This window comes from Anser anser (genome assembly GCF_964211835.1).
Source record: "Anser anser genome assembly, chromosome: W".
In the NCBI taxonomy this organism is placed as follows: Eukaryota; Metazoa; Chordata; class Aves; order Anseriformes; family Anatidae; genus Anser; species Anser anser.
This window is the reverse complement of record NC_139731.1, coordinates 13,971,583-14,036,989: the sequence shown is the minus strand read 5'-3', so window position 1 is coordinate 14,036,989 and position 65,407 is coordinate 13,971,583. Positions and strand designations below refer to the sequence as shown.

The window sequence follows — 65,407 nt, the reverse complement described above, 5'->3', positions numbered from 1 at the left end:
GTGTCTCCACTCCACTCTACGCTCCGTACTGTTCCTTAGAGCTAGCACACCAAGTTCCCCCAGCGTGACAGCATCTAGGGTTGGAAGCCTAGGGAACGCTTAGGTAATGCAGCTACACCCTACCCTGAAAGCCTCTTCAATGCTGTACATTTTCTTTAAAATGTGAATGTTAGTTTTATTTTCCTAGTTACTATAGGCAATTGCACCACAAGTGGATGTCATCTACCTTGACTTCAGAAAGGCTTTTGATACTGTCTCCCATGACATCCTGATAGCAAAGCTGAGAAAGTGTGGGATAGAGGAGTAGACAGTAAGGTGGGTTGAGAACTGGCTGACTGGCCGAGCTCAGAGGGTGGTGATTGGCGGCGCAGAGTCCGGCTGGAGACCTGTGACTAGCGGTGTTCCCCAGGGGTCAGTGCTGGGTCCGGTCTTGTTCAACATCTTCATCGACAACCTTGATGAGGGAATGGTGTCCACCCTCAGCAAGTACGCCGATGATATAAAGCTGGGAGGAGTGGCCGACACGCCAGAAGGCTGTGCTGCCATTCAGCGAGACCTGGACCGCCTGGAGAGCTGGGCAGGAAGAAACCAAACGAGGTTTAACAAGAGCAAGTGTAGAGTCCTGCACCTGGGAAGGAACAACCGGACGTATCAGTACAGGCTGGGGGACGACCTGCTGGAGAGGAGCTATGCAGAGAAGGACCTGGGGGTCCTGGTGGATGACAGGTTGGCCATGAGCCAGCAGTGTGCCCTCATGGCCAAGAGGGCCAATGGGATCCTGGCGTGCATTAAAAGGAGCGTGGCCAGCAGGTCAAGGGAGGTGATCCTCCCCCTCTACTCTGCCCTGGTCAGGCCTCACCTGGAGTACTGTGTCCAGTTCTGGGCTCCCCGGTACAAAAAAGACAGGGATCTCCTGGAAAGAGTCCAGCGGAGGGCCACAAAGATGATACGGGGCCTGGAGCATCTTCCCTATGAAGAAAGGCTGCGAGACCTGGGTCTGTTCAGCCTGGAGAAGAGAAGGCTGAGAGGGGATCTTATTAATGTTTACAAATACCTGAGGTGTGGGAGACAGAGGGATTTGGCACAGAATCACAGAATCACAGAATCATCTAGGTTGGAAGAGACCTCCAAGATCATCTAGTCCAACCTTTGACCTAACACTAACAAACCCTCCACTAAACCGTATCACTAAGCTCTACATCTTTTATAGACCTCCAGGGATGGTGACTCAACCACTTCCCTGGGCAGCCCGTTCCAACGCCTAACAACCCTTTCGGTAAAGAAGTTCTTCCTAATATTCAATCTAAACCTCCCCTGGCGCAACTTCAGCCCATTCCCCCTCGTCCTGTCACCAGGCACGTGGGAGAATAGACCAACCCCCACCTCGCTAAAGCCTCCTTTAAGGTATCTATAGAGAGCGATAAGGTCGCCCCTGAGCCTCCTCTTCTCCAGGCTGAACAATCCCAGCTCCCTCAGCCGCTCCTCGTAAGACTTGTTCTCCAGACCCCTCACCAGCTGTGTTGCCCTTCTCTGGACTCTCTCGAGCACCTCCATGTCCTTCTTGTAGCGAGGGGCCCAAAACTGAACACAGTACTCGAGGTGCGGCCTCACCAGAGCCGAGTACAGGGGCACAATCACTTCCCTAGACCTGCTGGCCACACTGCTTCTGATACAAGCCAGGATGCTGTTGGCCTTCTTGGCCACCTGATCACACTGCTGGCTCATATTCAGCCGACTATCAACCAGTACTCCCAGGTCCTTCTCTGCCAGGCAGCTTTCCAGCCACTCATCTCCCAGCCTGTAGCTCTGCTTGGGGTTGTTACGCCCCAGGTGCAGGACCCGGCACTTGGCCTTGTTGAACTTCATACAGTTGGCCTCAGCCCATCGGTCCAGCCTATCCAGATCCTCCTGCAGAGCCTTCCTACCCTCGAGCAGATCGACACACGCACCTAACTTGGTGTCGTCTGCAAACTTACTGAGGGTGCACTCGATCCCCTCATCCAGATCATCGATAAAGATATTGAAGAGAACTGGCCCTAATACTGAGCCCTGGGGGACTCCACTAGTGACCGGCCTCCAACTGCATTTGACTCCATTCACCACAAGTCTTTGGGCCCGGCTATCCAGCCAGTTTTTAACCCAACGAAGCGTACGCCAGTCCAAGCCACGAGCAGCCAGTTTCTTCAGGAGAATGTTGTGGGAAACAGTGTCAAAAGCCTTACTGAAATCAAGGTAGATCACATCGACAGCCTTTCCCTCGTCCACTAAGCATGTCACTTTGTCATAGAAGGAGATCAGGTTCGTCAAGCAGGACCTGCCTTTCATAAACCCATGCTGACTGGGCCTGATCGCCTGGTTGCCCTGCAAGTGCCGCGTGATGACATTCAAGACAATCTGTTCCATGAGCTTCCCTGGCACTGAGGTCAAACTATCATGCCTATAGTTTCCTGGGTCTACCCTCCGACCCTTCTTGTAGATGGGCATCACGTTTGCGAGCCGCCAATTGACTGGGACCTCCCCTGATAGCCAGGACTGCTGATAAATGATGGAAAGCGGCTTGGCCAGCTCCTCCGCCAGTTCTCTCAGTATCCTCGGGTGGATCCCATCCAGCCCCCATCGACTTGCATACATCCAAGCGCTGTAGCAGGTCGTCAACCATTTCCTTGTGGATATTGAGGGCCACATCCTGCTCCCCATCCCCTTCCACCAGCTCAGGGTACTGGGTATCCAGAGAATAACTGGTCTTGCTGCTAAAGACTGAGGCAAAGAAGGCATTAAGCACCTCAGCCTTTTCCTCATCCCTTGTCACTAAGTTTCCCCCCGCATCCAGTAAAGGATAGAGATTCTCCTTAGTCCTCGTTTTTGTGTTGATGTATTTATAAAAACATTTTCTGTTATCTTTAACAGCAGTAGCCAGATTGAGCTCCAGATGAGCTTTGGCCTTTCTAATTTTGTCCCTGCACATCCTTACAACATCCTTATAATCCTTCTGAATGGCCCACCCTCTTTTCCAAAGGTCATAAACCCTCTTTTTTTTTTCCTAAGCTCGAACCACAACTCTCTGTTCAGCCAGGCCGGTCTTCTTCCGCGCTGGCTCATCTTTGGGCACGTGGGGACAGACCACTCCTGAGCCATTAGAGCCACTGAGCCACTGAGCCTGAGCCACTCTTCCTTCTTGAAGAGTGCCCAGCCTTCCTGGACTCCTCTGCCCTTCAGAACCACCTCCCAAGGGACTCTGCCAACCAGTGTCCTGAACAGCTCAAAGTCAGCCCTCCGGAAGTCCAAGACAGCAGTTTTACTGGTCCCTTTCCTGGCTTCGCCAAGAATAGAGAATTCTACCATTTCGTGGTCACTCTGCCCAAGACAGCTCCTGACCACCACATCTCCCACCAGTCCGTCACTGTTTGTGAACAGAAGGTCTAGCGGGGCACCTCCCCTGGTAGGCTCTCTAACCAGCTGCGTCAGGAAGCTATCATCTTCCATGCTCGCCAGAAACCTCCTAGACTGCTTTCTCTGGGCTGTGTTGTGCTTCCAGGATATGTCTGGGAAGTTGAAGTCCCCCATGAGAACAAGCGCTGACGATTTTGCAACTTCTGCCAGCTGCCTGTAGAACTCCTCATCCGTCTCCTCATCCTGGTTTGGCAGTCTGTAACAGACCCCGACCAGGACGCTTGCCTTGTTGGCCTTCCCTCTGATCCTAACCCACAGAGACTCAACCTTATCAGTCCCAGCCTCAAGTTCCACAACATCAAAACACTCTCTAATATAGAGAGCCACACCACCACCCCTTCTGTGCTGCCTGTCCCTTCTGAAGAGCCTATAGCCAGTCATTCCAGCACTCCAGTCATGAGAGTGGTCCCACCATTTTTCAGTGATGGCAACCAAGTCATAGCCTGCCTGCTGCACGATGGCTTCCAGCTCCTCCTGTTTGTTGCCCATGCTGCGTGCATTAGTTTAGATGCACTTCAGTTGGGCCATTGCTTTCTCCCCTGGCCCTGACATTGTTCCCCCTGGTACACCTCTAACGAGCCTTATTTCATCCCCGTCCCCTATTTCATCCCCGTCCCCCTTCTTACCTAGTTTAAAGCCCTCTCAATGAGCCCTGCCAGCTCCTGGTCTAGTATCCATTTTCCCATAAGAGACAGGTGGAACCCATCTGAAGTTATCAGGCCGGGTGCTGAGTAAAGCGCCCCATGGTCAAAAAAAAAACAAAATTTCTGTGTTGGCACCAGCCTCTGAGCCATGTGTTTATCAGGTGGGCTTTCCGTGTCCTCTCTGTACCCCTCCCTGCCACTGTAGGAATGGAGGAAAACACGACCTGTACTCCCGCTCCATATACTAATCGTCCCAGTACCCTAAAGTCCCGTTTGATAGGCCAACCTCTTCTCAGTGGTTTGTGGGGACAGGACAAGGGGTAATGGCCAAAAAAAATGAATCATGGGAAGTTCCGCACCAACATGCGAAAGAACTTCTTCACGGTGAGGGTGACGGAGCACTGGAACAGGCTGCCCACGGAGGTTGTGGAGTCTCCTTCTCTGGAGATATTCAAGGTCCGTCTGGACGCCTACCTGGGCAACCTGCTCTAGGGAACCTGCTTTGGCAGGGGGGTTGGACCCGATGATCTTTCGAGGTCCCTTCCAACCCCTACAATTCTGTGATTCTGTGATTACCAGCCCTCATGGAGAAGGTTAGCTCCTGAGGACATCAGTTTAAAGCATGCACAGACTATGATGACTGCAGCTCCTTCCTACATTATCAGACATGAGGCAATAAGACAAGAAGTATTTATTTATCTAATACCTCAACTTCATCCAGGCACTTAGGAACTCTGAGTGCTGGGTACCCTAGATGGATGTATGCACAGGAATGTGGCCTTACCAGGGGCCTCTGTCCAAAGCACCCAGTCCTGAGCACCATGAGGTTGTCCCAAATGGGCACCCCTCTGACGTTGTGTCCCAGGTTAAGTCTCCTCACAGAGGCACCAGCATGGACTGGAGCAAGCGTTCTTCCCTTTGCAGTAAACAACATGCTTACAAAGTCAGAACAAAATTTATATCTATTCAAAAAGTATGTGTTGAAGGAAAGGTACATTTTCAAGCTTCATTCTCCCCATGTCCTGTGGTATTAGTTTGCCTGAGTGAGAGCTTCACTGCAAGTACAGAGCTGGACAACTGTGTGTTGACAGCAAAGTTCAGAATAATAACCACTAACTGCCTGGGAGATTGCAGAGATGATGCGGCCATAAGAAAAGCAAATGCAGACTAAACAAGGCAGTGAACCATCAGCACAATTGTACAGGCACTGGTGACAGGAGTATCATACAAAACAGATCTGGTCATCCATATTTAAAAATGATAAACTCAAATGAACAGGTGCATAAAGGGCCTGTGGGAAACAGAAAACCTATCAAACAAGAAGAAACTTAAGAACCTGGCTTGTTTAGCCTAGCCAAATGTAGGCAGTTTAATGTTGTCAACGCTCTATCTCTACTTGATAAGATTCTCCTAACTCCCTCTCTCAAGTAGGTGCTACAGCAGAATCACAGAATCACAGAATGTTAGGGATTGGAAGGGACCTTGAAAGATCATCTAGTCCAATCCCCCTGCTGGAGCAGGAACACCTAAATCATGTCACACAGGAACACGTCCAGGCGGGTTTTGAAAGTCTCCAGAGAGGGAGACTCCACAACCCCCCTGGGCAGCCTGTTCCAGTGCTCTGTCACCCTCACCGTAAAAAAGTTTTGTCTCATATTTAAGCGGAACCTCCTATGTTCCAGCTTGCACCCATTGCCCCTTGTCCTATCATTGGGTGTCACCGAGAAGAGCCTGGCTCCATCCTCCTGACATTCGCCCTTTACATATTTATAAACGTTAATAAGGTCACCCCTCAGTCTCCTCTTCTCCAAGCTACAGAGACCCAGCTCCCTCAGCCTTTCCTCGTAAGGAAGATGCTCCACTCCCCTCATCATCCTTGTGGCTCTGCGCTGGACTTTCTCAAGCAGTTAAGCAGAAGCCATGCACAAACCTCTGTATTACAAAATAATGCAAAGAAGAATAAAAAAACAGGCATCGATTTTTTTTTTTTTTGGGGGGGGGGGGGTATCTATCAAACAGAAGAGCTCCATAAAAGACCAAACGACCGTCCTCAAGCTCTCCTTTAACAATTACACAATAGCGAGCATCCCCTGCAAACATCCCCAGCCCCCCACGTTCCCCCCGGGCCCCCCTCCGGCCCCAGCCCCGCTCACCCAGCCGGTGCCGCTCCGCTGTTTGCAGCCGGGCGCCGAGGCGGGGCCTCGCTGCTGTCCGCCCCCCCCCCCCCCCCCCGGTCCCCCCAGCCGTGACCGCCCCCGGGGCAGCTACGGGGGGAGGCTCTGTCCCGGGGGTCCTCGCCCGCAAGGTTGGGGCTCCCGCAGGGCGAAGCAAGCGGCAGAAAGAGCCGCCCCCCCCCCCCCCCCCCCCCCCCCGCGAGTGCTTTCAGCTGCTTTGGTTATTTGCATGAGTGTAAAATTGCAAGAGCGTGCTGCTCGGAGAAAATCCGGCTGCAGAAGGCGATCAAATCTGGCCTGTGCGGATGCACTGACAGCAGAAGCTCAGAAAAACGTCCAACATGAGACCTCTGGTAAGAACACCCTTCCAGGATAGCAGAGAAGTTCGGGAATTGCATCTCCAGCACGACCACCCCCCACAGGGCTTTTCCTAGCGTCTTGGTGCTCTGAGTTGTCCCCTGCAGCTTCCTTTCTTTCCCGATTGTTTCCCGAGTCAGGATACCAAATTAAAAGCACTGTTATCTCAGATCCGTCCTCCCACAGCCCATCCTGCCACTTTAGCAGACCCAGGAACAACCTACGTGTATGGTTATAAACACCTCTGATCGATTAGCAAGCTGGCAACAAATCAATCATCCCAATATTCTCTTTTTATTAAAAAAAAATATTTTACAAAATCAGGAATGATGTAGGACAAATATCACTTCCAGCTGATATGTATCAAATGTAGATCTTGTCAAACCACTGAAATAGTTGTAGCTGGAACAAATTCCCCAACAGATCTATCAGCCCCTGCACGTCCTATGCAGCCTTTGCAAGTCCCCTTCAGGCAGAAGGTGCTTTGTATGTAAACAATGTGACAAGAGTGACACAGTCTCAGAGTTTCCTTGCTCTCTCAGCAAAAGCTCTGCCTCTGCTGCTCAGCATTAAAAGCTGCTGCATGACATGCTGGGAACAGCTTTGATAAGACTCTCAATCCACACGCCAGTCTGGGTGTTGCGGGGATGTCTGCTTACCTGCATACACTCTCCTCACTCCTTTTTCCTCTAGCACTGGAGACGCTGACTCTGAAAGACATCATCCTAACCAGAAAGCCACGATTGCCTCTGCAAAGGGAATGGTGAAGCACCAACTATCACAGCAGTTTCCTCAGGCTCTCACTTTATTTAAATATCTCCTTGCAGGGGAGATAACTGGATTAGAATTTGCTCCTTCCCTAGCAAGCAGCTCCTGCCTGCTGAAGCGTGGATCCAGTCCCAGCTCTAGTTCGCACTGTCTATGCTGAAATTTAATACCGCAGTTTGCAAGGAGCCTCCCAGAGCAGCAGGTGCAACAGACGTATTTTTTTTGTTTGTTTTTTGTTTTTTTATCTGTGCTGAGTTAAACACAGGGAGATGAAACCTTCTATTAGGCCTTAAACAATTTCATAATGTAACTGCCAAAACTGGGACCACAGGCAGCAAGGTGTTGTATGCAGACCAGATGAAGTAGGGACATGGCTGGCCTCTTGCCATCATAGATTGCCTCCACTGATAGCTCAGAGACTCAAGGCAGAGAGCTCCCACTAAATACCAGATGGTTAGTGTGCAAAAATTCTAATTCCATACTAGGGAAAAGTCTAAATTTATATAAAGGAGATGAGAAAATATAACAGCCAAAGCTGTTTAGTCCTCTGCACAAAAAAATCTTCATTTAGACAGCTCAGCAGCACTGAGGGACAGATCCTCATGCTGCCACACTGGCTTTCCACCCAGTAACCCTGCTGGTTATGGTACTGGTGTTAAAAACCCATGAGCAAATCCCAGCATCTCAAGATCACCACCAATTCATCAGGTCCCTCTGCTGGCAGTCAGATTGATAGGATTTGGTGGAGCCTTCTGCTCTCTGCAACTCGTGATTGACAGATGAACCTTTCCCAAACAAAATATCAGCCAGCACAGAGAAACTCTGCAGAGGCCTCTGAGCCCTCACTAATATCCTCTGAATCTTGACCACACCACACAGCAGGGTGGGTGAGAGGGCAACCAGGTCACGCTTCATCTGTTACTCAGACCAACAGCACCAGCGGAGTAAAGGGCAGGACAACCCATGCCAGCAGTGAAATAGCATCTTAGCCTCTGATATTTCTTGCATGATTTCCCTCAAGTCAAATACTGCATGTGCCTCAGTCTGTTATGGTGGGAAATTCACCTAGTGTTGGAGGCTCACATGAGCCCTAGCCATGATATGGGCTTCTCTGTGCTAGATTTTATGGCTTGATCTTTATGGGTGCCTGAACTTGTTTTGCCCTTCTATTTTAAGTCTAAATGAAATGGCTACTACCCAGCTACAAAACCTGAGATGGCTGTGAGGACAAAGGTCTTTTACAACAAGAGCAGATTTGCATTGCAGACAAGACAGGGCAAACTGATGAATGCCAAGTCCTTGTCCCTTGACCAACTAGGAATGTCTCCGAGCTTGCACTCCTGACTGCAGATGCAGGAAGAGGTTGGTTTGGGGGCACTGGCCTCCTTTTGAGAAACAGGATTAACCATTGGATTGGAAGGAGGTTACTTCAAACTCCTCTCTTCCAAAGTGCTTCTGTATAAAATAGTCAAAAGGCTACAGAATTACACGTATTACAGAGACTGTCGATTTGGGGGTTGTATGGCTGGACCTAAGGCACACCTGGGGTTAATACTGTCACCCCAGTAGTAAGGCCCAGAGTGAATTTATAACAGACCCAAAGGCACATGATTGAGAAAGACATTGCCAATTCAGCCTTTTCCTCAGCCTGGACTTCACTTTTCTCTGAGGTATGTAAGGGGAGAAAAAAGTAGCATTACAAACAAACTCAGGGAGCCTCCCACAGCATGTTCGCGCTCCAGGGAGGCCCTCTGAGATACCACATGGTATCTTTGCTTCCCCCTGCCCCTCCTTCCCCAGGAGCAGGACATGTCTTTGGAAGAGGAGCTGAATCCAGAGAGTGCACGTGGGAGAAAGGAAAGGCCCAAGCCCTTGCTTTGGTAGCCTGGAGGGCAGAGCTCTGGGCAGCCAGGGGCTCGGTGCTTTGCAGGGAGCACAGCCTCCTCTCCCAACAGCCCTTTGGTTTGATTTGGTTGGTTTGGGTTCTTACAGTCCCTTGTGTTTATGTTTGTCACTATTCGGTGAAAATGTTCCTGTCGTGGCAAAAGGTGATTTTGGCCACATGTTTCTCCCAGACATAATGAGTGTCCCAAAGCCGTGCTGATGGGAGAAGGCATAGCTGGAACGGCGCATGCTGATCCGACGCAGGCGTCTCTTGTGTGAGGGTGGAGGTGGCCTCTTTTTGGCTTCTTTGATCTTGAGTAGGACCTGAAATCAGAAAATAAGATGGACCAAATGGCAAATGCATCATTATTCAGAAACACAGCAAAAGAGGAGCAAAGAAAGGGGGAAAAAAAACAGGGGTCCAAAGCCAAAAATGATTGACAAAACAGGAGGATGGCAGGATAGGTTGCAGAGCAGAAACAACTTGCAGCACAGGGTGGCAGCCTGGTAAAAGGAAAAACAAATCTTATTCTGAAAGGCGTTGCTGGGAGTGTTATCTGTAAGACATGGGTGGGGATGATTTCAGCATATTGTTCCTTACAGCCTTGTGAGGCCTCCGTTGGGGTTTTGCTGCAGCTCTTTTAAACACTTCAGTCAAATAATCCAAAATGTGAAAGTCATCACAACAATAATCAAAAGTCCAGACAACAAGATTTATAAGGAAATGTCAAACATTGGCTTACTTAATCCAGAAAACAGACTACTGCAGGGGATCTCTAATAAATAAAATCTTTTTATGATGAGAATGATGATTGATAGGCTCTCATATCCCTTGGCAGAAGGGAGAAATATGATGCACTTTATTTGCAGATAGGAGGCTCTCTTCCCGCATGGCCACCAAGATCTTCTGCTGACAGGCATCTATTCAGAACTGGGCTGTCAGAGGCAGGAGGACAACACTGAGTGCCAGTGGCTCAGGATAATCAACAGCTGCCCAGCCTCTGTCCATCACGCCTGGGACAATGTTGTAGGTACTTGGCTCTCTAAGTGTCAAGCCTCTATTTAAGTTTCTCTTATGCTGCCAGCTGGGGATCTCTATACAGTAGGAAACCCAAACAACCCTCTCCTGTGACAGTTCATTTCCCAGAGGAAGGAAAAAAATGAAGTGATTTTGCACTAGAGATGCTCACCCAAAGCATAGAAGCTGGGAATCTGGGCCATAGCTACGTCAAGCTTCTACTCAGCTGAAGAGTAAATTCAGCCCATTTTTGCACATCTGAACTTCCTCTGTGTCCTGAGGACTTTCCTACCTAAAGATTTTCTGTAGCACCCACCTACCCTTCTGCAAGGGCCAAGCATTCTCCTTCACTCCTCCAACAACCCTGGAGCATCTGGGGAGCTCTGCAGATATCCCAAGGATGACCAAGGAGACCTCTAAGGAGCACGTCCTTGAGGTTCTGCTCGGAGACACTCGTGCCTCGCAGCTAAGTGCAGGAAGAGGAAGGAAGCACGAGGTGGCAGCAGCATTTAGCAGATGCTCATGTTTGAGGGGAAGCCCGGGGAGCTGTGGTGATGCTGATCCTGTGCAGGGGGTCATTCGCTGCAGTGAGCAGCACACTCTCTGCCCAATACATCTCTCCCAGCCTCTCCTTGCCCTGATGGCCTCACCTTCATATTTTGGGGCATGGGAGGGCAGCTGTTAGCTGTTTTCAGAGTATAACCACTGGCTACAAATGAAGTAAATTCTGAAGTCAAAAAAAAAAAAACAAAAAAACAGCAAACATGAATGCCTGGGTGGAGAGTAAAGGGCTGTGGTCTGCCAGGCTAAAAACTGTGCGGCAGGACTGAAATACACTGCTCCTTTGCCACCAAGACCCACCACTTAAACCCTGCACCTAAAAATAGTGCTGCTTCCTTGCTCCAGTGCAATCCAATCCACATCTAAATAATCTCTGCCTCGCTCCCAGCTGCAGATGGTTTGAGCTGTGCCAAAACCCAAATTCAGTCCTCCTCAAGGGACTAGAAGCCAGACAGATGGCAGCACTTGCACCTGCAGGAACATACACTCTGAGCAATGCCAGGCCCCTGCAGTATGGCTCCGCAATAAGCTTAGCTGGTAGTAAGAGGGTTTCTGGTTTACTAAAATATCTCCTTACTTTGTCACTGGCAGTTGGCTTTAACTGAGCTTTCAGGAATCAAAAGCCAACCACAGGCAGCACACAGAGGGCAATGCTGAGGAAGACTGCTAGCCACACATTGGGTCGGCTGAGGGTGTTTTGAACTGTACCTGAAAAACAAACACATGATTAAAAACGTAGCAGTAGTGCCACTCACCATCATTCTTTTTAACATTATAACTCAATCACTGTGACTCCATAGTACTTGGCAAACAGACCAAAATATAAAGTAGACACCTTCTCCAACAGTGATATCAACTTGCTGCAGAGGACAGCAATATCATTATCACTGTCTGAGACAGGAATGCAACATTCAGACTCAACTGCGGCAGCCACTCAGAGAGACAAGGATGTCAGAACGTGTGCTTTATCTCTTTACAAAGAGTCAAATCACTGCAAAAGATTGATGTAAACGTTCAAGAGACCTTTAGCAGCAGTCCAGCCCTCTCACCTTTTGCCAGGATACCAGTGCCAAAGGAAGAATACTTTTTTCTTACTTTCCAGCAGCATTTTCTGAAGCCTGTGGAGTACTGACTGCCCAGTAGCTGATGGGATCACAGTCCTTTATGAGAGCAGTGTGCATTGCTCTGGGCGTGCACAGGCAGCGTGGCCTAAAGGGTCTGTGGGAAGAGCAGCTGCCATGTGGTGGTGGGATACTGCCGTGTTCTTTGAAACCAAAGTGCTGGCTTTTGAATCCTCCAAAAACTGAAGGAATGTAGGATAGAGCAAACAGTCTGCAAAATCCCTCATTTACAGGGTTTAATGATGCTGTTGGCAATAAAGTTGCTGAGTGTTTTCTTTTCACTTGGCCAAATTCTGCTGTATTACAACTCCACTGAAATTAAAGTAAACAAGTTGACTGAGTCCAGACTAGAAACAGTTTCCTTAGACATGGCTTCAGACTAAGACCTTATTAAGCAGCACTCAGCATTATGGTTAATTTGACCTCAGTAGTACCAACAGAGCAGCAGATAGAGGTATCCCTAGAAAGTGAGTTACCAGGTGTCTTTGGAAACTGAATAGCCACTCTGCCTTCTTTCACTCAGCACATTTGATACTAAAAGCCATCTTACAGTGGCTATGACCATCTTCTTGGAAAATACATTGCAAAAACTGATTGCAACATTGCAACCTCAGATATTTCTAAAATGGCCAAGCAGTAAAGTATGGTATTGCAGTAAAGATGGGCAGAACAGGTCTTGGCTTACAATTCATCCAGAAATACAAATATTGATTAATACACCAATCCAAGACTTGAAACAAAAAGCTTTAGGATTTCAGGAGTAGAGTCTCATAACAATGTTGCATCAGTATTGGGTATGGATGCACAGAGCTATTAAAAACATCTAAATTACTTTGCTAAGCTTGCATCTTCCTCCTGGTCAAAGTCTCAAGAGATAGACTCATTTTTATGGTATCTTTTACTTTTTGCACATGTAGAAACCTCATATGCAGTACTCCAAAGAGCTGGTCATCACTGTTATTTCCTTTTTCTTGGACATTTGTCATTTAACTTGGATGAAGGCTCACCATAGTCACATGGTATTTTTTCATATTTAAATGGATGTTGTATTTCTATCCCCTCCTATACCAACATGTCAACTTATTTCCAAAAGAACACACATTCTTCTGCAAACAAAATGCTTCCAGATATCTGTAAGAATTGGACATCTGGAAACACTATAAAAGTGTAGCAGAAAACATTCCAGCCAGCTCAGCAAATTTATTTAAAGTATCAGTCCTCTGGCTGTGTGTGAATGTGCATTCTTATGCGAGGAAGTGAATATGGCACATGTTCACATGGAAGGGTGGGATTCAAAATAAGCATTCCCATCAGCCTTTGGAAATACCTTGGCATTTCTTGTAGAAAACGCAATCGATATATTCTGTAGCATGTTATTGCCTTCAGAGAGGTAATAACACATACTAGAAATACTTGACAGAGTTAAGCCGAGTACAATCCAGTTTTGTCCAAGAGCTTACCAACAAAAGGAAATGAGGCTGTGAAGATCAGGTACGTGCCATCACTACACATAGTGAAGGTGATAGCAAAGTAAACAGAGAGGCTGCCCCAGATGAAGAACTGGTTCACAACTGTCCAGTACAAGGTGTCCAAGCCAATCTGAAAAAGAGAGCAATACAGAAGTTGTCAGTGACTTAATTATTTAGCAGATTTATTTTGAACACCACCAGACATCTTGTCCTTCACTTTGTACCACTGCCCCCAAGAGCGTTATTCATTCAAGACTCAAGAAATACCAACTCACAGATCATAGGATGCTGGAAGAGCATTCCAGGCAAGAATTACTACATTTGCCCTGTTCTTGCCCTCTTCTCAAGGATTCACTGGTGGCCAGTACTGGAGACAAGGATACTCTAATCAATGGAGCCACACTTATGTCCCCACCCCAAGCTGTGATCTTGCATTGAAAGTTAGGAGAAGGCGCCTACAAGACCTCAGACAGCATAAACTGTTAGCTAGGGAAGTGTGATCAATTTGCTTTTGTTTTGAGAAATTTCACTCATCCTGTCAGTACCATCTGAAATTTGTACCTCCCTCCAAGTCTTATCTATTTCTTCCAGCAAGTGTAGTTCTAGCATCTGCACCGTGCATGGGGTCTCACCATGATGAAGGCCCTATAAGTAACTGCCTGATAGCCGACAGACACTCCTATACTTAAAACCAATCCCATAAAACTGGAATGAGTCCTTTTCTACTCCTAGCCTCAACTGTTTTGTCTGTTGTGACATGAAGCTTCCCAAGGCAAAGTCACAGCTTCCTGTGACTGTGATCTTTCATAACAGACAAATCTGTTGTTCTGTTGAACCAAGGAGAATAATCTGGTGTCAAGACTTATTTTTGCAGAAATTCAAGATGCAGCAGCAAACATAATGCTATCAGAATCCCAAGTGTACCTCCAGATGCTGCTTTCATAAAACAGTAACTGATTCCTAAAAACTGATGCCTTACCTGTACAGACACCACAATCAGTAAGCAGGTCTAGGCCATCAGTGCAAAGGACTGGTAGTCAGCAATGGCTTTCCCATCACTTCTCATTGTATTGTACATGGCCCCATAGGGGATAAAGAACAGAATGAGGGAACTGTAGACCCCTTGCAACATGCACTTGACAAACACTATTTTGTTAAAATAGAGGTTCTGCTGGCCAGGCACACATAGCTGAGGAAACAGCAAACTCCAATGATCATCCACATCCTGAAAGTAGAGAGGAGATGATCAGATCTGCCGGCACATACCCAACAGACCACACAAGACCACTTAAGTCTGTCATGTCCTTGTGATGTTCCAAGAGAAAAGGCCTTGCACACAATTCATTCAGTTGTGCTGACTAACATGCTGCATCCCAAGGTCACCTAGACACATTTTCCATACTGAATTTCACCTTTCTTGTGCTGAGAAATTTGACTAGTGTAAGTGTTGCAAAAAAAAATGAAGGTATGTTTCACCTTAATCAGACTGCATGACCTATTCTCCTAAGAGTTTCCTGGAAGTTAAGGGATAGAAAATTCCTTTATTGCTGCATTTCTATTGAGGTAAAAATACGTATGTGAAATTACTGCAGGAAGACCTCCACTAGAAAGGCTGCACCTGGAACACCTGGCTGAGGAGATCTACAGAGTTCTTCACCATTTGTTATTTTGTGTGGTGATTAAAAAAACCACTTGTCTGGCTTCAGGAAAAGACCTGGTAAGATGTGACTACTTCAAGGGAGTGCTGCAATGCCAGCTTTTATTGTATTCAATGGCCTAACCCCAAACCATCACCATGCACTGAAACCCTCAGGCCAGATAACATACAACCTCCTCCCTTATGTGTCCTTTTTTTGTGCTCTCAGGTCTCACTGGCAAGAAACTATTTGAGGGGCTATCACAATGACTAGCCAAAAAGTCCGCTGCTTTTGCTTCATGGAACCAGCTCAAAGCACCCGGAGACAAGAGGCTCATTCCTAGCACTGGGAGGGAGGTATACACCAAATTGTAAAGTGTAACGAACCACTCATCATAGACAGTCTAAAGAGAAAATAAAGAGCATGGAGTTAGCAGAAGGCTACCTTTTCCTTCTCTTCAAAAGAATACACAATTATAAAAGGAATCTCCCTCCTATGAGATCATCAAAAACTGCCTGGACATGGTGCTAGGCAACCTGCTGTAGATCGTCCTGCTTGACCAGGGGGATTGGACTAGATGCCCTCCAGAGGTCCTGCCAAGCTCAACCATTCTGTGATTCTGTGATGATCTGAAGATGCTATCAAGACCCAAAGTATAACATGACTTGAGCTCAGCAGCCCTAAACTGCTCATTACCAGAAGCTGAGGGAATACACAGGGGACAGATAACTTTATGCTAGTCCTGTTTGCTAAGCATCCACTACTGGCCACAGACAAAACAGGATACTGGGCCAAAGAGTCCCTTCACCTGGCCCAGTATGGCTCTTCTTGTGTGCTTATGGAAAGGTATTCCTGCATGCCTACATTTGCAGAAGTCACTGCTCACCTTAAAGGAACTAAAATGCCTGCACAGCAGGATCCACCTGGTGGAGCAGTGTTGGGCTGCGGGCTGCAGGCAGGTAGCAGGAGGGTATCCCCGCTGCCTGCACTGGTATACTCTCAACCCCAAGACTGGTATTTTCATGATGTCTGTGCTTCCTCTGTGCTTCTTTGTATTGGAGATGGGTTTGTCTTAAACTGCAACGAGGTTTTTCTCTGCATGAGATTTGCTTTTCTTACAAGCCACTGAAGCATGCAGGTGATCTGGGGTTAAACTGATTACTTTAAATGTGATAATAAAGCAATCACAGGTCTTACACAGATCTGCATCAAACTGATCAGGCTCTTAGTAATCTGCATCATTGTTTGGTGTCTGTGGTCAGTTTGAACACATCCAAAAAAAGTTTATTTCCATTTAAAATATTTTCAGATACTTTGCTTGAAAATGCTAGACATAACCATAAGAAAACAGAAGTTGACCTACCTGTGCAGAGAAGCCAGAGAAGAATCCATACCAGAAATGCACCAATGTGAAGGCAAAATTCTTATAGAAGAAGTATTTGAGGAGCTTGCACATGCGAATGTAGGACCAGCGGCCGTGGACTAAGAGCAGGCGCTGCAGATAGCAGAACTGTGCAAATGAGAAGTCACTGGACAAAACCACCTGCATCCCCTCCTGGCCACTGATACCAACCCTGATGTGGGCAGCTGTAACAAGAAGGTCATGTCAGTACAGTGAGGGTTTGGGTAATCCCACTACTTAAAAGAATTCCCCCCATTGAGACACTGTGTTAATTCCCTCCCAGCCTGCATAAAAAAAAAACATACATAAAGATATTCAGGAAAAAAATAATAATTGGGGGGGACTAATTCTTTCAGCAGCATTATGATTTTAGCTGTGTTGATACATTTTCAATAACTGGCTTGTATTATCTGAATGGAATGACACCCTCACTGGCAATTCATGTTTTCTTTCTTAATGTTTTCCAACAGCACGAATCATTGCTGCTGTTAGAAATTAAAAGTATTTTTTCATATTTTCATATGAATTGTATTTACATGCAAGCATATCCTTCCAACAACCTTAAAACATCACTCCAGACAAGCAAAACCTTTAAGTTGTCAAACCCGTTATAGATTTCTCAGACACAGTGGTACAAGGCAGACTGTAGCCTTTTTACGTTTCTTGAGCTTTATTAGTTCAATCAAATAATTAGATAGAAGAGTCATGTCTCTTTTAATAGCAACTTGGGTTTATTAAACATGGACATAAGTTTAATGTGACAGCTAATTATACAGCTTTAACTAATGAGGACAATCTTGATGGCTGAAGGTTGGTAAGATTCGGAGGTTTCCATGGAACAGTGAGTTGATAAAATCCCAAAGTCCCAACCCTCTTGTAGTGGCAGGGTTAGTTTCTAATTATCCTGTACACTTCAACTTGCTTTTCTTATCCTTTCTTCACTGTCTGCCTGACTTATCTCCCTTGAAGCTCCCTACTTAGCCTTTTCTTAATTAATTAAATGGCTCCAGTTAATCAATTCTTGCAAATTAACACAAGGATGATTAGCAATAGGCCCTTCTGAATAACCTTCTGTGCCAGCACAGAAATTTTGGGTTTTTTCACCATGGGGAGCTTTACTCGGCACCCGGCCTGATGGCCCCAGACGGGTCCCTATCTCCAAGGGGAAAACGGATCCTAGGCCAGGAGCTGGCGGGACTCATAGAGAGCGCTTTAAACTAGGTAAGAAGGGGGACGGGGCTCAAACAAGGCTTGTTGGAGCTGTGCCAGGGGGAAACAATGGCTAGGCCGGGGAAGAAGGCGATGGCCCAGCTGAAGTGCATCTACACTAATGCACGCAGCATGGGTAACAAACAGGAGGAGCTGGAAGCCATCGTGCTGCAGGCAGGCTACGACTTGGTTGCCATCACGGAGACGTGGTGGGACCGCTCCCACGACTGGAGTGCTGCAATGCCTGGCTATCGGCTCTTCAGGAGGGACAGACAGCACAGAGGGGGTGGTGGCGTGGCTCTCTACATTAGAGAATCTTTTGATGTTGTGGAACTCCAGGCTGGGAATGATAAGGTTGAATCCCTGTGGGTTAGGATCCGCGGGAAGGCCGGCAAGACTAGCATCCTGGTCGGGGTCTGTTATAGACCGCCGAACCAGGATGAGGAGACGGATGAGGAGTTTTATAGGCAACTGACAGAAGTTGCAAAATCGTCGGCGCTTGTCCTCGTGGGGGACTTCAACTTCCCGGACATATCCTGGAAACACAACACGGCACAGAGAAAGCAGTCTAGGAGGTTTCTGGAGAGCGTGGGAGATAGCTTCCTGACGCAGCTGGTCAGTGAACCTACCAGGGGTGGTGCCCCGCTAGACCTTCTCTTCACAAACAGAGAAGGACTGGTGGGAGATGTGGTGGTCGGAAGCTGTCTTGGGCAGAGTGACCACGAAATGGTAGAGTTCTCTATTCTTGGCGAGGCCAGGAAGGGGACCAGTAAAACTGCTGTCTTGGACTTCCGGAGGGCTGACTTTGAGCTGCTCAGGACGCTGGTTGGCCGAGTCCCTTGGGAGGCGGTTCTGAAGGGCAGAGGAGTCCAGGAAGGCTGGGCGCTCCTCAAGAAGGAAATCGTGATGGCACAGGAGCGGTCCGTCCCCACGTGTCCAAAGACGAGCCGGCGTGGAAGAAGACCGGCCTGGCTCAACAGAGAGTTGCGGCTTGTGCTTAGCAGAAAAAAGAGGGTTTATAATCTTTGGAAAGAAGGGCGGGCCACTGAGGAGGACTACAAGGATGTAGCGAGGCTGTGCAGGGAGAAAATTAGAAAGGCCAAAGCTCATCTGGAGCTCAACCTGGCTACTGCCGTTAAAGACAACAAAAAATCCTTTTACAAATATATCAACGCGAAACGGAGGACTAAGGAGAATCTCCATCCTTTACTGGATGCGAGGGGAAACTTAGTTACAAGGGATGAGGAAAAGGCTGAGGTTCTTAATGCCGCCTTTGCCTCAGTCTTTAGCGACAATACCGGTTGTTCTCTGGATACCCAGTGCCATGAGCTGGTGGAAGGGGATGGGGAGCAGGACGTGGCCTTCGCTATCCATGAGGAAATGGTTGGCGACCTGCTACGGAGCTTGGATGTGCGCAAGTCGATGGGGCCGGATGGGATGCACCCGAGGGTACTGAAAGAACTGGCGGAGGAGCTGGCCGAGCCGCTTTCCATCATTTATCGGCAGTCCTGGCTATCGGGGGAGGTCCCAGTTGACTGGCGGCTAGCCAATATGACGCCCATCTACAAGAAGGGCCGCAGGGCAGACCCGGGGAACTATAGGCCTGTCAGTTTGACCTCAGTGCCAGGAAAGCTCATGGAGCAGATTATCTTGAGGGTCATCACGCGGCACTTGCAGGGCAAGCAGGCGATCAGGCCCAGTCAGCATGGGTTTATGAAAGGCAGGTCCTGCTTGACGAACCTGATCTCCTTCTATGACAAAGTGACATGCTTAGTGGACGAGGGAAAGGCTGTGGATGTGGTTTACCTTGACCTCAGTAAGGCTTTCGACACAGTTCCCCACAACATTCTCCACAAGAAACTGGCTGCTCGGGGCTTGGACTGGCGTACGCTTCGCTGGGTTAGAAACTGGCTGGATAGCCGGGCCCAGAGAGTTGTGGTGAATGGAGTCAAATCCAGTTGGAGGCCGGTCACTAGTGGAGTCCCCCAGGGCTCGGTACTGGGGCCGGTCCTCTTTAGTATCTTTATCGATGATCTGGATGAGGGCGTCCAGTGCACCCTCAGTAAGTTTGTAGATGACACCAAGCTAAGTGCGTGTGTCGATCTGCTCGAGGGCAGGAAGGCTCTGCAGGAGGATCTGGATAGGCTGGAGCGATGGGCTGAGGTCAACTGTATGAAGTTCAACAAGGCCAAGTGCCAGGTCCTGCACCTGGGGCGCAACAACCCCAAGCAGAGCTACAGGCTGGGAGATGAGTGGTTGGAAAGCTGCCTGGCCGAGAAGGACCTGGGAGTACTGGTTGATAGTCGGCTGAATATGAGCCAGCAGTGTGCCCAGGTGGCCAAGAAGGCCAACAGCATCCTGTCTTGTATAAGAAGCAGCGTGGCCAGCAGGTCTAGGGAAGTGATTGTGCCCCTGTACTCGGCTCTGGTGAGGCCGCACCTTGAGTACTGTGTTCAGTTTTGGGCCCCTCGCTACAGGAAGGACATGGACGTGCTCGAGCGAGTCCAGAGAAGGGCGACCAAGCTGGTGAGGGGTCTGGAGAACAAGTCTTACGAGGAGCGGCTGAGGGAGCTGGGCTTGTTCAGCCTGGAGAAGAGGAGGCTCAGGGGTGACCTTATCGCTCTCTACAGTTACCTTAAAGGAGGCTGTAAAGAGGTGGGGGTTGGTCTGTTCTCCTACGTGCCTGGTGACAGGACGAGGGGGAATGGGCGAAAGTTGCGACAGGGGAGTTTTAGGTTGGATGTTAGGAAGTACTTCTTTACCGAAAGGGTTATTAAGCATTGGAACGGGCTGCCCAGGGAGGTGGTGGAGTCACCATCCCTGGAGGTCTTTAAAAGACGTTTAGATGTAGAGCTTAGCGATATGGTTTAGTGGAGTACTTAGTGTTAGGTCGGAGGTTGGACTCGATGATCTTGAGGTCTCTTCCAACCTAGAAATCTGTGATACTGTGATACTGTGATACTGTGAACCTTAACTTAATTATACATAGTTAGGGGATCTCTTTCATAAAATCACTGAGGTAATGCAGCATCAAATGATGCTCAGACATGAAGGGGCCTAGAGGCCTGTGTTTTACAGCACAAGGGAGATAACTGACAAAGGGCCTCACCACATGGAAATGTTAAAAAAATCCTGGATCATTATACAGACTATTTATAGTCATGACAATTTTCTTTCTGCATGGCAGACAGGCCCTGTCTAAAACAAGCTTGTTTGTTCTTTGTATTACCATTGTGATGATGGCCATACAGACATACAGGTGGACCTGTTGTACCCCAGTGGGCTTTTGTCTATTCTGAAGGTAAAAAACAAGAAACCTGGGACACAACCACTTGATGCCACAACAGGATCATACCGAGGCCCCTCAGAGATGCACTGCTGATGCCAAGCCAGTTAGCATATATGACATCGAGTCAGTTTGCTGGAGCATGCCCTGTCAGCTGTTACTCACTTTTGATCATACTAACATCATTGGCACCATCTCCGATGGCCAGGGTCACCGCTTTCTTGTACTTCTTCACCAGCTCCACCACCTGGGCCTTCTGCAGCGGAGTCACCCGGCAGCAGATCACCACTTTGCACATGCAGGCAGTTCGCACCAGTTCTAGCTCCAGGTTCCCTTCCAGTGCATAGGCCTGAGAAGAAAGGACAAAGACGATACCTAGCAGTTTGTGCCACACTGGCAGCAACCTGTGGCCTGACAAAGAGGATGCAGTGGGAGGAAAATGAGACCTTGGTTTTGCATTCAGCACAAGGAAGGTATGAGATACCTGAAAGATCTCCAGGGCCAGGCTGATGCAGTAGGTGTTTTTCTCATCAAAATGCCCATTGCATCTCACTGCTGTAAGTAACCCTGATACACCTATGAGCTTGGGCCTTGGAACCATCACACAATAGAACAACAGCTATTCTGGCTGAAGTATCCTGACAGCACAGCAGAAGAGGGAGCACTGCACTCATGCAGCTGCTACTGAGCCTGAGCTAGCCCTGCCCATCTCCATGCCTTTGCTCATCCTTCTTGGTTTATTTGTTAAGCTTTGCCAGATTTGTGATATAAATAGAACAGATTTCAACTTGGGGCTACTTAAGGAAAGAAAAATGCTCACAGAACAGCTTTAGCTCAGGTGAGCATAAGAAGAAAAAAAAAACACAAAACCAGAGCAAATGCAACTTTGCTCTGAGTGCTGACCTTTTAAATCAGTCAGCCACATTGTTTCTATTCAGGAAACATACAGATAACTGGATGTCTGGTCACCCCTCCAGCCCTACATGAAAAGGAGCTTTTAATAGTTCTTTCAAATTGTGGGTTTTGGCTCCATTCTTTGTTTATGTCTCTTCTCAGTAGACATTCATAGTAGGAATCTACACAAATCTCTCCTCCACAGAACCATCACAGCAGGCCCACGGCCCTTTCTGTGTAAGGTGGACCATCCTTTGGCCTGATGTCTTTTTTCCTTAAAGCCAAGAGCTGTGAGTCACCAGTGCCTCTGTTTCCCTCCCATTAGTGGTGGGCAGGGAACAAGAGACCTTTCTTAACTTGGTTTTAGGGCACATGTCAGTTACTGCAGCTAGAGACACAGCATCCTGATTGCACGGCACCAGCAAAATATCACCACATAGTAACTGTATTAATGGTATGGCACACAGATCAACTAGCTGTATGATGATGCCATTGCAGATGCGGCTGTGCTCTGCTCTTTCTCTCTGTTTCAGCAAGACCATGTGTGTACACAGTTCCAGTGCTGCCACATAGCAATAAAGCACTGGCCAGATGCTGTGTTTGAGTGGGATTCTAGCAGGACTATTACCACTGTTCAAGTTCTAGGTTCACAGAAATAAATCACATATAGTTTAGTCTGTACTCTTATTGTGGCCCCCACCCAGTAGAGAGCCATGGCCATGGTGAGACTGGCTTAGTATTCAGGATCTGTGCTGCAGGGTTAAGGTACAGAGTTGGAACAGGCAGGGGCTCAAGGCCTGGTGGGATGTCAGAGGATTTGCCCATGTGGATGAGCCCAACTGGATAGAGTTCCTGTCTGTTTTGCAGAGATCTAAAGGGGATTAAGACCCTGGAATTAAGGAGGGAGGGAATGTAAAAGTGGGAGAGAGCATACCTGACAAAGTAGATACTGCCTACAACTGTCCCTGTTAGTCCAGGGTCCATATATATTGCACATAAGCCAAATAAGGATCAAGATGAGATTTTTGAATAGTAATTTGCAGGGCTAGTATAGAGCTGGAGGTTAAATTTGCTGGATTGCTGTCAAGAGAAGTAGCAACCAGTGGAAAGAGAAGCATCTTGACTCTGAAAGGCAACGTCTCCTGGCTCTCTCCATCTCTACCTATTCACTCACCCTGCAATGTTTGAATGCAAAATACAACAGACACATAAACCTGATCTAGTCTAAGCCTTCCTCTCAGATGGGTTGAACCGTGTATAAATCATTTTTGTATTTAACCTTTTCTAAAAAATTTTCAAGGATGGAAAATTTATTCCATTACTTCACTATTCTCACCAGGAGGACATTTAACACACAGCTCTCTGCCTCAGTTTAATTCTGTTACTTCTTTTACCTGTTCATATTTGAAGAGTATTGCCAGGATAGATCAGTATTCTCTAGGCTCAGAAACCTTAATGTTCTCAGTTTTCCCCCATGTTTTCCAGATCATACATGATCTTACAGTTTTCTTTGTACTCTCTAGTTGGCCTACATTTTTCTCAAACTAAAGGGCCTGAGTAACTTGAATTATTTCAGGTAAGATTTTACTGATGCCAAATGGAGCAGGAACATTTCTTCACAAGTCTTACAAGTCTTATGATCTTACATACATACATTTGTATGTGTTCAGTTAGTTATGTGAAAGTGGAGGACAGTGCATTTGTTCTCACTGGAACTACATTTTCCATTTTTTTCACACAGAATCACGGAATCATCTAGGTTGGAAGAGACCTCCAAGATCACCCAGTCCAACCTCTGACCTAATACTAACAAGTCCTCCACTAAACCATATCACTAAGCTCAACATCTAAATGTCTCTTAAAGACCTCCAGGGATGGTGACTCAACCACATCCCTGGGCAGCCCATTGCAATGCCTAACAACCCTTTCAGTAAAGAAGTTCTTCCTAATATCCAACCTAAACCTCCCCCGGCACAGCTTTAGCCCATTCCCCCTCGTCCTGTCACCAGGCACGTGGGAGAATAGACCAACCCCCACCTCTTTACAGCCTCCTTTAAGGTACCTATAGAGAGCGATAAGGTCGCCCCTGAGCCTCCTCTTCTCCAGGCTGAACAATCCCAGCTCCCTCAGCCACTCCTCTTAAGACTTGTTCTCCAGACCCCTCACCAGCTTTGTCGCCCTTCTCTGGACTCTCTCAAGCACCTCCATGTCCTTCTTGTAGCGAGGGGCCCAAAACTGAACACAGTACTCGAGGTGCGGCCTCACCAGAGCCGAGTACGGGGGGACAATCACTTCCCTAGACCTGCTGGCCACGCTGCTTCTTATACAAGTATTTTCAAATACAATACAATACTTTTCTTATACAAGTATTTTCAAAGTATTTCTCCAATATTTCATACTTATTTTCAAATCTAATTTTGAACTCTTTCTCATCCCTGCAGTTCCTCCCAGCCTGGTGTTATCTGCAGATTTAAGAAGCTTGCTCTCTTTGTAGGCAGTTAATTAAAACACTAAATATTGAATAGATGTGAGATTGCCCTCTGCAGACACCACTTAGCTGTTGTTTCAGATCTATAGTAGACCCTTAAGAGCCATACTGCCAAACAGTCTTGCATTCGTCACATAAAAATTTCATCTAGGCCATATTACTTCAGTTTGCTTGGAACAACATCATGGGAGAGAGCATCAAACAATTTATTAGTTAAGTTATATGATATACACTCTATCTGTTATTAGATATATTTAGTAGAATACATTCTTGGCTTACTCAAAATCCATGTTTGATGTTATCTTCTTGGGGCATTCACAGAGTGATTATTCTTCCAGTATATTTCTAGAAAGGGTAATCTTTATTGCTCCTGTTCACTGAATATCAGGACCAGCTTTTCCCTGTTCCAGTCTTCTGAAACCTTGCCCATCATCTTTGATGTCTCAGATAACCACTAGAGCTAATCTTCAATTGGAGAGAAGGGTAGAAGGGAGGGGGGAGCAGCCTTCTTATTAAAGCATTTTCAGACTTCCAATATATTCTAACATATTAAGTTCCTAAGAAAACTCAGTCCCATCATGACTCTGAATCTTCCTTACCAGGCTGTGACCGTTGATAACTAGACCATACACCCCATTTGCTTGTTCATCAGGTAGGAGCTTTGGCTTTTTGGAAGATTTTTCAAACTGAATGTTGATTTCATCACTGTCCAGAAAGGTGTCTGGCTTCATCTTTTTCCTTGCATTCCTAAAAAAAAAATCCAGATAATAATTAAAATCTTGTAAAGATGTATGCTTTACTAAATCAACTTTATGAAAATAGAAATTTGATGCTTCCCTTTGTTAACTTAGTTCAGTTTTCCCTGTATCCCTACCACAACATGAATGGTTTAGCTGCAGCTGTTTGTGCATATCAGCCACATGCTTCTGAAACTCTAACAAGTGTTAACTAAACTTGTGCTGCCACAGGTCAAACAACTCATCAGAATGTCACAAAGGACAGTATCCCAAAGGGATCCCAATTTTCCATGCATGTTGTCTGACAACCACCTACTTCAACAGAAAAGGACTGAAAAACTTCCCAATTTTCCACCTATACCTAAGAACTTGTGTCTCCTGAGGAGACTATGGAGGAAATCAGGTTTCCAGATAATGCTAGAAAAGGAACATATACAAGCAAAGAATTGTAATGTCGATGAACAGTAGAGCAACAGCACAGATCAAACCCGGAGCCTAAGGCTTTGTGGCCTTTGTGGATCACTTGTCCAGTGCCAATTGATGTTGCCTGCCTGAGTCTGCTGTCTTATTCATTTATATAGATTTGGTCTCTTTGTGAGAAACACTCCATAGCCAATAACTTAGGCTCAGGCGAGGATCTCAGTGAAGTAGTAATTTATTCGCGATTGCAATGGCGGGCGCCCCACAAGCAGGAGAGCGCACCCACTAGTTCCAAAACACAGTTTATATACTTTTTGATGACAGGACCCTCCCCTGTTTCCCCACTGGAGTGGGTAATCCAGGTTCACAATCTACCTGATGCTTCACAGACAATGCCTGGCCTTCAGTTTCTGGCCTGTTTTTGAGATGGTAATGTTTTCTCCCCTTATCTGGCTTGACTTAACATAGTGATTTCCACCTGATTGCTCTAAGGAGTCTGGTTGTCTGCATTTTAGGAGGTCACCTGCTGAGCTTTCTTATCACTGTAAGCATATCTCAATACCACATTCCTTCCTTCTATACAATGTAACACTGCAAAAACAACATTTCTATTCCCACAATTCCCCCCTTTTCTCTTTTTATAATTTGTTGATTTTTGCAAAATTTTTCTCTAAGGTGTAATTTGGTAGATGTCTTCCTCTTCTTCACTTTCTTTGCTTTCCATTTCCTCTAATATCATCATCTTATCTGAGTAGGGTGGTGGATCCATGGTCATTTGTTTCAAAAGTGCAGTTTCAGTAAACCGCTGGACAAGTCCCCTTACACAGGGGATAATGCAACAACCAATGGCTGTCAAAACTCCTGCTACTACAATCAAGGATGTAAATATGGACACTACCATCCCTTTCCATTTACCAAACCAAGATTCCAACCATCCTGTGATGGAAGTGTCTGCTCCTAAGTTTTCTGCCAATTCATTGGCAAGGGTGGTAAGCCCTTGCAATGCTCTAGTTACTGTGCCATCCGGGGCAGTATTGTTAGGGATAAAAGTACAACAACGGTTGCCCAGCATCACGCACACACCACCTTTCTCCGCAAGAATCATATCTAATGCTATTCTGTTTTCCCAAGCCATTTTGCTGGTGGCATCGAGTTGTTCAGCGATTCCTCTTATCGCATCTCTTGTATAGTTTATGAATCTCTGCTGATTATAATAGATATAATTAATCCAATCCACATTTTTATTAATTGTTACCCACCAGAACAGTGACTCAAACCCTGTAGCAATTTGATTCCTGGCTTTACATCAGGAACTCCTCTAGGCACCCCAATAGAATCTATGTACGCTCTATCATCAAATGATACTCCTAAGCTTCTTTTACTTCTTCTGGGTATTTGTGATGTTTCTCTTTCAAATGCCAGGGTGAAGGGTATAGCTAATTGAACAAGTGCACAAGTGCCTCCCCAGTTAGATGGTAGGGTGGACCGTAAGATCTTCCCTCCACAGTACCACCAGAGATCTGCCCTGGGGATCTCAAGTCTTGAGCAGTTTCCCATCAAGTCCTCGGTGTTATAAGTGAGACCATACAAATTTCTTGGTCTATCAGAAATATTTTATTAATTAAGTAAGCAGGCACAAGCAAAACAGCGCTGGGCGGCTGGGGAGTCTCCGCTCCACCACAGCACGCAACTTTCCCTTTTCAGTGTCGCCGTTTTATAGCATCCAAGTTTCGGCTTGTCAGGACTTGTTGGACCTTCTGAAGCTGTGCAGTTCGTTGTTGGGGGTCGTTGTTTTTCTTTCAATGATCATGCATTGTGCTCGTGTTCAAGGGGGAGGGTAGTGAAGCGGGAAACAGTATTTCACAGAGTCTTTGTTTTACCAAGGATGTTTATCCAACACCCCCACCCCACTATCTACTTGCTTAGTCTTCCCCCTTAACAAGGTCGTAAATTGCAAAACCTTATCTTCTCAGCAGATCCTCTGAATTCCTTTTAAAGACAATGAACAAACACCCGCTAATTTATCACAATCCCTCCTTTTTCTTTTTCTAACATATTTTGTTCATTGATGAATTTTTGAAGCACTTGTTTGCTCAATATTAAAGTTTCTGCGTCATCCTCCTCCTGTTCAAGAGATTCATATTTCGCACGCACAAGCATAAGGTGAGCTGCCTCTAATCGGTTTTTTTACAATCGCGATTATTCGATTGAATATACATGGTACAAAAGTTAGTGTTAATATGAGCAGCAACAAAGGTCCTGCTATAGTTGATAGCAGTGTAGTGAGCCAAAGTGAGTAATTAAACCAGGATTCATACCAGTTCTGGTGGGCTTCATTTTCTATTTTTCGTTTTTCTAACCCTTCTCTCAATTTAGTCATTGTATCCCTTACTACTCCAGTATGATCTGCATATACACAACACTCCTCTCGTAGGGCTGCACACAATCCTCCTTGTTGTAGAAAAATCAGATCTAATCCCCTACGATTTTGTCGTACAGATTTCTCTAAAGCTGATACAGATTGCTCGATACGGGCCAAATCCTCATCTACAGCAATGCGTAGAGAGGTAAATTCTTGGCTTTGTTTTACCAGAGAGGTAATTTCAGTTCCGGCTCCTGCAGCCCCCAGAATCATCAGAGTGGCTAAAGTGACAGCCGTAATAGGCTCTCTCTTCCTTAAGTGGTTTTTTTGCCATAGCATGTTGGATGTACATATACTCCTCAGAATGGTAAAGAATCCTAGGTATAATTACTACCTGTACACAAAAATCATGAGACGAGTTGAACAATTTCAAAGATAAGCATGGAGTTACCCCCAGAGACGAACATACCCATCTGGTGTTATCTGCTGGTATTAACCATTTTTCTTTGTCTAATTGTGTAACATTTTCTGTAATATTGCATAGATGGAACTTCTTACTGTGAGAAACACTCCGTAGCCAACAACCCAGGCCCAGGCGGGGATCTCAGTGAAGTAGCAATCCATTCGCGATTGCAATGGCGGGCGCCCCACAAGCAGGAGAGCGCACCTACCAGCTCCAAAAACACAGTTTATATACTTTTTGATGACAGGACCCTCCCCTGTTTCCCCACTGGAGTGGGTAATCCAGGTTCACAATCTATCTGATGCTTCACAGACAATGCCTGGCCTTCAGTTGCCGGCCTGTTTTTGAGATGGTAATGTTTTCTCCCCTTATCTGGCTTGACTTAACATAGTGATTTTCACCTGATTGCTCTAAGGAGTCTGGTTGTCTGCATTTTAGGAGGTCACCTGCTGAGCTTTCTTATCACTGTAAGCATATCTCAATACCACATTCCTTCCTTCTATACAATGTAACACTGCAAAAACAACATTTCTATTCCCACATCACCAGGGACCGTGCCTACGCATCTGCCATTCCCAGTTACTTCCGTTAACATTATTCCTACATCCCTTCCCCAATTGCATTGTGGGGGATCGGTTTCGTTTGAACGGGTGGTCTCTCCCAGATCCCCAATGGCGTCGTAATATGAGGGCCTTATATCAAGACATAACCAGCAAGGTCTAGGCACGTCTGGATTTGGTTGATTCAACAACTGATAACTAGCATTCATGATTCTCCATATGTTATTCCCGGTCACCCCTTCATTTCTAATCCCGTACTCCGGGTTTACTGATTTATTAGCAACCTCCAGTGGTTTAGGGCTATTAGGAGTTAGCATTCTAAAAGCTTGTGTAGGCTGAATCCTCAAAACACTCCCTGACAGTTTCTGATTTGGTCCCACCCGTTGGGGACTCTTAGTCTCTTCCTTCTTTATATAGATGATGCCTCCCCTATCAGTCCCCCAGCAGTAGTTATCTGCTGAACAACATGGTGATCTTCCCATCTAATCAGGCTCCATTTAAAAGGTTTGTGAGGGTGCGCAGACCCAGGAACAGTGAAAACAATCGTACCCATTACTATGTATCGCAAAAAAAAAAATGGCTAGGGCCCATTTTCCAGAGTTCTTTACCTGGCCACGTAATTCCCCACCGTTTCACTCTCTGCCTCGCTTGTCAGTTCGGTTGCAGCGAACTACAAGGTGCAGGTTCTTCTCGGCAGCAGCAGTGTTCTTCAGGGGAGTTTCTCAGGTAACCGCGACCTTTTTCTGATCAAACAGGGTCCCCTCTCCTCCTTTTTTTTTTTACGATACATAGACAGTTAGACCATACTTATCGAGTTCGTTTCAACGTGAGCTTTAAGTCATCAGGGCCTGCGACTGCTTCCCATTCGCTTTTCTGGATCGGTCCTTTCACGCGACTGGCATGCGTTCACCCCTTCTCAGCCGTCCGGATAGCCGTCTCTGTGATAAGTAAAACAACATAGGGGCCTCCCCACCGTGGTGTTAAAGACGTTTCTTTCCATGTCTTAATTAGAACCCTATCTCCAGGTTGTATCCTATGGATTGCTATATCTAGCCACCAAGCCTTTCGCTTGCAACTCCCTCCGTCGGTTCATAAGCTGTATTAAATAAGGTTTTAATTGGATATCCTGTACCTGGGGGTGATCAGATGGCATCTCTAAATCATAAGGCATACCATACAGCCTTTCAAAAGGTGAGATTCCGACATCGGCTCGGGGCTATGTCCGGATATTCAATAGTGCAAGCGGTAAACATTTCACCCAGGAGGTTTTTGTCTCTATCATAAGCTTTGTTAGTTGCTTTTTAATTTCACCATTCATTCGTTCTACCTTTCCCGAACTCTGAGGATGCCAGGGAGTGTGATATTCCCATTTAATTCCCAGAGCCTTCATCGTGTCTCGGGATACCTTTGACACAAAGTGTGGGCCTCGATCAGAGTCAATTGCTTCTATTACCCCGTATCTGGGTATGATGCTTTCTAATAATATCTTTACCACGGTTTGAGCTGTGGCCCTTGCCATAGGGAATGCTTCAACAAAGTTTGTGAGGTGATCTACAATAACTAACAAGTATCTATATCGCCCCGTTTTTGGAAGTTCAGTAAAATCTAATTGAATCTTTGCAAAAGGTCGATGTGCCAATTCTCGTCCTCCTCCCGGGACCCTTTTTCTCATGTGTTGAGCATTTACCCTCCGACAAGTTATGCAATCATTTACGATCCTCTTTGCTATATTATAAATCCCTATACACATATAATATGTGGCAAATTGATCCACCAACGCCTGAGTACCCCAGTGCGTCTGTTCATGAAATCTCCGTAGCACCCTCATAGCTACTGATTTTGGTAACACTTCCCGTCCATCAGGCAGTACCCATTTCCCTTTATCGTTTTTTTTTTGTTTTTTTTTTTTTTGTTTGTTTTTTTGTTTTGAACCCCCATTTGTGTCATCTTGTCTTCTTCTGTAATAGTGAAACAGAGTAAGGGGAGGGGAATGGGTCCATTCGACCACAGGGAGTTAGTCGGCCCGCACTTGTAGCAGTTTTTATAAGGCGGGCTTTCTTCCTCAGAACAATTGCATTCAATCCCATCAACTCCCCATTCACTCCAGCAATCATAACATGGAAATTCCTTTAAGTCTTTCCCACAGTATTAAGTATTATATTAAGCATTATTATATATTATTATATTATTATTATATTAATTACTATATCTTAAGTATAAGTATTAAGTATTTCCCACAGTCTGGGCAATCTTCCCTCGTTCTTCTAATTCTTATACTCATTAATGCTGCCCTTTTTGCCTCCTGATCTGCTAGATTATTACCCCTAACCTGAGGGGTGAGGCCTTTTTGATGCCCTTTTATATGTACTACGGCAATTTCTTTGGGCTCTCTGATAGCTTGTAAAACCTGGGTAATCAATTCCTGATGTATTAAACCCTTTCCTTGTGAATTGATGAGCCCCCTTTCTTCCCATATTTTACCAAATGTATGTACTACCCCATAAGCATATTTTGAATCTGTATATATTGTACCGCTTTTATTTTTCAACAATTTTAGGGCCCGCAATATGGCATATAGCTCGCAAGCTTGGGCGGACCAGCTAGGACTCAAAGGTCCAGATTCCACTATCTCAAATGTTTTCCCGTTTACTAACGCGTATCCTGATTTTTGCTTTCCCTCGACTACTCTCGAGGAACCATCCACATATATCTGTTCACCGATGGGTAATTCCACCTCCTCTAGATCAGGTCTCAATTTCGTTTGCTCTTCTATATTTCGGAGGCAATCGTGTCCTAAGGACTCATTTGGTTCCCCATAAAGAAATTGAGCAGGGTTCTGTAGGGAGGTTGTTCCTAATGTTAATTTTGGAGAGGAAATCAAAATTCCTTCATATTTTAATAATCTGGCGTCAGTGATCCATTTCTCTGCCTTCTGTTGCAGTACCCCGCATATATTGTGTAGAGATATTACTTTGATTTCCCCCCCAAAAGTGATCTTCTGTGCTTCTTCCGCTAACAAGGCAGCAGCTACCACTACCTGCAAACAGTTTGGCCAACCCCGGCTAACCGGATCCAATAATTTAGACAAATAGGCCACAGGTTTGTTTTTTTTTTTAACTCCTTGCCCATTCTTGGGCCAGCACTCCGTATGCCGTGCCTGCTGCGCTGTTCACAAAAAAAACAAAACAAAACAAAACAGCCTCCTTAAATCTGGTAAGCTTAACACTGGGGGGCGTACTAGTTCCTCCTTTAACTTGTTCAGTCGTTCCTCATCTTCTTTTGTCCATTTGAGTAATCCATCCTTATTCAGCTTGTTATATAAAAATTTAACCTTTCCACTATAATCTTCTATCCATTGTCTACAGTATCCGGTCAACCCTAACAGTTGCCGTACCTGCCTTTTAGTTCGCGGGGACGCTAAAGCCAATATTCCACTGATTCTGCCTGGGTCTAACTTCTTAGTCCCCTTACTTAACTGGTGACCCAGGTACTTTATCTCTTGCTCCACAATTTGTAATTTTGCCCCTCCTTTTTCTTTTAAAGGGTACAGAGGGTACAGATTAACTCGATTCTCTGAGCCAATCCAAAGGCTCGCATATTCGCTCCCCTCTAAACAAAAAGGTTCCTTTGTATTTACATAAATGTTTAAGGCTTGGCAAACCCAGTCTTCAAACGACCCAAATATGGGCCAATAATTTGCCTACCTCCCCAAACTTCAACACAATAATGAATCATTTTTACTTTATCCTTTCCCCGCCTAAAAGGGGAATCACTCCAATTCTTAATCATTAACCCCAGTGGACTATCTGTGGGAATAGGGGGCAACCTAGCACTAGGCATTACCCCACCCATGGGACCAGAAGGCTTACTCTTCTTCTGTCCCATCTTCCGGAGTGCCTTCACACACACACACAGCCGCTTCCCCCTGGTCGTGGCCCAGTCCCTCGCGGGATGTGGGAACCGCACTACTGAGGGGTCCGCACTCACTTCGTCCGCAATTGGACGTCTCACACAGACGCACTCCGGGATCACCAACCCCAACCGAACGGATCACCGGCCTATACTTACCCACCCCGTGGGTCTTCGTTCGGTCTTCGTGCACAAAGATTGCTTGGGGTTACCGGTTTTATTTGCTTGTGCCTAATTTTGGGTTCGTCGGTGAAGGGCTCGAGCGGGATTTCCCGTTCCCGGGGCCGCCAGAATCGGCGGGGCGCCTCCCCTAGAGGGATTCCCAGTCAATCCGTCTTCATCCGAGTCACGGCACCAAATTTGTTATAAGTGAGACCATACAAATTTCTTGGTCTATCAGAAATATTTTATTAATTAAGTAAGCAGGCACAAGCAAAACAGCGCTGGGCGGCTGGGGAGTCTCCGCTCCACCACAGCACGCAACTTTCCCTTTTCAGTGTCGCCGTTTTATAGCATCCAAGTTTCGGCTTGTCAGGACTTGTTGGACCTTCTGAAGCTGTGCAGTTCGTTGTTGGGGGTCGTTGTTTTTCTTTCAATGATCATGCATTGTGCTCGTGTTCAAGGGGGAGGGTAGTGAAGCGGGAAACAGTATTTCACAGAGTCTTTGTTTTACCAAGGATGTTTATCCAACACCCCCACCCCACTATCTACTTGCTTAGTCTTCCCCCTTAACAAGGTCGTAAATTGCAAAACCTTATCTTCTCAGCAGATCCTCTGAATTCCTTTTAAAGACAATGAACAAACACCCGCTAATTTATCACAATCCCTCCTTTTTCTTTTTCTAACATATTTTGTTCATTGATGAATTTTTGAAGCACTTGTTTGCTCAATATTAAAGTTTCTGCGTCATCCTCCTCCTGTTCAAGAGATTCATATTTCGCACGCACAAGCATAAGGTGAGCTGCCTCTAATCGGTTTTTTTACAATCGCGATTATTCGATTGAATATTGATTCCTGGCTTTATGTTCATCGGGAACTCCTCTAGGCACCCCAATAGAATCTATGTACGCTCTATCATCAAATGATACTCCTAAGCTTCTTTTACTTCTTCTGGGTATTTGTGATGTTTCTCTTTCAAATGCCAGGGTGAAGGGTATAGCTAATTGAACAAGTGCACAAGTGCCTCCCCAGTTAGATGGCAGGATGGACCGTAAGATCTTCCCTCCACAGTACCACCAGAGATCTGCCCTGGGGATCTCAAGTCTTGAATATTTTCCCATCAAGTCCTCGGTAGCATTCAAGGTCCTCGTGCACAAGGCAAATTCTCCCAGATGCTGGGTAGCACTCACACCCTGCCGTGAGAGGCAAGCTGTATGGTTACCTATAGCTGTGGAGAATACAGGGGGAGCCCTGATATTGCTATCGTGCAAGGAAGGGAATGGCAAAGAGAGAGACTTACAGGCCTCATTTCCCCAGGCAGTCTTTTCTTGGTACAATGCAATCATACATCGCATTCCCTGGGAATCCTCGGTCCACCCCAATGGGCAGGGCACTATCTGGGCAATCGGTCATCATGAGGCACAAGCATAGCAATTGCTATGGTTGAGACTCTGGACAGTATTTTTGACCCATTCTATCCAGGCATTCACATCCCCATGCCCTGTTTCAATCTCAAATGTTTGAACCGCCGCATTTCAAAGAGGGCCTCCTGTTTTCTCACCTGTTTTCTCCTTGAGTTTCTCCCTTTCTCAGATGGAAATAGAGGATCATTTCCATACAGCTATTCTCAATCTGGCTGTTGGGTCTCTACCAGTTATTTGTTCTCTCTGCTCAATTGTCGTTGGGCATTTAAATCTCCACAAGCTAATACCTCACAAGCATCAAACATGACAGATTGCGGTACATAACCCTCTGTCACATTCACCCATATTTTTATGGGGTATCCCGTCTTACTATTATCTGGTCATGCCTTTTCCAAGTTGCCAATTGACCAAGGCTTTCTCTGAGGCCTACAATCACTAAAAACAAAATTAATAATTGATTTTTCCCTGTCATTATTTTTAAACCTTAGGTTTCCAAATAATTATCAATACAAAGAATAAGATATACACTACTACCATAACAAACCCCCCTTGGGAACACTTCAGTTCACTATAGGCCAGTCCTTTCTCTCAATCACAAGTCACACTCATTAGTTACCTGTGAAAATAAAAGGTTAGTTTACAATTGCAAGCTCTTATCCCGGACGAGCCCCCAAATTGTGAGAAACACTCCGTAGCCAATAAGTTAGGCTCAGGCGAGGATCTCAGTGAAGTAGTAATTTATTCGCGATTGCAATGGCGGGCGCCCCACAAGCAGGAGAGCGCACCCACTAGTTCCAAAACACAGTTTATATACTTTTTGATGACAGGACCCTCCCCTGTTTCCCCACTGGAGTGGGTAATCCAGGTTCACAATCTACCTGATGCTTCACAGACAATGCCTGGCCTTCAGTTTCCGGCCTGTTTTTGAGATGGTAATGTTTTCTCCCCTTATCTGGCTTGACTTAACATAGTGATTTTAACCTGATCGCTCTAAGGAGTCTGGTTGTCTGCATTTTAGGAGGTCACCTGCTGAGCTTTCTTATCACTGTAAGCATATCTCAATACCACATTCCTTCCTTCTATACAATGTAACACTGCAAAAACAACATTTCTATTCCCACATCTTCGAACAAGAAGTTTCAGAGTTTATCCTCAGAGGAGATTTCTACACTATGTCTAGATGCTAGGTCTTCCAGGAAGTCGGTTAGCCCTTATCTAGAGTCCCTGAAATGAGCTACACCAGGTAAACATACAATAAAAAATAAAAAATAAAAAAAAAGGAATAACATAACAATAACATAACCATAACATAACATACTGCCCTGTTCCACTGTAAGTGCAGAGTAATGAAGCTGTATATTTCAGCCATTTACCTGAGTTCATTAAGTACATCATCAGATGTGCTGCCTTCAATTACGAAAACATCTGCTATGTCATCATTCAGCAAGTTGCAGGAGTAACCAATATTCATTGCCGTTTCTGAGAAAGAGAAATCAGGAAGATGACCCATCTTAGTACCGCAAACCCACCAACAGTCTCTGCAGACTTTTTACACCCATGACAAAAGCTCACATTCTCACTCAAAAGGGCCTGCAGCTTTTCAGAGCCAACAGTTTAAGACAGCCAGACAACTCACCCTGATGGGTGTAAGCAGAAAATCTCCCCTAATCAGGCTTCACAAGACCACAGAAAAAAGTAATTCTACCAAAATAAAAAAGCTCAAAACACCCTTCAGTCTGCATACTTGGAGCTACCAAGATGTTTCATGTTGATTCAAAAAAAAATTTTTAGGATATTTAGCTTTCCTTCCCCCCCCCCTTCAAAAAAGCCTCAAACCATAGCTCTGAAGAAGAATGTCAAGACATTTCATTTAGAATATTCTGGGGGGGGGAAATTATTTTGGTATTTCATAATAGAAAACTATTTCATTCCAAACATGAAATAATGAGACACTTCATTTTTCTCAAAAATTCTCTGTTCATTTTTTGGGTGAAATGTTTTATAATTACTTTTGGTCTCCTGGAAACACCATTGTTTCAGCAAGGTTGCTATTTCTGAAAAAAAATAATAAATCATTGGATTCTATTCACAGTTCTTTCCAACTTAATGCTTTTTCCAGAAGCTTATGTTTCCTCCATTTCCATTCTGGAATATGAATGCCAGGACCAAATTGAAACAGAACTAAGATCAACATCAGCATTAAAGTTCCTGGAAACTGGGACCAAATTTTTTCAAGCCTTCTTCACCAGGACAGTCAACTGTACTAAAGTGACATCTTTTCACAGTGTAAGACAGAGACTACAGGATCCTCATTGTCACCTCTCCAATGGCAACGGATGCTATTGTCATACTGCTTCCAGCCTCAGGACAGGAATTAGGAACAGGAACCAGCTACAGTTATCTGGTCTAATTCCAGTTAACTGGAGTTTTGTCTAGCTGGCAATGAAGCAAAGCCCTGTAAGTTTATCATCCGTGCAGTTTTTCAAAGGAGAGACAATGAGAATATGGGTCCTAGCAGAATCATCTCACCAGTGAAAGAGAAGGGAAACATCCAGAACTGTAGCCCCTTTACCTTGCTTGTCTCCAGTGAGAACCCATATCTTAATGTGGGCTTTGGCAAGAGTCTCATTTGTCTGTGGGACCCCATCTTGTAACTTGTCCTCAATCGCTGTGGCACCTAGCAGCTTAACAGAAAACAACAGGGAACTGGTAAGTATTCCCATCGTGAGTAAAGGAGAAAGCATTAAACCTCTATGTAGTTACTCAAGCAAGCACAAATGAGATCCAGGAATAAGGTTGCATTGACTTTCATTATTCCTCAGGAAATTTACTGTACAGAGTAGAGCTCTGATCCTGCAAATGTTTTATTTTGTAATCCCCCAGACGCAGCTGGATCATGAACACACCTGAAATTATTTGCCACGTTTGCACACCTACAGGTCCATGTTCTTCCACATGTCACCTTCACAGCAGCTATAGAGTTAACACAGGGATGAAGACAGATGGGGATTCCTGTCCCCAAACCTCCATATGCATCCTCTAACATTGAGCTTGCTTCCAGCCATATACTTAAACTGTCATATGGCTGCAATGCATTTTCTCCAGACCACAACACACCCATCCCCACCCCCTACTCCACACCACCACACAACACTAAACCACAGACTGCTCAAGAAACAAACCTTTGTTATTTCAAAGTTACTGCTTTCTCTGCATTTTGGAGATACTTGGTGGCTTTCACCTGTTGTCAAAGAGACATGAAGGTTTCACTGCTAGGTCAGGTTTAGGCAGCATCTGCTACTACATACCTCCTGCTGTTGGGAGACTAAATTCAAGGGCTGGCTTTAAGAACAAGATCCGTTTTGGTTTCCTGGGATGTTCATCATTCCTCAGCTATGAGTGTTATTAATGCACAACTCACAACTCACAAACAAAGTATATTTTCCATAGGCTTTTGAAAACTATACAATCCACATTTTGCAGCAGTAGTCCCTGGTCCAGCTAGTGAGATCTTAAATGTTTATAAGCATACTAAGCCACCTACTGGAGTACCTGCTCATTCTTGGCAGCCTGAGTCTGACTTGGAAGCCCAGAGATGGACACTGATGTCAAATGCACCCAGGAACACTAAGAGCTTGCGTTCCCACATCCATTATCCTTAATTTTTAGGTTGATCAATGCCAAATAGTATTTTTACTACTATTCCCTGAATATAACCATGTTCCGTCCCTATTCCCCCTTGCTGTCCTTATATCCTTACTCACTCTAAGGACCCTTGGCAGGGGTCTGCTACACACAGGGACTTCTGCTCTTGACATCAACCAGACTGTGATACTTGGCAGTCTTCTATGCCTACACAAGACTCCTGTGCTGACTCTGGCCCTTGCATCCATTCTCTGTCACAAACCAGGCACTCCTACACCCACTCTCTGTCCTTCTGTGCAGCACCTTCTGGAAGTAAAATCATTCCCGTACAGGATACAGAGAAGGGTCTGGTGTAAACTGTGTTTCCTTCTGAACCATGCTTCTTCTTCCTGTGAGCCAGTGACCTCTTCTCTACTCAGGCCATGAGCTTCATAATCCTTACGTGCAAATCAGCTGTCTCCTTGACCTCCTGAACCTCCATGTCTTTCCTTGCTTTGGACATGACCCACACAGCGTTTGCACAACGTATTCTCTGGACTGCAGGATTAGCATTTCCCACTACTCTGTTGAGACTGGGAGGGCGGCAGGCTCTGCCCCATGGACTATGCAACTTCCAGAGGTCAGCTGCTTCTAGGCTCACACATACTTCTTCCCAGGCCCTCCTGGAATCCTGAGTATACAGCTAATGGAAGGAGCAACAGTGCAGCTCCCCAGCTTTCCAAGATCTCAGGAAAGCATTACTGTGAGTGCAAAAGCTGAATTGCTTCCTCTCAGATCCCACACATCCTTTTCATTCATTATTCATGGCTGTAAAACACAAGCAAACCCCAGGGCTGTAACAACACTCATGGAGAGAAGAATGACTTGAAGATCACAAGTTTAGCTCTATTTCAGATTGACACAAACATCTTCATGGACATCATCCTCCCATCCCGCCCAAGGCTGCAAGAACAAAGACGATGCCCTCTGAAATGGAAGGGGACCTGGGGATTATTCACTGCCTTGCATTTTGAAGAGAGGAAAATAAATAGATCAGCCATTTGCACATACAACGGATAGCTATGAAATATTTGTGTCCCTGTCATCTCCCTTAAGCTCTGCTATGTCACTTCATCATGAGAAAGCTATGTTGACACCCACGTGAGTTAAAATAAAACCATTCCCAGGCACTGGTGGCTGACACCCCAGTTACTGGCTCCTCACGGGGGTGCCAGCGAAAGCCCAGCACTGCCATATTTCAAACCACTCCTGTCACACAACTCACTGAGCTGTTTGCAGCACAATGTTTACTGAAGTCATACTGAGCTGTTTGTTCACAAACCACTATCCTTGCTGCCTCCCTCAGAGCTTGGCCCAGATTCTGTGAAATACCAGCCATTAGATCTTTTTCAATTTCTTCATATATCTCAGACAATTTATCTTCTTGTCCTTCCAAGGCAGTGCTTGCTTCATGGTGATGCCTGATCCAGTCCTGAAAGTATTCTTCATCCAAGTTTTTATGGGCCACGACAAGTATCCTCAAACCTTCCCCAGCAAACTCCTGCAAGACAGTGGTGAGGCAGAATAAGTCAAAGGAGAACAGACTCCTTGCTCTGGTTTACAAAAGACTCTCTGAAAGCAAACAGCTATTTGTGAAAACTTGTTACCTAATGTCTGCAGAGGAAAGGTGAAAAAAAGCAACACCTTAGATCACAAACCTCAGGGTGCTTTTTAAAAACTAGTTCCAGGTCACTTTTACATCCTTACAAAGAACAAATTGAAAAGGCCTCTCTTACATTCTGGGTCTAAAACTTTACATCAATCAGGCAGTTGTTTGCCAGGTTCACATTTCTCAACATGAGGTTCAGAATATTAAGACCTAAATAAAACACACTGAACTCTGCCTTGAGTTTCAGAGCTGCACTCAACTTGTTCAGGGGCTGATCTAAATGCGCAGTGTGAGCACAATCACTCATGACATCTCTCCAAGTCCGCGTAAGCGTGCTTTCTGTAGATGTACATTTGACGGTACATTTCTCAGTGTTTGACGGTACAATTCTCAGTGCTTGGTGGAATAACCAAGACTCCTTTCTGCAAACTGAGGCTTCCTCCCATAACAGCCCATTCACTTACTTTCTCCTTTGGGATTCCAAAAGAACAGATCTGAAGTAAAGGTGCGTTAGGGACAGGCCACATCCACAGCTTATCTCCCTGTGCTCTGACCTCTCCTTCACCCACAATATTCTCTGTCTCCCCTAGGCAGTGAGCAGGGATGTTCGTGCTATTGCTCAACCTCCCTGGCAAGTCTTTCTGTTATCCCGTGCTCTGCTCTGTACCAGCAGGAGCTGGCATCACAAGCGGGAGTAAATGTTGGCTAGAACATCCACCTCTCACCACATTTTACTCTACACCAACAACATAAAAAGCCACGAGGTTTGAGTGCTGCATTTTCCATGCTGCCCAGGTGTGGCATAATAACCACACGGAGACCAGGGTTCTTTTAGGATCAGTAACTGCTACTACTTTATTGATGACATAGCTTCATTATCTTTTACTGAGGGCCTAACTTCATCTCTCATATTGAGGACATAACTTCATTATTCTTGTTGCCTCCCCATATTGAGGACAGGCTCCCTTCTTATACCATTCGCCCCACAGCAGTACTTTTCCACTAACTATTCAATGGTCAACAACTTTGCCTGGCAACAGCAAACACCCAGCAACTTCCATGCCTTAATGGCTGGAGAACAGGCAACCCGAGACAGCAAGGCGTCTCCTGAATCACCCTTCTTTGTTCCCTCTAAACTCTTTACATTCCTTATGGCCTCATCATTAAGAGTCCGATGTTATCACCAACCATGGGGCTTGCCGACCCCCATGGCCACACTCCCACACCCAGGCAATAAGCCCATATATGATCTGGAGGAAGGGGAGGGAAGTGACACTCTCATAGAATCACTCTCATAGAATGGTTTGGGTTGGAAAGGGCCTTAAAGACCATCCAGTTCCAACCCTCTTCCATGGGCAGGGACACCTCCCACCAGACCAGGTTGCTCAAAGCCCCATCCAGCCTGGCCTTGAACACTTCCAGGGATGGGGCATCCACAACTATGCCCCAGCCCTGCTCAGTCCCTTCTGACCGAGGCCTCTCAGACCACAATCACTGCAGATTTGGATTGTATTCAAGAAGGTAAAAGGCTCTGGGGCCCTTTTACTGATCATCTGAATTATTCCGATCAAGGCATGCCTGAATATGCTGGGCACCTGCATTGTACAATAACAGCAGAATTGGATGGAATTTAGCTGCCAAAACACAGATATATAGTATTATTTCAGGTGTTTCCCCTATCCTATCTGGCTTCCACTTCCTACTCCATAGTAATGCAGCTCTTCTGAATGTCCTGCATTGTATTTGACATTCACATCCAGATGTTCTGGATAACCTAGAGCAGTTCAAATGGTACTGGTGATAGCTGATTTGATACCTAAAGCTTTAGAAATTAATTTCCCTCTTAATCCCCCATGAAATATACATATACATATACATATACATATACATATACATATACATATACATATACATATATTTGGTGTTTGGGTGCTGCTTCTGAAATCTGTTTTTTTTGTCTCAATACAAATTACATTTCCATACCTGGAGAAAAGGCAATCGTCCCATCAAATGCAGATTTGCAGTGCAGAAGAAAGCACTTACATTCAGATGTTCAGTGGTCTCCTCCTTGAGAGAATCACAGGGTGGATGAAGTAGTTCATAAAGAATGGTGTCAGCCCCCTTGCAGTATAAAGTCAAGTCCCCTTCTGGACTCCACACTATAAAGAAGAAGAGAGAAATTCTACAGATACCAGACTGAAGCACTCAAGATTCATAGCACTTGCATCAAAACAAAGGTTTTCAGAGGTATCCAAACTCTAACAAGTGATGGCAAACTCACAGGAATCAAGATAAGCTTTGCTTAGAACAGAAGATAGTGCAACTGTCATCAGCCTTAGCACAGGCAACTACACCCAGATTGCATTGGCCTGAGCAGATGCTCTGTTAGATTTTGTGGTTCCTTCAAGCAGATCTTCAGGCAGGACATCTGTATTCAAAAGTCAAGAACAACTTGTTCTTAGGGTACTGGCTCTGCTGCCAGTAAAGATGCTTAAAAGCCTGAAAAGCCATGAAGGAAAGAAGGGAGCAAAAGGAACATACCAATAACTGACATTCACTTGTGGACATTGCTGAAATCGAGAATAGCCAGCAGTTTGTAGATTTTCATTTCTCCCATTTCCACAACAGTGATGGTCTCTGGTGTGCGAGCCCGGAACACAAATCTGAAGTTTCTGGCAGCAGTGACAAGAGCTCCCTCATCGGGAGATTGGGCCTGATACACCAAGTTACCTGACGTACAAGAAAAAAAAATATGTGGCTTCTACTTTGTTTCTGAGATTAACAAATATAAAGTCAAAAAAGTTTTGTAGCAGTTATCTATGTGTGGAATAGAGAAGGAGCTGAGCAAGCCGTTTGCCACAACGGGAAAGCTGTGGCACCTGCAGTTTCTGCACATGAGGTATGGTGGTGGCAGTGATGTCATCACCACAGAAACACATGGGGAGTAGAGGCTCTGGTCCTTTCGGCTCCCATGTGGCACCTCCAAAAACACTGATTTATGTGTCGACATACTACAGAAAATCACCAGGGAGCCGAAAGGACCAGTAACAACTTATGTGAAGAGAAGACACACTGTGGTGGTGTAAGGTAAACAGAACCACTCAGTTTGGTACCTTTAACAGTCCTCACCTTCTTTCTTCTCTTCTGGCATCACTGTGTGACAAAGTGAGAGCAGGCAGAAGAACCCATAGGTTGGGACATTACTCAGCTTCACAGCTTCAACCAGGCTATGGTCATAGAAGGTAAACTTTGGGTCAGCTAACGGGTTGTATGAGAAATCAACCTTCTCTGTGTTCTGCAAAAACATGGCTTTGTGTTATTAATAGAGATCTCACATGCCTACCCACTACAGCCCCCCCTCTCTTCCTTACATTTACAGAGATCCCTCTCCTGCAGGGCTGTTCATGACAGAGACTGATCAATCTAAGTAATTGGGAATTCTTGAAAGCTACTGAGTCAAAGGAGAGGACAGGCGCTTGAAGTGCCTTTCAGAGCAGCACTCAGGCTGATAGTCTGAGTATCCAAAAAGATGCCTTGCTGTGCCAAAGCAAATGTTCCTACAGGATCCCTGCTAAAGAATTTCTACAGTGCAGAAATGCCTGCCTTCAAAATACCACTGCTTGGAGGCATCATCCTGCTGATTTCTATGGTTGTCTGGGACAGGGGCGTGTGGAGGCCGAATTCAAAAGGCCGTGTTCCCCACACTACTCTCCCAAAGCAAGAAAAAGCCCTGATATGGAAAAAGATGACAGGCAAGTGATGTAAAGGTTCAACTCCATAGGCACTGCCCTTATTATCTGAAAACAAGGAGTCCCAAGCAGAGGGGAACATAGTGGAGAAACAGACAGAAGCTCAAAGCACAAAGTGTCATGGAGGAATGCACTGCTGAGCCTGCCTGGGATGATCCCGACTCCCTCCCCATCCCAGTGAGCTCAGAGTTTCCAGGATAGAAGTCATCCTTCTGACCTGCACCAGCTGACATTCAGCACTTGCCACAAGAGCACAGCCCCCCCACCTACAATGATTTGCACAACAAGGCCCGGGCACTCCAACTCCATGAATATGTGGGCAGCGGCCTTTTAACCTGCAGGACTCTGCTCTACCATGTATCAGAGGAAGGAGGAGCTGCTGGGTGGCCAGTTGGCAGGAGACCAGCATCTCTCCCCCAGCAAGCCAGCCCTTTGCATTTTGCTGCTTGAGTGAGGGCAGTCTGGTAGGACAGCGCTCAGTACAAGGAGCCAATTTCAGTGCGTAGTTTAAGTTTTAAAGTGCCTGGAAATGAATCACTGGAATGAGGAGTGGGATTTTCATGATCATTTTGCCATTTGTTACTTGGATCACTGCTTACAGTTTTCAGACATTTTAAGCAGTGAAATCCAAGATGTGGGTTTGTGCCAACAAGTAGAGGCCGGATAGAAATGGAGAAGTCACTCATTTTCCCACTTTCCAGTATTCAGACATAGGGGAATTTGACAGTGACCTTGTTACGCATGTGAACTGAACTCACTGATTCCCAGCCAGAACTTTAATTCACTGCCAAGGATAATAACATTCATCAGTGTCCAAGTTTCCAACCAATATCAATGGTCAAATGTTCAGAGGAACTGTGCATGCAGTAGGATGTCATGTGAAGCTGAAGGAACAGTAGATACTCAGGCTGCCCATCCTGCATATTCAAAGCAGCCTTATTGGAAGGGAATGCAACTCTGACAAGCCTCTGATGTCCACAAGAACACACCTCCCTGCTGTCAGGATCAAGAGGAACATGAGCGTGAGCTGTGCCTGGGTGGGTTTTATCCACTGGCACCTACGCAGGAAGGTTCACAGAAAGCAGAGATTCTGCTAGCACTTGAGCACTTACCTCATTTATTTCTATCCTTTGCCCAGACATGTCATACACATCACCTGCAAGCAAGAAAGCCTGAGGTTATAGCCATAAACTTCAGATAAGAGCTGTCTCTGAGCTTCTCTACCAAAAATAAAATAAATAAAATAAATAAAGTGTTTTGAAGCTAGTATCAAATTTAAAAGTTTCCGTAACACAAATATCTTGACATGGGGACTGGGGACTGATGATTCATATCAATCAGATCCTATGTCAATCCATGATAAAATCAAAAGACTGACAGATGCTGAAAACAAAAAGTGGTTACCATAAAGATGACTGGCATTTGGGTAAAGAATTGATCTCTGCCCAGAAGGGACATAGTGCTAGGAGAGTGTTTTCAGGGTATGACTTCTCTTATGCCTTTTGTGGGAATAGAAATGTTGTTTTTGCAGTGTTACATTGTATAGAAGGAAGGAATGTGGTATTGAGATATGCTTACAGTGATAAGAAAGCTCAGCAGGTGACCTCCTAAAATGCAGACAACCAGACTCCTTAGAGCAATCAGGTGAAAATCACTATGTTAAGTCAAGCCAGATAAGGGGAGAAAACATTACCATCTCAAAAACAGGCCGGAAACTGAAGGCCAGGCATTGTCTGTGAAGCATCAGATAGATTGTGAACCTGGATTACCCACTCCAGTGGGGAAACAGGGGAGGGTCCTGTCATCAAAAAGTATATAAACTGTGTTTTGGAACCAGTAGGTGCGCTCTCCTGCTTGTGGGGCGCCCGCCATTGCAATCGCGAATAAATTACTACTTCACTGAGATCCTTGCCTGAGCCTAAGTTATTGGCTACGGAGTGTTTCTCACAATTTGGGGGCTCGTCCGGGATCCAGTTGTGGGAATGGAAATGTTGTTTTTGCAGTGTTACATTGTATAGAAGGAAGGAATGCGGTATTGAGATATGCTTACAGTGATAAGAAAGCTTAACAGAAAACCTTGTAAAATGCAGACAGCCAGACTCCTTAGAGCAATTAGGTGAAAATCACGGTGTCAAGTCAAATCAGATAAGTGAGGAAACATTACCACTTCAAACAGTAAAAAAGTCAAAAGAAATTTGAAATTTAACAGGCCAGCAACTGAAGGCCATGTATTGTCTGTGAAGTATTGGATAGGTTGTGAACCTGGATTACCCAGTCAATGGGGAAACAGGGGAGGGTCCCGGTCGTCGAGAAAGAAAGTATATAACCTGTACTTTGTGACTAGAAGGTGCGGTCCTACTTGTGGGACGCCCGCCATTGCAATCGCGAATAAATTACTACTTCACTGAGATCCTCGCCTGAGCCTAAGTTATTGGCTACAGAGTGTTTCTCACAATTTGGGGGCTCGTCCGGGACCCAGTCACCTACTGGGGAGCCCCACCGCCGCAGCAGCAGGAAGGCATGCCCCGCTGATTTCAGCGGTCCTGTGCATCAACGGTGGCGGTTCTGCGGAGAGCTGACAGAGGGCCCGAGACTGATGAAAGAGGCAGGATCCGTGAAGTAGTGGGGAAAGGAAGAAGGTAGGCACTCCGGGTTTTAAGAATTGATCTGGTAACTCTGTGCACAGACCAAGGTAAGAAATATTAAGTATTGCCTTGGGGGTCGGGTGAGACTCTGTGTGACGTGTGACGTGTGATTGAGACGTACTTTTGTACGAAGCGAGTGTGGAGTCCTGATCCGCGGTTCCCTAGCTCCGCGAGGGGCGCGGCCGGAGACAGACGAAGCGTGAGATAAGGGAGAGAAAGGAAGAGTCTCGGGAAATTTGGTGTATGGTAAGCCCTTGCACAGGGAAGTGCTTGGCAATACACCAGGGAAATTTGGTGTGCGGTAAGCCTTGCACGGGGTAGTGCTCGGAAGTACACCAGGGAAATTTGGTGTGCGGTAAGCCTTGCACGGGGAAGTGCTTGGCAGTACACCAGGGAAATTTGGTGTGCGGTAATCCTTGCACGGGGTAGTGCTCGGAAGTACACCAGGGAAATTTGGTGTGCGGTAAGCCTTGCACGGGGAAGTGCTTGGCAGTACACCAGGGAAATTTGGTGTGCGGTAATCCTTGCACGGGGTAGTGCTCGGAAGTACACCAGGGAATCTGGTAAACTCATAGGTGTGCAGTAGCCCTTGCACGGGGAAGTGCTTGGCAGTACACCCCCATTTTCCAGAATAGGAAAAATGGGAAATATGAGTTCCAGGGGACAGGGAGATATCCCTGGGGGAGTGCCTACCGAAAGTTCTTCCTGAAGAATTATAAGAAATTGGAAAAATAATCTCAAAATTGGAGGAGATGGTAAAAAAAAAAATATATATATATATGGTTAAATATTGTGTATTAGTCTGGACAAAAGAACCAATTAAGGAAACAGCAGTATTTTGGCCAAAATATGGGCCTGATGAAAATTCAGGCTTGAAATTTATGTGTAAACAATAAGATTCCTTTTTTTTGGAGGAGGAGCCAAGTTATGCTCCCTATAATCCTAATATTGCACCGGTGGCAGCAGCAGTCGCTCCAGGAAAGGAGACAGGGACTGCAATTAACACTGTCCCTAGAGAAGAGCGTACTCTAGGCTCTGGCAACAATTAGAACAAGGTAGAAGAGGTACTGAGAATTTTGCCTTCCCTGATACTAACAGCACTAACACTAACTGTGTATCCTCTTAAGTGAACTTCCCCCCCTCCTTACCAGCAGAGAGGTTAGGAGTTTCCTAGGACCTAACTTATACTCTTGGGGAGGGGGAATTATGTATATAAATATGTTGTTTACAGGGAAAGAAATGGGAATGATCAGGAGGAAAGCTGCTATACAAAAATGGGAAAGAACTCATCCTCCAGGACCAGGGGTAATACCGGCATGGCAGGAATAACCACTTGCCGATCCTGGCTGGAAGAATAATAGTGTGCAACACAGAAATCATATGAGAGACTTGGGGTCAGAATGAGAAAGTACTTGGGGATGAATCCTGAGGACCCGGTATCCCAAGGGCTCTTGAAAGTTCATTTTGTGATTGAAGCCTGGCAAGATGCACAGAAAATGCTCCAGGTGGGGGGGATGTAGTGAACAGTCACTGGGGGGCCCTCCTGTGGGAGGCCCTGGACGTGTGTGTCAAGAGGGGAGATGAGAAGGAAAAGCAGAGAGTGAAACTAATGGTATTGACAGTGTAGCAGGTAGTCAGGCAGAGGCTTGGGGAAAGAGGAAGAAAATCTTCAGGGGGAGTCAGGGCCAGGATGGAAAGGAGGGGAAGAGAGATGAAGGTATGGCAGGCAAGGAAAGCTACTCGTGTTGTGGCCTGAATCTCAGCAGGGACAGGCTTTGATGGGATGTTTTAAGTGTGGGCAGGCTGGCCACTTCAGGTAGGAATATCCGGAGTGGAAGAAGGAGGAGAGAAGGAAAATGGGATGAGGGAGAAAGGTATGGAATTAAGTTGGCTAATGACTGAGCCTTTGGTGAAAGTACAGGCTGGAGAAAGATAGAAGTGTTAAAAAGAGTTATTGAAGGTGTTAAAGGTGTGGTATGTAATGTTTGACAGAGCTGTTTTTTGAATGAGTTGGGAAAGTTGAATGAGCAGGGAAAGAGGATGTAGGCATTATCTAAGTAACAGTCTAGAAGTTTTGGTATATTTGCTGTGGTGTTTGGTCAGTTTCCCAAGTATCGAGAAGGGGGGGGGCAGGGGGGGCAGCCTGCTCCACCAGGGGCCTCTCCACAGGCCACAGGGGGCTTTGGCTCCGGCGCCTGGAGCGCCTCCACCCCCTCCTTCTGTGCTGACTTTGGTGTCTGCGGGGAGGTTTCTCACTCCTCCCTCTCCCAGCTGCTGTTGAGCAGCAGGATTTTGTTTGTTCATTTGTTTTTGTGGATGTGCTCTCACAGAGGCACGGACTGTGTTGCTCATGGCTTGGCTCTGGGCAGCGGTGGGCCCCTCTGGGGCCGGACGAAATTGTCCCTTATCTGCCACGGGGTGGTTTCTGGATTCTCCTCGTGGGGGCTGCCACTGCAGCCCCCTCCCGAACCTTGCCATCAAACACAATACACAGGGGCAGCTAGGTCATTACTGGCCTGTAAAGTATCAGGGATTAAATTAACTAATGAAACCCTAAAAAGTGATGGGGGTAGAAGGGGCTGGGATAACAGTGCCACCTTTGGGGGATACCAAGCTGAGACTAGGGGATAAAATGATCTCTGGGCAATTATTGTATGTACCCAAGGCAGGGACTAACTTGTTGGGAAGGGATTTGATGATGAAATTGGGCATTCAAATAGTAAATTGGTAGACTGGAATAACAGTGGTATTAATGGAGTGCTCTCAGGCCCTGAGAGCAAAGATATATTCACCTCTGACTGGAAAGACTCTGAAGTGGGGGCGGAAGCAACAATACAGATGGACAGTTTTACCTCAGGGGTTTACAGGGCCTCCGATTAATTTGGACAAAGTTCTAGAACAGATTTTGGAGCAATTCCAACCTCCCGAGGAGGAATTTCTGTTACAAAATGTGTATGATCGTTTATTGTCAGGACAGGAGAAAACAGTTGTGAAGGAAGCTACTAACAAGCTATTCAACTTTCTGGGAAAGCAGGGCTTGGGAGTATTGAAAAATAAATTACAATACAGGTATTTAAGGCATCTAATGTCTGAGGGAAAACGGAGAATAAATCCAGAGAGGATTCAGGGAATTGTTGAAAACTAAGAAAGAACTAAAAAGTTTTTAAGAGAGATTTCTTTAAGGAATCAGGAGCCACGAAGCCTGAGGGAAAATGGATATTCCCTGATGGGAGAGAAATGCTGAATAAAGCACCAATGAGGCAAATATTAATCGTTTTACATTAAGAGAGTCATTTGGAGATGCAAGCAATGTGTGATGTTGTGCTAAGAAAGTATGTCTGTGTAGGAATATACACTTCAGTGAAGCAAATATGCAGAGGATGTACCATATGTCAAAAGGCAAATAAAAAGGTCATTTGTAACTAACCTAGAGGGGGATGGGAGCCAGGGATTCGACCTTTCCAAAGTATACAGGTAGACTTTACTGAGTTACGTAAAGGAGGGAGATTTAAGTACTTGTTTTTCCTAATTGACCACGTGACTGGGTGTGTGTAAGCTTTCCCCTTGGTATCTGCCACTGCAAACACGGTGGCTAAGGTATCACCGGAGCAAATAGTCCCTAGATATGGGATAGCTGAAAACATTGATTCAGATCAAGGAAATAATTTCACTTCACAAGTACTGCAAGGGTTAATGCAGGCCTTAGAGATAGAGTGGGCTTTTCACACCCCCTGGCACCCCTCCTCTTCTGGGAAGGCAAAGCGAATGAACCAGACATTAAAGAAGCAATTAACTAAATTAGTGTTAAAAACCCAACTTCCTTGGGTAAAATGTTTACTTTTAGCACTCCTACAGGTTCAAACAGCACCAAGAAACGATATAGGAATTTCACCGTATGAGATGCTGTTCGGATTACCCTATCTGGGCAGAAGGGATGAGATACCACAATTCGAAATGAGAGAGTTTTCTTAAGAACTGTGTTCTGGGGTTGTCCTCTTCTTTGTCATTTCTCAGGACCCGTGGGAAATTGGGTCCTGATTCAGACCTGGAAAGGATCAACTCCGGCCTGAATGGGAAGGACACTTCCAAGTACTACTAACCACTGGAACAGCCATAGGAACTGCGGAAAAAGGTTGGACTCACTATACTCGAGTGAAGGCATCCATCGACCCTAGTACCTGGGAAGCTGTTCCTACAGAAGACTTGTTGGAAGTTGAAATCGAAGAGAAAAATCTCATAGTGGACTCTGAGCGGGATAAGAGCTTGCGATTGTAAACTAACCTTTTATTTTCACAGGTAACTAATGAGTGTGACTTGTGATTGACAGAAAGGACTGGCCTATAATGAATTGAAGTGTTCCCAAGGGGGGTTTGTTATGGTAGTAGTGTATATCTTATTCTTTGTATTGATAATTATTTGGAAACCTAAGGTTTAAAAATAATGACAGGGAAAAATCAATTATTAATTTTGTTTTTAGTGATTGTAGGCCTCAGAGAAAGCCTTGGTCAATTGGCAACTTGGAAAAGGCATGACCAGATAATAGTAAGACGGGATACCCCATAAAAATATGGGTGAATGTGACAGAGGGTTATGTACCGCAATCTGTCATGTTTGATGCTTGTGAGGTGTTAGCTTGTGGAGATTTAAATGCCCAACGACAGCTGAGCAGAGGGAACAAATAACTGGGAGAGACCCAACAGCCAGATTGAGAATAGCTGTATGGAAACGATCCTCTATTTCCATCAGAGAAAGGGAGAAACTCAAGGAGAAAACAGGAGAGAAAACAGGAGGCCCTCTTTGAAATGCGGCAGTTCAAACATTTGAGATTGAAACAGGGTACGGGGATGTGAATGCCTGGATAGAATGGGTTAAATATACTGTCCAGAGTCTCAACCATAGCAATTGCTATGCTTGTGCCTCGGGATGACCGATTGCCCAGATAGTGCCCTGCCCATTGGGGTGGACCGAGGATTCCCAGGGAATGCGATGTATGATTGCATTGTACCAAGAAAAGACTGCCTGGGGAAATGAGGCCTGTAAGTCTCTCTCTTTGCCATTCCCTTCCTTGCACGATAGCAATATCAGGGCTCCCCCTGTATTCTCCACAGCTATAGGTAACCATACAGCTTGCCTCTCACGGCAGGGTGTGAGTGCTACCCAGCATCTGGGAGAATTTGCCTTGTGCACGAGGACCTTGAATGCTACCGAGGACTTGATGGGAAAATATTCAAGACTTGAGATCCCCAGGGCAGATCTCTGGTGGTACTGTGGAGGGAAGATCTTACGGTCCATCCTGCCATCTAACTGGGGAGGCACTTGTGCACTTGTTCAATTAGCTATACCCTTCACCCTGGCATTTGAAAGAGAAACATCACAAATACCCAGAAGAAGTAAAAGAAGCTTAGGAGTATCATTTGATGATAGAGCGTACATAGATTCTATTGGGGTGCCTAGAGGAGTTCCCGATGAACATAAAGCCAGGAATCAAATTGCTGCAGGGTTTGAGTCACTGTTCTGGTGGGTAACAATTAATAAAAATGTGGATTGGATTAATTATATCTATTATAATCAGCAGAGATTCATAAACTATACAAGAGATGCGATAAGAGGAATCGCTGAACAACTAGATGTCACCAGCAAAATGGCTTGGGAAAACAGAATAGCATTAGATATGATTCTTGCGGAGAAAGGTGGTGTGTGCGTGATGCTGGGCAACCGTTGTTGTACTTTTATCCCTAACAATACTGCCCCGGATGGCACAGTAACTAGAGCATTGCAAGGGCTTACCACCCTTGCCAATGAATTGGCAGAAAACTCAGGAGCAGACACTTCCATCACAGGATGGTTGGAATCTTGGTTTGGTAAATGGAAAGGGATGGTAGTGTCCATATTTACATCCTTGATCGTAGTAGCAGGAGTTTTGACAGCCATTGGTTGTTGCATTATCCCCTGTGTAAGGGGACTTGTCCAGCGGTTTACTGAAACTGCACTTTTGAAACAAATGACCATGGATCCACCACCCTACTCAGATAAGATGATGATATTAGAGGAAATGGAAAGCAAAGAAAGTGAAGAAGAGGAAGACATCTACCAAATTACACCTTAGAGAAAAATTTTGCAAAAATCAACAAATTATAAAAAGAGAAAAGGGGGGAATTGTGGGAATAGAAATGTTGTTTTTGCAGTGTTACATTGTTTAGAAGGAAGGAATGTGGTATTGAGATATGCTTACAGTGATAAGAAAGCTCAGCAGGTGACCTCGTAAAATGCAGACAACCAGACTCCTTAGAGCGATCAGGTGGAAATCACTATGTTAAGTCAAGCCAGATAAGGGGAGAAAACATTACCATCTCAAAAACAGGCCGGAAACTGAAGGCCAGGCATTGTCTGTGAAGCATCAGGTAGATTGTGAACCTGGATTACCCACTCCAGTGGGGAAACAGGGGAGGGTCCTGTCACCAAAAAGTATATAAACTGTGTTTTGGAACCAGTAGGTGTGCTCTCCTGCTTGTGGGGCGCCCGCCATTGCAATCGTGAATAAATTACTACTTCACTGAGATCCTCGCCTGAGCCTAAGTTATTGGCTACGGAGTGTTTCTCACACTATGGCAATTTCTTTGGGCTCTCTGATAGCTTGTAAACCCTGGGTAATCAATTCCTGATGTATTAAACTCTTTCCTTGTGAATTGATGAGCCCCCTTTCTTCCCATATTTTGCCAAATGTATGTACTACCCCATAAGCATATTTTGAATCTATATATACTGTACCGCTTTTATTTTTCAACAATTTTAGGGCCCGCAATATGGCATATAGCTCGCAAGCTTGGGCAGACCAGCTAGGGCTCAAAGGTCCAGATTCCACTATCTCAAATGTTTTCCCGTTTACTAACGCGTATCCTGATTTTTGCTTTCCCTCGACTACTCTCGAGGAACCATCCACATATATCTGTTCACCGATGGGTAATTCCACCTCCTCTAGATCAGGTCTCAATTTCGTTTGCTCTTCTATATTTCGGAGGCAATCGTGTCCTAAGGACTCATTTGGTTCCCCATAAAGAAATTGAGCAGGGTTCTGTAGGGAGGTTGTTCCTAATGTTAATTTTGGAGAGGAAATCAAAATTCCTTCATATTTTAATAATCTGGCGTCAGTGATCCATTTCTCTGCCTTCTGTTGCAGTACCCCGCATATATTGTGTAGAGATATTACTTTGATTTCCCCCCCAAAAGTGATCTTCTGTGCTTCTTCCGCTAACAAGGCAGCAGCTACCACTACCTGCAAACAGTTTGGCCAACCCCGGCTAACCGGATCCAATAATTTAGACAAATAGGCCACAGGTTTGTTTTTTTTTTTAACTCCTTGCCCATTCTTGGGCCAGCACTCCGTATGCCGTGCCTGCTGCGCTGTTCACAAAAAAAACAAAACAAAACAAAACAGCCTCCTTAAATCTGGTAAGCTTAACACTGGGGGGCGTACTAGTTCCTCCTTTAACTTGTTCAGTCGTTCCTCATCTTCTTTTGTCCATTTGAGTAATCCATCCTTATTCAGCTTGTTATATAAAAATTTAACCTTTCCACTATAATCTTCTATCCATTGTCTACAGTATCCGGTCAACCCTAACAGTTGCCGTACCTGCCTTTTAGTTCGCGGGGACGCTAAAGCCAATATTCCACTGATTCTGCCTGGGTCTAACTTCTTAGTCCCCTTACTTAACTGGTGACCCAGGTACTTTATCTCTTGCTCCACAATTTGTAATTTTGCCCCTCCTTTTTCTTTTAAAGGGTACAGAGGGTACAGATTAACTCGATTCTCTGAGCCAATCCAAAGGCTCGCATATTCGCTCCCCTCTAAACAAAAAGGTTCCTTTGTATTTACATAAATGTTTAAGGCTTGGCAAACCCAGTCTTCAAACGACCCAAATATGGGCCAATAATTTGCCTACCTCCCCAAACTTCAACACAATAATGAATCATTTTTACTTTATCCTTTCCCCGCCTAAAAGGGGAATCACTCCAATTCTTAATCATTAACCCCAGTGGACTATCTGTGGGAATAGGGGGCAACCTAGCACTAGGCATTACCCCACCCATGGGACCAGAAGGCTTACTCTTCTTCTGTCCCATCTTCCGGAGTGCCTTCACACACACACACAGCCGCTTCCCCCTGGTCGTGGCCCAGTCCCTCGCGGGATGTGGGAACCGCACTACTGAGGGGTCCGCACTCACTTCGTCCGCAATTGGACGTCTCACACAGACGCACTCCGGGATCACCAACCCCAACCGAACAGATCACCGGCCTATACTTACCCACCCCGTGGGTCTTCGTTTGGCCTTCGTGCACAAAGATTACCTAGGGGTTTTGCCGGCTTTATTTGCTTGCTGCCCGAAATTTAGGGTTCGTCGGTAGAGGGCTTGAACGGGAATAGTCCCGGCGAAGGCCGCCGAAATCGGCGGGGCGCCCCCCTCGATAGGTTTCCCGATCAAATTACCTCTATCCGAGTCACGGCACCAAATTTGTTATAAATTACTCTTTTAGCCAGAAAGAATTAGTTTATTGAGTAAGCGATCAGCAAGCAAAACAGCGCTGGTCGGCTGGGGAGTCTCCGCTCCGCCACAGCACGCAACTTCCCTTTCCAGCGTCACTGTTTTATAGCATCCAAGTTTCGGCTTGTCAGGAGTTGTTGAGCCTTCTGAGGCTGCGCGGTCCGTTGTTGGGGGTCGTTGTTTTTCACGCGTTGTACTCGTGTTCAAGGGAGGGGGGGGGGTCGTGAATCGGCAAACAGGATGTCTTGCGGTGGGTTGCTTCACAGAATCCTTTGTTTTAACAAGGATGTTTTCCCAACCTCCCTTCCTCATTATCTACTCGCTTAATCCCCTTATCACAATGTTGTGAATTGCGAAACCTTATCAGATTCTTTACATCCTTGAAGACAATGAACAAACCCCCTACTAATTTATCACAGTATGGGCCTGAGCTGGTATGTTGTTTGGTGGGTAATACATTTTGCGGTCCCAGTCAATGTAGAAACTTACCCAAGCGTATAATCTCTACACTGGTAAACCCAAAAGAGAAGGTGATGGAATATTTATTAGTTTAAAGGACAAGATCTTTATCTTCAGCTACCATTAGCAACTGCAGTTAGGAGACAACTTTGAAGGTAATGACAGGGTGTACTCATCAGGTTGTCCTTAAATTGCCTGTTGTAAGCAAAGCTGAAGCAAGCCTCACTGAAATGATCTGATTGGCTTATAGTAAATTCATTTCCTTTATTTATAGAACAACTTCTTATAAATATATTTGAGAAGTTTCAGCAGTACACAAGAAATTTTGAAAATCTGATGCTTGGTTTCAGTTTGTACTTGTTTCAGTTGAGGCTATCTTTTTGTGACAGAAGTCCTTAAGCTGGGCAATGAGTTAAGAAAACCACCAATACATCACTTTCACCCAGATTACCCCAACACTATATTAACCTGATTCAAAGATCATAAATCCAATTTCTTTAAGTGATTTATTCTTTATTGACGGCGCCAGATGCACGGGGGATCTTTCCGCCTATCGTGCATCCCGAAGTGAAAAGCCGTCCCAAATTTATACATCACAGTGATTAATATTTTATTAATGCATATACATATTCATTATCTAACCCCGCCTACTCTCGCTTCTCATGCTAATCAGTTTTTTGTGTCCTGCGCCTGCGCAGATCCTCTCGGTGGTCTTGGGCAGGGGTCGTCGAGCTGTGGTCGGTGGTCTCAGAGAGGAAGGCCATAAGTCTTCCTCACAGTGTACTTTTCACCCTTGGTCAGGATTCTGCTGAGTTAGCTTTCTTCCTAACCGCAAGGACTGTTTTTTCTTCGATTCTTCTGCTCGTTATTTTCTTATCTTGGATTCCAATGTCTTGTTCGAGATATATTGCCCGTATATGTCCTATTTCGAGATACATTGTCCGTACATCTGTTTCCTGCCCTACACCTAATGTTCTGTTCTCCCTTAATATTTACATTCTTAACCCTTTCTTATCTGGAATCGCCTCAGCTTCCCTAATCAATCCCCCCTTTTCTTTTCCCCATGCAAATTCTTTTGCATTGCATGCCCTTATCATTAGCAGTATCGCAGTAACATACATACAAATATTCCTACTACCAATAACATAACCAGATCAGTAAAAACTTGTTCTAACTATTGAAAGTTGGGTAACCATGAGGTTAACTTATTCCATATTTCCTCAAAGCCCCATGAAATGTTATCCTTACTAATCTTATACAGAACCTTTGTTTGTTTCTATATTTCCGCTATGTCAGTAGAGACCTTTCCGAATACAAAAATTCTTCTTCCCAGCCTCTACGATATGTATCCCTCAATACCTTGCCATGTACTTTCGTCAGGGAAGCTAATATTGCCATTCGTTGTAACAATTTCCAATTCCAAACAAGTATTACAAAAGACAATATTAAACTTATACCAACTAACATCAATAGAACAATAATTGGGTGACACAATGTGTTCAAAATCCCAGTTGCAGTTGGCGACCATCCAAAGAGTTTGTCCCACCAGCTATGATTTGTGTCTTGTTTTACTCTTTGCAAAACTCTGTTTATTTCTTTTGTATCATGGTGGACAGTGATTAAAGTCTTCTCTCCATCTTCCTGAATGCCTTTTAAAATTTTGATCAGGTCTTGGTGTTTAAGTAATTGCTTCACTAGCGTGAGGTTCATCCCAATAGGTGTGGGTAATAACTTGTGATACATTGTGTTGTTGGACTTGATCAACTGGTGGGATACCACTGGTGCTGAATATAAAAAATCACACCCGATGATTCTAACAAAGTTACAAATACAAAAGTTAGAATGATTTTTGCTAGGTAGAGTTATGTTTTCCTTATCTACTTCTACAAAAGCACAAGCAGTTCTTAAACACACACAGCCTTGACCAATATATACAAGCACAGTCTTTTGACTAGTATTTGGATGAATTTCGAAGTGGCAAACACCTTGCTCAGTGTCAAGACATACATCCTGAGCATCAATTGTGTTGCTTTCACAAATAAATCCTTGTTGTTCCCGGGTAACACATGATTCTAGATTCACAGACTGCCATTTCCCGTTCTTCATCCGGGCCCAGGTTCTATGCTCCGAAGGATAGAGCACTGTTTCGTCATGATTTAATCCTAGTGCAATAATGGGGTGGATAACATAAACTGTAGCATTACGTATAGTAAGCACAAAGGCAGTAGCCATGTTAATAATGGGATCATAGGTAAAATTTACCAGAGTCCACCAAGATTGGAACTTCTTTTCAAAATCATTGGCATTGTCCCAAACAATCTTTCGGACTTCAGCCGGAAAAATGCCTTCACTTCCTTCCCTAATGATCAAGGTAGCCGTTGCCTGCATCCATAACTGTACCTGTATACAACTAAGAGCTAAAGATACATTATCTTGCGCCATACTAAGTGCATCTATTATTAGTCTGTGGTCCTGGTCTTCAGCCTTTTCCCATATTGGTAACACCTTTGAAACTTGCCATTGGCTAGTTCCCAGTGCCAGTAAGGATGATTGCAGGGGCTGTTTTAGTTTTGTGTTCCAGATTGTTGTTGGCCTGTGTTCCTTACTACATATGGGAGGAAAGGAGAACAGGCTGGTTGAACTGCTGAGATGTTAATTTGTATTAGCAATTCAACACGCTTGAGAAATGATCACCATTTGTTCGCCAAATAACCACAACAGCTAACTTTCCATTAATGCTCTTATCCTCTGTGGTTACGGCTTCAGACCAAGGCCACCCACCATTCTCTATCATCATAGAAGCACCTTCCAATTCTTGAATCACAATTACAACTATAAGCCACAGAAATAAAACAATTCTGTTAACTAAATTTCTGCTAGCTACATTACTAAATACTCCTGACCATAGTGTCTTCATTTTGCTTGACTGAACTTTAGCTTCAGTTCACCGTCACCCAGCGTTACTTTCCAGGGGGCTTTTGGAGCTTTCTTCTCTCTCGAATAATGGATCCAGGCCGTTTGCTCCTTAATCTTGATGGCGGTATGTGTTGTCAGCAGCACCTGGTATGGTCCCGTCCACTTTTCTTCCAAAGGCCGACCTGCAAATGCTTTTACATACACATAATCCCCAGGTTTAAAGGGGTGGATTGGTTGGTCCAGCCCTCTAGCCCTGGTTCCTGAGACAACTTTAGATATTTGATCCAACTGTTTTTGGAGTCCTATTAAATAATTATACAAGTATCCCGACCCCAGTTGCGTCAGGTCCTCCCCGCTGAACAAAAACTGATAGGGTCTTCCGTATAATATTTCAAAAGGGCTTAGATTTTCCTTTGTCTGTGGTTTTACTCTAATTCTAAGTAAAGCCAAAGGGAGAGACTGAGGCCATGATAAATTAGTCTCTTGTCCTATTTTGGCTATTTGTTGTTTGATTAGATGATTCATCTTTTCCACTTGTCCGCTTGCCTGTGGTCTGTAAGGGGTATGGAGTTGCCAGTCTACCCCTAAGACCTTACTTACTTCTTGAACTATTTGCGCACAAAAATGAGAGCCTCTATCCGAGGACATTGCTGCCGGAATTCCGAAACGCGGTATTATCTCATTCAGTAAAACCTTAACCACTTCTCTTGCCTTGTTGGTTCGACAGGGAAAAGCCTCCGGCCACCCGGAAAAAGTATCTGTCAAAACCAACAAGTATCGATACCCCCCTTTTCTTGGCAGTTCTGAAAAATCTATCTGCCATTGTTGTCCTGGATAGTTTCCTTTACTGATTATTCCGAACTTTACCCTATTTTCTGTATTAGGGTTATGATGCAAACAAATACTGCATTGCTGGGTTACTTGTTTTACCGTAGTATACAGATTTCTTCCCACCAAGACTCGACTCAGATTTTTATATAAGGTGTCTGCTCCCCAATGAGTCTTATTATGTTCTGCCATGACCGTAGGCCATATTAAATTAGAGGGTAGTACAACCCTATTATCTTTCAGGTATACCCATCCATCACTCCTTGCTTTTCCTCCCAGGTCCCCAATTAACTTTTGATCTTCCTGTGTGTACCTAGGTTCCTGTCCTTCACCTAAAGTTTGTATTTTACCGTCTGGTATTAAAGTGAGCGCTTCTGCCTCAGCCAATCCGGCCACCCTTTTTGCTTCTTGGTCAGCCAGTCGGTTCCCTACCTCGAAGTCAGCGGTTCCTTTTTGGTGTCCCCGGCAATGTATAACAGCCACCTTCTCTGGGTGCTTTACCGCTTCCAACAACTTCAAAATCTCCTCAGCATATTTTATTTGTTTTCCTTGGGCCGTTAATAATCCTCGTTCTTTCCAGATAGCCCCATGTGCATGCACCACACCAAATGCATACTTAGAGTCTGTCCAGATATTTACTTTCTTTCCTGCTGCTAGTTCCAATGCCCGCGTAAGGGCAACTATTTCTGCTTTCTGAGCAGACGTCCCAGGGGGTAATGGTTTCGACTCAATTACCTGTTGAGTGGTCGTCACCGCATACCCTGCTTTGCGTTGTCCTTGTTTCACAAAGCTGCTTCCATCAGTATACCATGATTCATCCGCGTCTTCCAAGGGCTCCTCCTTGAGATCTGGTCGGCTAGAATACAGTTTCCATAGTTTCGATACAATCGTGGACCACTGGCTCGTCAGGAGCGTTACTAAGGAAAGAAGCTGGGTTCACAATGTTAGTAACCACAATTTCTACGTCATCTTGCTCCACCAGTATTGCTTGGTATTTTAAAAATCTTTGAGGGGATAACCAGTGTGCCCCTTTCTGCTCCAAGACTGCCGAGACAGTGTGTGATACCAGCACGGTTATCTTCTGTCCCATAGTGAACTTCCGAGCCTCCTGTATATTCATGATGACAGCGGCCACCGCTCGAAGGCAACCCGGCCAACCTTTACTTACTTCATCCAGTTGTTTAGAGAAGTAGGCCACAGCTCTCCTGTAGGGGCCCAGCTTCTGTGCCAGCACCCCCAGAGCCATCCCTTGTCTCTCATAAGAGTACAACCAAAAGGGTTTAGACAAGTCCGGTAGACCCAAAGCTGGTGCTCGCATTAACTCCAATTTAAGCTTCTTAAAGGCAGCCCGTGCTTCCCCCGTCCAGACCAATTTTGATTGGTTATTCTTGATGAGGTCATATAGGGGTTTTACAACTAGTCCATAATTATTAATCCATAGACGGCACCAACCTGTCATCCCTAGAAAAGTTCGTAATTCCTTAATGGTCTGTGGTTCTGGAATATGGCAGATAGTTTCTTTCCGTTCTGTTCCTAACTCCCTTTGTCCCCCTGAAATCTCAAACCCCAAGTAAGTTACACGTGACTGAATCAGCTGAGCCTTCTGTTGAGAGACTCGATACCCATTCAAACCCAAAAAATTAAGGAGACTTATTGTCCATTGCATGCAGCTGCTCCTATTCTCAGTGGCTATCAAAAGGTCATCAACGTATTGCAGCAGAACTCCTTCGGTGTTTGGGGCCTCCCAAACCTCAAGCTCTTTTGCTAGTTGATTCCCAAAAATCGTGGGGCCGTTTTTGAATCCCTGCGGCAATATGGTCCAGGTCAATTGAGCCTTTCGTCCTGAGTCTGGATTTTCCCATTCAAAAGCAAAAAGCTTCTGACTTTCTAGGGCTAAAGTCAGACAGAAGAAGGCATCTTTTAAATCCAGTACGGTAAACCAAACTAAATTATCTTTTAATTTAGTCAGTAATGTGTACGGGTTGGCTACCACAGGGTGTATATCTTCAGTGATCTTATTTATAGCTCTTAAATCCTGCACTAATCTATAGTTCTTCCCATCTGGCTTCTTAATTGGTAGTATAGGAGTATTATATTCAGATTCACACTCAACCAGCAGTCCATGTTTTAAAAACTTATCCACTATCCCCTTAATTCCTTTCCTGTCTTCTAATCTTAGGGGATATTGCTTAATCTTAACTGGCCTTTCCCCTGGCTTTAAACTCACCACTATCGGGGCTGCATTTTTGGCTCGCCCAGGGATGTCAGTAGCCCAGACTCCTGGGTAAACTTGGTCTAAAATCTCCGAAGGTACTTTACCGATGGGGTCTGCTTGTATCAGCATTAAGCTTAGCGCGGTTATCAGCTTTTCTTCTCTCACTTTTAACCCCACCTTCCCTTTTTCAAAGACAATTTCCGCTTCTAATTGTTCTAGTAAATCTCGCCCCAGCAAAGACTTCGGGGATCCTGGTAAATATAAAAACAGATTCACAGATTCACAGATTTCTCTAGGTTGGAAGAGACCTCAAGATCATCGAGTCCAACCTCCGACCTAACACTAAGTACTCCACTAAACCATATCCCTAAGCTCTACATCTAAACGTCTTTTAAAGACCTCCAGGGATGGTGACTCCACCACCTCCCTGGGCAGCCCGTTCCAATGCTTAATAACCCTTTCGGTAAAGAAGTACTTCCTAACATCCAACCTAAAACTCCCCTGTCGCAACTTTAGCCCATTCCCCCTCGTCCTGTCACTAGGCACGTGGGAGAATAGACCAACCCCCACCTCTCTACAGCCTCCTTTCAGGTAACTGTAGAGAGCGATGAGGTCGCCCCTGAGCCTCCTCTTCTCCAGGCTGAACAAGCCCAGCTCCCTCAGCCGCTCCTCGTAAGACTTGTTCTCCAGACCCCTCACAAGCTTGGTCGCCCTTCTCTGGACTCGCTCGAGCACGTCCATGTCCTTCCTGTAGCGAGGGGCCCAAAACTGAACACAGTACTCGAGGTGCGGCCTCACCAGAGCCGAGTACAGGGGCACAATCACTTCCCTCGACCTGCTGGCCACACTGCTTCTTATACAGGCCAGGATGCCGTTGGCCTTCTTGGCCACCTGAGCACACTGCTGGCTCATATTCAGCCGACTATCCACCAATACTCCCAGGTCCTTCTCGGCCAGGCAGCTTTCCAGCCACTCATCTCCCAGCCTGTAGCTCTGCTTGGGGTTGTTGCAGCCCAGGTGCAGGACCCGGCACTTGGTCTTGTTGAACTTCATGCAGTTGACCTCAGCCCATCGCTCCAGCCTATCCAGATCCTCCTGCAGAGCCTTCCTGCCCTCGAGCAGATCGACACACACACTTAGCTTGGTGTCATCTGCAAACTTACTGAGGGTGCACTGGACGCCCTCATCCCATCTGTTTCCCTAACTTATATTTTAAAGGCCTTAGGAAAAAGGCTTTCTCGTGCTGGCCTGTAGCTCCTATCACCGTCACAAAATCCTCATCCTCTGGTATCAATTTCTGGTTTAACACAGAATAAGTCGCTCCTGTGTCAATTAAAAACTCCACTTCCTGTCCTGATTTCCCTAGCTTAATTTTAACCAGCGGATCTGCTAGGGTAGAATCCCCCGGTCCACTTCATTGATCGGGAGATACACTAGCTACCATCAATCTGTTCTTCTCCCATTGTTTCGGACATTCCCTTTTCCAATGACCCACTTCCCTACAATATGCACACTGATTCAGTCTCAGGGGAGGCTTTACTGACCTTCCCCTTATCCCATTCCCTCTTCCTTTTCCCCGAAAAGGTTCTTCTTGCCTCTGTAAGGCCGCAACAGTTGCCGCAGCAATAGCCCTACCCAGCCTTTGTTTCTCATTCCCTTCTCGATTCCTAAATACCCTCCATGCCTCTTCCACCAGCCTTTCTAAATCTCTCACATCCGGCTCTTTCATTTTCTGAAGCTTCCGCCTTATATCGTCCGCAGACTGACCCAAGAACAATGATACTAGCTGGACTTTACCTTCCTCAGAAGAGGGGTCTATCGTTGTAAATTTTTGCATTGCTGTCCTTAGTTGATCGAGAAATTCTGACGGGGTCTCAGTTTGCCCCTGTTTTATGGTATATAACCTAGACCAGTTTACAGACTTTGGTATCGCACTTTCCAAGGCGATCCTAATCCATTCCTGATATCTTTTTAATAACCTATAATCACCCTCATCATTATAGTCCCAGTTTGGGTCCACTCTGGGCACATATATCTCCACAGTTCCAGGTAAAACTGACGTTACCTGGGTCTGTACTTGAGTTTGTGCATTCTTAATTACCAGTTGCTTTTCCAGTTTCCGATAATGCTGCCAGCATTATCTCTATATCTTTCCAATCGGGATCTAAATTCTTTACAATCAGCTCAAACCTCCGGGCCACTGATTCTGGATCATCCCGGTATCCTTTCACAGCTTCCTTCCATGAATCTAACTCAGCAGTTGTGAAAGGTACTTTTATCCGAGCTGGTCCGTTAGCCCCCATAGCCTGTCGTAACGGGGCTTGAATAACGGGCCCGACCTTACTTCGGGTTCGAGCCGTGATCGGGGTAAAGTCTCCATTCCCCCAACTCTCATTTTTCTTATCTATTCTGCCGTTTCCTGGGCTCGCCCCCACGCCTCGTTCTATTATCTGGGGCGAGAGGACATAATCCTCCATTCTCTCCTCTGACTCATTCAATTTCAAACATCTCTGCCCGATACTGCACGCCGAACAACATCTTTTCATTTTTCCTGCCCCTTCCTTCTTCATATCCTTTTCTATTGCCAGGATCAAAGGATCCTGTGGGGCTAAGTTAATTCCACACTCCTTCTGCCATTCCAGGTGGTTTCTCAAAGTGAAAAACATATCTGCGTATGACACCTCATCCCACTTTCCTTCTCTCCTTAGAAACAACATTAACTGTAGTAAAGTATTATAATTTAAGGTTCCATTCAGTGGCCATTTTTCCTCACAATCCAACTTATAAAGTGGCCACCATTGATTACAATATTTTATCAACGTTTTCTTATTTTCAGTTCCACCGGGGGATCCCCCTATATCTTTCCAATGACTCAAGATACATCCCAACGGGCTTTTCTTTGGAATCCCACTACTCTGCTGCCCCCCCATGTTACAGTTCAGAATGTTTCTTGTTACACAATACAAGCCGGCAGCTTTCCACAATAACACCAAGATCCTAGTAACGTTATAAAGAGTACAATCAAAATCCCAAAGACAATAGCCAAGGTCAAGTTCCACATTTAAACACAACGTAAACTAACCTCGCATGCAAAGGTTATTTGTTTCCCAACAGCAACTGAGTGCTTTCCAAAAAAACCAAATGCCGTCCTGCAGAAAACTTTTACTTTCCGACTTACAGACGACCCCAATTGACCGGTCAACCAAATAAACCAAAATAAAGAATATAATCACTTACAATGATGGGGTCCGTGTCTGCCTCCGCAGTGATCCGTTGAGTCGAGGAGTCCCTCCGGGAAATCCCGGGGGTACCCTAGGGAGTCCTGTTCCCAGCGGGTCCTGCGGTCCGACAGAGAAGAAGTCCCATCTGGGGTGCCAGATTGATTCAAAGATCATAAATCCAATTTCTTTAAGTGATTTATTCTTTATTGACGGCACCGGATGCACGGGGGATCTTTCCGCCTATCGTGCATCCCGAAGTGAAAAGCCGTCCCAAATTTATACATCACAGTGATTAATATTTTATTAATGCATATACATATTCATTATCTAACCCCGCCTACTCTCGCTTCTCATGCTAATCAGTTTTTTGTGTCCTGCGCCTGCGCAGATCCTCTCGGTGGTCTTGGGCAGGGGTCGTCGAGCTGTGGTCGGTGGTCTCAGAGAGGAAGGCCATAAGTCTTCCTCACAGTGTACTTTTCACCCTTGGTCAGGATTCTGCTGAGTTAGCTTTCTTCCTAACCGCAAGGACTGTTTTTTCTTCGATTCTTCTGCTCGTTATTTTCTTATCTTGGATTCCAATGTCTTGTTCGAGATATATTGCCCGTATATGTCCTATTTCGAGATACATTGTCCGTACATCTGTTTCCTGCCCTACACCTAATGTTCTGTTCTCCCTTAATATTTACATTCTTAACCCTTTCTTATCTGGAATCGCCTCAGCTTCCCTAATCAAACCCTGCTGTGAACAAGTGGCAGTCGTTCACACAGGGCAAGCAAGCGTCACCAGACTGTAAAGTGAGGCGGCAGCAGCAGGGTGTTTCATTTGGTGCAGTTTAGGGAACGCTTTCAGTGAGACTCGGGGCTGAGCTATGCTGTGGTGCCTGGGGATGAGTGCAAACAACCCAGACCATCAGAACAATTGAGTCACTGTGTAACTCAATACAATCATGAAACAGTATCAGCTCACAGACAACATGAATTTCCACTTTGCTGCTGGTTTGACACACTGGGGAGGAACGGGATGAATTCCTCTTATTTACCAACACAAAAGAGTCTTAAAATGCAACTTCTGACCCTGTAGCTCTGAGTGTAACTCCTCACCCTCCCAGCAGCTCCAGGGAAAGGGCAGGACCAGCAGCTAAGA

At 45.4% G+C, this 65,407-nt stretch overlaps 1 protein-coding gene across 1 annotated transcript; it reads right to left on the bottom strand.

Moving 5' to 3' along the window:
- Positions 1-21,137: 21,137 nt before the first annotated feature.
- Positions 21,138-61,625, bottom strand: LOC310888616 (phospholipid-transporting ATPase FetA-like; the record flags this gene model as incomplete). Its single annotated transcript, XM_083815490.1, has 10 exons — positions 54,388-61,625; positions 44,551-44,594; positions 42,819-42,984; positions 41,733-41,848; positions 39,413-39,581; positions 37,579-37,637; positions 36,969-37,080; positions 35,770-35,875; positions 24,962-25,109; positions 21,138-21,329 (listed from the first exon to the last, which is right to left on the bottom strand). The coding sequence occupies exons 2-10, from the start codon at positions 44,578-44,580 to the stop codon at positions 21,138-21,140; spliced, it is 1,098 nt and encodes a 365-aa protein (XP_083671616.1). The 5' UTR covers positions 44,581-44,594; positions 54,388-61,625.
- Between the last annotated feature and the right edge of the window lie 3,782 nt (positions 61,626-65,407).